This window comes from Panicum virgatum, chromosome 4N (assembly GCF_016808335.1).
Source record: "Panicum virgatum strain AP13 chromosome 4N, P.virgatum_v5, whole genome shotgun sequence".
NCBI classification, from domain to species: domain Eukaryota; kingdom Viridiplantae; phylum Streptophyta; class Magnoliopsida; order Poales; family Poaceae; genus Panicum; species Panicum virgatum.
In genome coordinates, this window is record NC_053148.1 from 44,910,459 (window position 1) to 44,976,869 (window position 66,411).

The following is a 66,411-nucleotide window of genomic DNA, read 5'->3' on the forward strand; positions in this document are numbered from 1 at the left end:
GGAGGGGAGGCGCGGCGGGCCTCTCTCTGCTCCATGGCCAGCGGCGGGGGAGGGGAGGCGCGGCGCTCCGGCGGCAAGGAGGTGAGGGGTGGCGTGGCGGCGGCAGGGACGGGAGGCGCGGCGTGGAGGGGAGGCGGCGGGGTGGGGAGGAGGCGCCGCCGCCCGCCGCCGCGCCAGATCCAGTTTTTTTTGCAAAAAATTTTCAACAATTTTTTTTTGAATTCCTTTGATTTTTTCAGATGAATATTTTTTTAATGATACAAAAAAATTCTTGATTTTTTTCTGCTCTCCAATTTTTTTTCTTGAAATTTTTTTCCGCTCTCCTTTTTTTTGCTTGAAATTTTTTTTGGTCTCCAAAATTTTTCGTCAAAAAATTTTCTCTCTCCAAAATTTCTCTTACAAAAAAAATTCCAAAATCGGAAAACGACAAAAAAATTACTAAAAATAGAAAGAAAAAAAACGGTCGGGAGATCGACCGTAGGGAGCCCCTCCCTACGGTCAACCGTAAATTAGCGAGACCCTCTCAGGATATGTTTTGAATATGGAGAAAATATGTTCGATCTAGATATGTTCCTTTTTTGTAAAATGTCGTAACGTGTGTGAAATCCTCCTCACCTTTTGACATTCCAGATGCCTGGAACCTTTCTGTAAGTAGCATTGACCATGCCTGAAGGTTTCAAATCACAGAAGAACCGCATTAGTTTTGTATTTTACCATCACCTTGGACAATCATAGTGCCTGCATAAAGTGATGAAAACATGCCTGAATCCACTAGAGCTAGTCCTGCAAACCCACTAGATGACTTATGCCGGATCAAACATTCCTGTGGATTGTAATAGTTTCTAGACAATATATCACTTTATTTTTATTTTTTTTGCAAACGTAATTGTCTCACCTGCAAGTGGATCCTAAGCATCATTCCCTACTTGGCTATTTCACACATTTGTTCAGGATGTTTCATTTAATTCTATGTGTTGAAGAGAGAAAAAAATACATCTTTTTTTTTTTTTGCTTTTGCAGATTTGTACAAAGACAAGGTCATTTTATACTTGAAACTATACTTGAGGTTTGCCACATTCCCTGCTTGCCATGACAACTTCTGTAAATGGTATCTTTCCCACTGGAGAAGTATCAGATAACCACATCAAATGATCGATGCATAGTGATCGTGTAAAGCCTTCTGTAGAAATATGGTTCAAGGAAACTTGGCAGAAGCTATGCTCCAGAGGCACCAATTGTTTGAGGTAATGAGCTGGTGCGGTTTCTGCCTAGCAAGCTTTGAATCTGATCAGTGTCCTGAATCTCAAGGCCACATGTCTGCCGCACAGCTGGTCACCTCGCTGGACTTCCTGTTATCCAGACTCTCTAGGCTTGCAGTGCTTTGTACTGGTGAGTTCTGAACCTGCCGAGCTGCCGTTGGACCTCTGAATGCCTCACTCCCTAGCAAATCCAATCCTGTGACTGTGAGCATATTCAAAGCTTGGCCCAACTTTCTTGAATTCAGATATGGTGCCAGACCAAGGTCACCTAGGCCGCAGGACATTGCGCTTCTCGCTACCATATCCTCTGCCATCTTTACCTGCAATTCAAGCGTTTGGTTAGACAGTTGAAAGTTCCGTGTGATCATTCAATTGTTGTGGCAACTGATTTTTGGGCGAGGCAAACTACTTACCTTGACTCTTAAGGCTTCTACATCCGATTTGAGGATTCTGTTGTCCGTGACTGCTGTGGTGAACTGCTGGTTGGCCTCTGAAAGTTGCTTGAACAGAGTTGCATTTTCACCTTTAAGTTGTTCGACCTGATTATGAATGAGGTAACAACACATCAATGGTCACAACCTCGCCATAAACTCTCATCCCCATATGCTTAGTTGGAAGTCTCGCAGGGCGCCTGCCGCCCGGGGGCTTTACCTGTGACTCGAGTTCAGATAATTGTGCCTGCTTTCTCCGCCTGGATCGTCGAGCAGACTCCCTGTTGGACACCATCCTGAAATCACAAGAGCAACGGATCAATGGAGAAAGAAAACAGAATGTGTAGGCTTGAGGTTCAGAGTTCATCACAAACTAGCATAGTTTGATCTTAAGCTTGATCTCACCATACCTCCTTATTCGCTTTGTTTCCATAGATTTGGTGCCTCGCTCACATGAACCTCCTTCTACCTCATACAATGATTCGCTGTCGGAGTCTGACTCGCTTTCAAGAGTATGGTTCGCTGGGGTGGTTGCTCTGGGGCTAGCTGTGACCAGAACCAATGCAGCTGGTGATGAGCAATAAGGCTATTTTGGATGTGAACACTCCAAACCAGGACAGTTAAATGTTCACACAGCAACAATCAGGCTTGTTTGGAAGGTAGGAATTTACTAGAACTTTGGAGAAAAAATGAAAACTTCGAGCTTTTATAGAAAATCACATAAAAACTCATGTGTGAACTGCAAATGGTTGTGGTTCACAACTTCACATGCCCAATCAACAATTGATCACAATTAGCACTACGTTTCACATAGCATTAATAAGCCCCTTACCGGAGACGGAGGCCGTCTGCGACGCGACTGGGTTCGCGGGGCGGATGCTCCCGTACCACCAACTGCTTCCATCCATGGTGTTCTGCTCGGGCACAAGCGGAGCTTTGGTTAAGCAAATCACAGGCAAGTACATCAAATTCTAAGCGGCGATGATGTCTCAGTTCCGAGCGCTGATAATCTGAAATGAGCACATTGCTCACCGAGTCGCCGAAGCCGACGCCGCCGGGTGAAAACACGCCGCTCCCGCCGGGCTCGCTCGGTCCGCTTCCGGGCTTGCTCTCCGCGGCGCCGGCGCCGCTTTCCCGGATGAACGCCTCCAGCTGCAGCTCCGACGGGCACTTCTTCATCTCCGTCGTCCGCCGGCGCGGCGTGGCAGTGGGCTGGCTGCTGGTGCCGGCCGCCCTTTCTTCCTCCTGCTGCCTTCCCGGCTCCGGCGCGGAGTGGTGCGGTGGTGTCGTCTTCCGTCCGTGTCGCCGGCGGGCCGGCGGCTTTTGAAGGGGCAGCACAAATCGGGTGGTACTACGTGGAAAGGCCGTTGGTTGGGCCGTTGGGGTGTTGGGCGATAAAACCAGCTCGTCAAACGGATGGTGACGCGAGCTGACTCGGATCCGCGTCGGCCATGGCGCGGCAGCGACGCCGATGCGGGGGCGCCCCGCACGACCGACCGGCGGGCCCCGCGTCCGGTGGGCCGTGGCTGTCACGGGGTGGGGGTGGAGCCCGGCAGCTGAGCTGCGTGCGGCGCGGCCCCCGTGCGTATCCGCGGTGAAAGCGAGGCGCGTCCGAGTCAGCATCGCGGCCGGCGGCCAGCCACACGATCCGGGACCCGGTGAGTGGGCGATGGCGTGGCGCCGTTGACCCGAGACCCCGACCGGGACGCGCGCGTGGAGCCGCGTCGGACGGGACAGCGAGCGGCTGCCGCCGGGGCGGCTCGGCGAGGTGGTCGGCACTCGGCAGGCAGGCAGGCAATGGTGAGGGAGCCAAACTGGCGACTAGAGAAGGGTGAATGAGAACCGATTAAAATTTCTCTCGAAATCGATCCGTCAACCTATATTTCGAAAATCACCACAAACTCTCAAATCTAGAATATGAGAGAGTAGCTATGGACTAGCTATCTCTAAGCAAAATGCCCTAGGAAACGAAACGGAAGCAATAGCGAGAAACCCTCCGAACAGCAGTTTCACTGGATCAGACCGGTCTGACTGCTCGCTCCGACCGGTTAGACCGGTTGGGCTGGAGTGGGCGTTTTCTGACCGGGCAGACCGGTTTCACCGACCGGTCAGACCGGTTGCTCCCAGACAGCCCGCAAACAAAGCTTCAAATGTTGAATCTCGAGCAAACGAAGTCCAAATCTAACGAAACTTGGAGAATACCTTCACATCTGTCCCGTGAACATATCCCCAAGAGATCTCTCCCAAAAAATTAAAAAATCTTGAGAATTCGAGGGAAGATCAAAGTGAATTGGGGTTTTCTCAAGAACGTAAAAAACTCCAATTCGTGAGAACTCGTGATTCCAGAGGGTTTAGCACTAAGCTAGATGGATTAGAATCGTCACAAAGAGTTCATCAAAACACGAATTCAAAGGATTGTCTCCTCCAAACACAAAACACACCAAAAAAGGAGAATTCAAACCCAAAACACAAAGGAGGAAGGGGAGGACGAAAACTCAGCACACAAAAGTGAATCTCAAACGAATTTCATTCATTAATCTCAGAGGAATTCACCTATACAAGGCTAGAGCCTACCACACCATCATCCACCCTCTAGATTTGAGAGATTAGCTTTAATCTAACCCTCCTTTGCGTTGGAGACATTGGCCCTAACCTGGAGCACAGGGAAGGGGAAGGAGAAAACAGAAAAGGATTCAAGAGACTCGACCCCCACGACCAGGTGAGGGGGGGACTTAAATACGCCTGGTTGTGGTCAGACCGGTCGGGTCTGCAGCAACCCTGTACACGATCTCAATCGACGGTGGAGTTTCTTTCTTCGACTCGAAGTCTACACTGCGATGCCGCCACGTCGATGAAGATCCGATCCACGGTTTTGGAGGGTCCGCGAAACCCGGGTAGGTGGCCGGTTTTGAGAAAACCGCCAAAACTTCACGCGCGGGAAGATTCCCGCCTCCACGCTGTGGCCCTAGACGCCGTTCCCGCCTCGGTCTTCTGACGGCCCTAGACGCCGCCCGACGCCCGTCACCTCCTTGCCCGCAGCGAGGCCCTAGACGCCGTCGACGCCCGTCGCCTCCGTCAGTCCCGAGACCGACGCCCGTGCCTCCACGACTTGGCGTCTTCAACCGCCGTCCGCCTCCTTGGTTTTGTGCCGCAAACCAAGAATCCCGCCTTCCGTCGTCGCTTGTGCCCTCAATCCAGGAGTGGATGCCACAGCTGCCGCCCGGTCTGAGCTCCTCCACAGCAACTCTCCGTCGACACTCGACGCCTGTGTACCTGCAATCCAAAGACTAAGCGCACGATCACACCGCACGGTTGACAATTGACTTATTACAGCCAAGAGTGTGTACTGCTCATTCCTCAAAGGGGAAAGGGGAAGAAAAGTGATCCTTTGCGATGGTCGACATGGATGTACATCATCATCCCCGCAGAAGCTGTGATCCTCGGATGTCACCCCGAGTTCTTTCCGAAAGGCGTGCGTGCGTGCTCCATTGTTTTCGTTATCCGGAGTCCGATCGGGCTCACCTTACCTACCTGCTTGACGTGTGCGTGCTCAGTCATCAGTGGCAGTGAAGCCGGGGCCATTAGCAACGAGATACACACTTACACCGTTCTAATCCGATTTTTTTATTTGGATCATGATGATAGTACAAATCAGGTGAGTCATGTGGACGTATAAAAAAGGGCCCACCAGAAGATTTAGGATCTCAGGTGTCAACGGGATGGTAGGAACTCGTACCGGCTACAAGCAATCTAGGAGAAGTATTTCTCAGTTTTGCGTCGGATGCAATGATGGTAGTTTGTATATTCAGTGTTTTTTTAGGCTATAATATTTTTTTAGGCACATGGGTTACAATATTCAACTTTGATGAGTTTCTAAACAATTTTTGTAGCGCCTCTTTCTTCTTCTTGACTTGACACGGGCACTTTCCTCGCTTTGTTAACCACGCCAAGCTCCAACCTGGGCTGGGCTGACCCACCTCCTGGCCGGGCTCTTTAAGTCTCTTTGTTGGGCTGGGCATAGTTGGCAATCACTTGGGCCGGAATGGACTTGAGTTGAAGCCTTCAGCTAAATTTTTTTTTGAACAGTTCCTTCAGCTAAATTCACAGGCGCCTCTCACAAACAAAAGAAACCGCAGCGGTACGTACCGTCGGTGCGTGGTCTGTGGACCGTGGGTGGCCTGCCATTGAGAAGTCGATGCTGCTAGTAACTTTGTTTTCATGCTCGACAACAATGATCTATAATAGTGTGCGTGTCTGTGCTCAATCGTGTCGTGTGGGTTAGTTAGTTTCTCGGAAATCTTTGCTTCTCATTAGGCTAACCTTTCCTATACATAATTTTCATCTTAATTAAGCGGCGGAGCTTCTGTGTCTTTTGTTTAAAAAAATTCAGCTATCACCGGGAACCCGTGAAGAAAAACCAAATGAAGAACACCACGAAAACAACAGAAATGCAAAGTTGGCACACTGGCACATGAGTGACATTTATTCATGAATAAACACTTTCCGTATTTGAACTCCTTTTCTACGTATATCTTACCGCACTCCTTTATTCTAACACCAATTTTTGTATACCACCTGCAACAACAATGCCTGTGCGTACGCAAAACAAGTACAAGAAAAATCGAACGGCCTTATTCTCCTACCACGTCGACCCTCTTTGCTGAACAAACCTAACAGTCAATTTTACACGCGCTGAAAAATGTCCCCACACGCTTACGCACGCACACCCCGACCAGGCGATCTCCGGCCATCAACACGCACGCCACGACACCGGCTTTATCCGGAGTGCGACTGCGGCTCGCCGTGGCGCGCCGCTGGCGTGGTCTCGCCGTCGCTGACGAAGGACGAGGCGGTGCTGCTGTCGCCGCCGGCGGCCTCGCGCTCCCGGAGCTCCTCGATGCGCGCGAGGGCCTCGTCGATGCCCCAGCGGCGGGACACGTCGGGCTCGCAGCAGCCGAGCCCGACCTTGAGCAGCTTGAACATCTCGCCCTCGCCGCCCCGCGTGCCGCGCATGTCCTGGTCGAACACCTCGCCGGTCCACTCCTCCCGCACCACCGAGTGCACCCAGCCGGCGAGGTTGGAGCCGGCGCGGCCCTGCCGGAGGTAGTTGGCGGGGAACTTGCCCGTCAGCACCTCCAGGATGAGGATGCCCAGGCTCCACACGTCGCTCTTCCGCCCCGGCCGCCCGCCCGGCGCCGCGCACTCGGGGGACTTGTACGCCACCATCACCTGCGCCGCGTGCTGCGGCGCCACCACCGGCGCCAGCCCGTAGTCGCCCAGCGCCGGCTCGAAGGCGGCGTCCAGCAGGACGTTGGAGGACTTGAGGTGCCTGTGCGGCACCATCAGCATCGGCAGCTCCTCGTACAGGTGCGCCAGCCCGCGCGCCACGCCCTTGATGATCTTGAGCCGCTTCGGCCAGTCCAGCGGCGGCAGGCTCGACCTCGCCCCTGCATCGCATCGCATTGCAAGATCATGTCAATAATCCAAGATCACTAGACATTTTAGGATGTTTGAGCTGGAAATGGCTTCTCTCTCTCTCTCTCCATACGCACCGCCATGGAGCACGTGAGCCAGGCTGCCGTTCACCATGAAGTCCGTGACGAGCAGCTTCTCCTCCTTCTTGTAGAGGTAGGCGATGACGGGGAGGAGGTTGGGGTGGGCGAGCCGCCCCAGCCGCCGCATGTGCTCCGCGAAGTCCTCCCGCCCGACGCCGTTCATCTCCTTGAACCGCTTCACCACCAGGGACGGGCCGTCGAGGAGGGTCGCCTTGTACGACGCGCCGAAGTTGCCGCTGCCCAGCACCTCGGCGGAGGCGCGGAGCAGGTCCTCCAGATCGAACCGCGCCCGGCCCTCCTGGACGAACACCAGCTTCCCGTGGTCGTCGCGCCGCCCGCCGCCGCCGCGCTTCCCCGCCGCCGCCGGCGTCACCGCGCCGCCGTGCAGGTCCACGCCGCTCTGCCGCCGCCACGAACGAACGTTGTTACGTTAGTTGCGCGATCCAGAGCGCTCTGATGAACCGGCTGGCACGTGCGTGCCGTGTGCTTAGTTAGTTACCTGCTCGATCTTGACGGCCGGAGCGGAGAGGACCTTGACCTTGGCGGCGTCGGGGCTGCCGCCGAGTGTCTCGGTGCGTCCTGCGTATCGTGGCTCGTTGCGGCGGGCCTGGACCGCGGCGAAGATGCCGGCGACGGCCAGGACGGCGCCGACGGCGACCACCACGATGGCGATGGTCATCAGTACCTTCATGCTGCCGGATGTCGACGACGAGGAAGGGCACGGGGTGCCCACCGTTGGGCCGCAGAGAAGATTGTTCCCTGATGAATTCCAGGATACGTTTGGATCAAAGTTAACAAGGGTATGTACACCAAGGATCCGAGATGCACAGTTCAAGAATTGGCTCCTGCCACTGTGCCCATATTTGGTGGTATCATTGTGTCAAGCAAGATCACATCAATCAGGATGTTATACACAAGACCTACACTTGGGCACACCTACCATATTCTTAGTCATTTTATCTTGGGTAAAGTCTGTTTTTCAACCCTGAACTATCACGATCGTCCGATTTTGGTCCTTAAACTATGAAACCGGATATCCTACACCTCGAACTAACGAAACCGTTCGAAAAACAACCCTGGACTCAGCCTAAGGCGGGTTTGCTACAGTAAAATTTTCGAATTTCTAGGATTTACACCTCTCTCAATTAAATAATGAAGAAAGTATTGTTAATATTATCTAAAAATCATGATATTTTGCTGGGAGATAAAACAAGAGACAAGGAATCTATTTTGGCTAGATGTGATACATTAGCCACAATGTAATTTGAATTGTAAAATTTTAAAAATAGGTAGAATTCAAAATCCTTTGAATTTTTAGGTCAGCTAAACCTTTGCTAAAAATGCATTAAAAATATGATAATTCATAGTTTTTTATTTATTTTAATAATGTATTTTTTTGGTCCAAGTTTTTTTGAAAGTTTTTGAATTCCTTCATAACGCTCAAATTTGAATCAAATTTGATTCCTCAAATTTTAATTTGTGAATTTTCTATAGAACTTGGGACAATAAAAAGTACCTTATTAAACTAAATAAAGAATTATATATTATCATATTTTTAATTAATTTTTATCAAAGGTTTAGGTTCCCTAAAAAATTCAAGGAATTTTGAATTCTACCCATTTTAAAATTTTATAATTCAAATTTCATTATGTCTAATGCATCACATCTAGGCAAAATAGATTCCTTGTCTCTTGTTCTACCTCCTAGAAAAATATCATGATTTTTAGACAACATTAACTATGCTTTCTCCATTATTTAATTGAGAGAGATGTGAAATTCTAGAAATTCGAAAATTGTACTGTAGCAAAACCGCCTTAGGCTGAGTCCAGGGTTGTTTTTCGAACGGTTTCGTTAGTTCAAGGTGTAGGATGTCCGGTTTCGTAGTTCAAGGACCAAAATCGGACGATCGTGATAGTTTAGGGTTGAAAAACGGACTTTACCCTTTTATCTTTGATAAGTTATGATCAGCATAACTGACAATTTCAGTTGTGTTGAAGTATGCAGTGCAGTAGAAAACACTAGGCACTAGCAGTGTATACTAGTATGCATAATGCACTAAATGAACTACTGCATTTTCTCGCTTAACTGTGCTAGTTCCATATATATCCTGTACTTTTATACATAATGTAATAAAAAATTGTAAAGGTTTAACTCTATTTCACGGGTTTTAGAGTAGCTATATGTTCCCAAATCATGTTGTGTCAACAAAAAGAACGCATCAATGCTCTGTTCTATTACACGATTAGCTGAGACTGGAACAAGAATAGGCAGTGCTACAATCCATTTCGTTCTTATGAGCAAGCTCCATATAAAAACAGCAACAATACATCTACGCACGTTCTGCTCTTCTAATACGTGTTTTTTCAAACAAAAAAAAAACAAACTGATGTTATGGTCAATTTTGTGCATCAGGTTCCATTATCAACATGTTGTGATCTTTGTTCATCTTGACTTTGTTAACCTCAAAGCAGACAGTACTATATTCAACTCGGAATGATGAACCTTGAGTTTTACGGACTTTGTTTTTCTCAATTTCTTGGAGTGCTCTTTTTCCCTACTTTGTTCTTCGATTAGGAGGCATTAAGCTAAGTTTGATTTTTTTTTAAAAAAAAGAGAGAGGAGTCGCCCTATGGACCACACGAGATGCATAACTATGGCAGGTAGTTAAGTTACTTTTGACGGAAGCCTCGTTATACAAATTTGTTATAACCAGATTATTTTAAATCCATGACTATGACATACCCTAAGTGGTTTTAAGGCTTTGAGCTGAGATTACTAGCTAGCTAGTTGTGAAAGAGTTGTACATATGTGTAGCATTCTTGACGTAGTAAAGTCTCACTTAACCCCCCAAATAAGTAATTACCAATAGTAGTACTTCTAATTCTTGGTGTTAACTGCATGCCATGTCAGTAGTAAAACAGTTCTTCGAAATTGCTAATAAAATCAGCGAAACAGTTGAAGAAACGCATTCATAAACGAGTAGTAGTGATCTAGTAGCAACGTAGCACGGCAGCAACACAACAAGCCATGGCGAACTCACCTTGGAGATGGAGTTTGTCGGCGCCCAACTGCTGTTGGAGCCCTTCCGGGACGGGCCCAGAGAAATTGTTGTTGGAGAGGTTGACGTCTTTCAGCTTGGTGGACGCCGCGATGGAGCTCGGTATCGGCCCGGTGAAGGCGTTGTTGGACAGGTCCAGCTTCTGGAGCTCCCTCAGCGCCGCGAACGCGCCGTCGGGGATGTCGCCGGAGAGCCTGTTCCAGGACAGGTACAGGTTCCTGAGCGCCGGCAGCGCGGACAGGTCCGGGAGCGCGCCCGCGAGGCTGTTGTTGGCGAGGCTGAGCGAGCGCAGGCCCGCGAGCGGCGCGAGCAGGCCGAGGTCCGGCGCGGCGCCCTGCAGGCGGAGGTTCTCCAGCTGCAGGTTCACGACGCGGTCGCCGGCGCACTTCTTCACCCGGTCCCACCGCGGCGCGCCGCCGACGCAGGGCGCGTCCCGGCGCGTCTCCCACTGGCCCAGCTCCCCCGGCGGGCCGCCGCCCGGCCCCCGCAGCGCGGCGCGGAACGCGCGCAGAGCGTCGGCCTCCTGCTGACCCTGCGCCGCCGCCGCGGCGGCCAGGGCGAGCGCCACCGCGGCCAGGAGCAGCCGCCCGCCGGCGGCCATGGGATCGACGCGGGCGGGGGAGAGCGAGACGTGCGATGAGTGCGCGCGCGTGCGTCAACGCGTGCGGCGCACTAGCAGCAGTGGTGGCGGCGGCGACGGGCGCAGGAGGTGGTGGCAGGGGGGGGCGCGCGCATGGCCGCGAGAAAGAGCGAGATGGGGAGGCGGGCGGGGCCCCCGCGGCGGCCTCGTTTGGGAGTCGCAACGTCTTTCTTGTTGCCGCCGTTGGCTCGTTTGGGGCAGGCAGGCTGTCACGGGCTCATGGCACCCGCGATGATGATGCGATGACGACGCCGACGATGATGAGTAATTAGATAGGCAGCAGAAAATACTAACACTCGAAGCTTCTCCAGCTCCGTTTCGATCGGTTTGAGATTTCGCAAGTCTGGAGCCAGAGAAGCAACCCAACTCGACGTCGAAACCCAACCCAGTTTCTCTTGCTCATTTTTTTACAAGTTTTTCTTGTGCTGTGCCTCAGCCGTTCCCGCCTTTGGAGCGAGACGTTTTACTTCCTGTCCTTCACCCCCCAGGCCCAACGACCAAACCGACGTGCAGCTGCTGAGCTGCAGGTGCCGGCTATTAGTTGGAGTGTGTTTAGTTCGTGCGCCCGAGTCGCGGCCACGGTCGCGGCGATCGCCGGCATGTGGCCGCCCCTGGAGCTTTTGTTTTTGTTTTCTTCTTCTTCTTCTTTTTTTTAAAAAAGGTAAAAGAATAGAGCCCATGGAGTTGTCATTTGCGTTCCGGGTTGGTGTTTTAAAAAAATATTGGCACGATGGGAACGAGGGCCCCGGGCTTATGTTATGCGAATGCGATGAATGGGAGGTGATGGATACAGTGTGTTTTTGCCGGGATATGCTGCGGGAGAAATGCCTTTGTTCCCTCATTTCTGTCAAGTGCGTTACCAATGCCCGTGCCTGCGATGTACTCATTTGTTCTCTTCTCAAAGAAAATGGGGGGATATACCTTGGTACTGACATTCTGGCAAATGATGTTGTTCAGATGCATTATGCATACGTCCTGCTGCCATGACAGAAGGTGACCTCAAATTCATCGAAAAATCATTCAAACGTCTGCTTCCTGAAATGTGTTTTTGGGGAAGAACTGCCATTCCGAAACAGATGCTAAATCTGATCGGAGAATGAAGCAAGTTCTTCATCAGTGTAGTGCTCGGGCTATGACCTACGAGGTTGTCAAGACCATGGACGGATCGATACTCTATGATGCGCACCAACAAACTGAATGCCCTTTGGGCTTTAGTTTTCAGCTACGCGTATACTAATCAATAGTAGCACTGGAAATACAGTAGCAATTCGTTCGGGTACAACGCTGGCAGTTCATCCCGAGAAATAGGGCACAGCTTTGGTTTTATGGATCTCGTCCGTGCAACTCGTCGCGCCATTGATCAGGTTGCTTGTTTGCGGCCTTCCTCTCGGTTGATTCCGCGAGCTCAACCTTCGGCCTCCACGCCGACGGCGCGATGCCGTGCCTGCCTTATACTGTGCCTCGCCAGCGTCTGTTGCACCCACCGGTCACCGGTGGCGGTGTCCGGCGAAGCCGCCACCTTCGCCGGAGTTGGAAGCTTGTTGGAACGCAGAGCTCGCTGGCCTCGGCCCGGCAGAGCCACGACCATCTGTCCATCTCAGGCCGTCTCTCTCTCTCTCGCACACAAAAAGCTCCGAGCCGCGAATGCGGTTGGGCCTGATGAAGAGCACCGAATGGGCGCCCATGGGCTGGACCTTTACGTCCTGGTGGGCCGAGCCTCTGGGCCCTCTTTACGTCCATGGGCTGTGCCGGTGCTTCCGAGGGGGCGGTTTTTTTATTTGTATATTTTTTATTTCCGTTTTTTACAAAAAAAATATATATTTTCGATTTGGAAATTTACAGAAATATACCCCGGTCGCCCGGCTGACCTGGCCGCCTGACAACCGGGCGGCAGGGGCTTATCCGCAAAAAAAAGAAAAAAAATTGCAAATAGGTCCCTGGGGCCGGTCGCCCAGCTGCGGGGCGGCCGGCCCCCCCCCACCCCTGTATAATGTGTTAGCTGCCCCTCACCCCCCATTTGGCTCACTAAAAATCCAGAAAAAAAGAAAAGAGAGGGAGGGAGGGAGAGGAGGGGTGAGGGAGAGGCAAAGCGGCGAAGCCCTGTTGGATTTTCAAGCCAACGACTTTAGGTAACTAAAATTTTCTATATTTTATAAATAGATTATGTTGTAATTATTTTTTTGAAACAGTATATTAGCAATCAGTTCAATTATTGTTAGGAGTGATTAGTGTTATATTTAGGTGCAGTTACTTGTAGTGATTAGCGTTGATATAGTACATTTAGTGTTAGATTTAGTATTAGAAAATACTAGAAAATTGTTAGAGAAGTATTAAAAAATCAAAAAAATGTAAGATAATATTAGAAAATTGTAGAAAAATGTTAGAAAACTGTAGAAAATTATAGAAAATGTTAGAAAAATTTTTAGAAAATAGTTTAGCAATCAGTTTAATTATTATTAGGAGTGATTAGTGGTACATTTAGGTATAGTTACTGATAATGATTAGCGTTGATACAGTATATTAGCAATCTGATTGCTCACTTGTGATTGCCAGGGTTTAACACCATGGCATCCTCAGGATCCACCTACATTCCATGGAATAAGGTGGCGGAAACAGTCTCCCAAGGAGTCCAGGTGGCTATGTGTTTTTGCGGATCCTTGTGCAAACTAATGAAATCAAGGGTTTTGGGGGACGACTTTGGCAAGAGATTCTTCATGTGCGAGAATTACGAGTACGACCTGCCCAAGCATTACGACAAGGACCGAGCAAAGGTACTACAAAACACTATCAGAGTTTGTCACTTTCAAATCTAGTAATGACTTCTAACATGATTTGGGGAAAGACTCCACCGCCTCTATGTGATTTCGTGCAGTGGTTAGACACCGAGCAATCTTAGCAGGATAAGGACCACGTGGAGCGTCATGCAAGGTGGGCTACACAAAGGTGGCAACGAATGCTGCATGAAGAACAGATGGAGGAGAAGCGCAAGAAAAACCAGGAAGAGATTCAGAAGAGGATTGCAGAAGTAGAACGTCAGAAGGCAAAGGAACGTGAAGCTGATAAAGAGAGGAAGCGAGAGAGGGCCCGCCGTGCTAAGGAAGCAGGGTCTGAAGCTATTAGGAAGGGAAAATATCTCCGGTACACTCAGTAAAGCACCACCATGTAATCCCGGCATTTTACATTTCCTAAGGCATGTTAGGTTTACTCACAACACGAGGTTATCGTATTGCACATGCCATGGTTTTCATTGTTCTAAGTATCTAGTAGTACGAACGCCTTAGGCCTCTGCTTTGTAATCGTAGCATTGTTTACAAAACTGTATTGCAAACCGAAAATTAATGATTCGTAACTATCCTTCTATTTTCAGTACACTATCCAGTTTTTCCAGTGAGATATGAATTTTGAGTTACCACTCTCTTCTGTGTTCTTGGATTGTTCTTCCAGCCATCATATATATAATCAGGGAGCGTACAGTGGAAACTCTATTAAATGCATGCACACTTTTTATCTTGTACGAGCGGAGTCTTTAATTTTTTTTTTCATAATTCTTCAAGGAGGGTTGAAAAGTACAGAACAAATCTAAGGAATATTAATTACATAAACTTTTCCTTTTGCTACCGAAGGAACTTGCCTTCAGATGATGATGCCTTTCTCCTTTACAGATGCTATTATCTTGATTTTCTTTTCTGCAATCTCATCTGGTCAACCAGTAACAGACCATCAAGCAAAACACAGAACAATTCAAATAAAGCTTTGAAAATATTGATAGACATATAGATAGGCCCAGTGGCTGGCCCCAGCGAGCAATATAATTGAACCAACCTACATATTTAGAACAACAACCAAGAAATGTTACTACACAAATACCTTCATAATATTACATGCTACAATCTGGTGCAAATACATATCCATACATAACGAAATGTAATTATCACATACAGGTCGGAATACATATCCATACATCTGGCTCAAATACATATGCACACATAACGAAATCTAGACGCGACGGGCTCCAAAATCCGGAGGCAATCCATCGGTGGGATTTTCAGAAGGTCCAATCTCAGTACCAACATTATCTTCTTACATTTTAGGGCACTTCTTGTAAGTGTGACCATCTGCTCCACACAGGTTGCATCTTTTTTTCTTCTTTCCTGCTTCAGACTCATCCATTCTGTTACGGATACGAAGTGTCTGCAGTCGACCTACCCCTCTCCTAGCATCTGGATTGGGAATGTACATTGGAGAAATATTTAGTGTAGTGAATGATCCCAGACTGCCTATGCCATATATCTCATGGCCCCAAGTGTGCACAGCGGTTTCTTTTTCTGTAATATTGTGAAGCAAAAACCCCAAGATCCAACCCAGATTCTGAACATGCCGCAATGACATGGGAGTATGGTAAGTGAAGAAGCTGTGGCTTCTTGCATCTGTAAAAAAACATTGTCTTCCGGTGTTATCAAGCAATCCTGAATGACCCTTTGTCTGCGGACACCCTGCCCTGTCCTGTCCTTGTATGAAACCTCAAACCTTTGATCCTTTGTGCCCATGGAGACCACTCTATGATATTGAGCCTTTTCAATCTTTTCTTTCATGTAGTTAGTGACCCTATTACAAAAAATCACACCTGGATCATTAAGTAAGACAACAGCTGCCTGGTACCGCTCTCTGAAGTACCTTGTGCATCCGTATATGATGAATTCAACTATGCCAACAAGAGGAAATCCACGAACATGATGCATTATCATATTGTAACACTCTGCGTGGTTGGTTGTCTCGATCCCATATCGACGACCACCAGTGTCGTATAGAATTGACCACTTCTCCTTAGGTGCATCCTTAATCCACTGTGTGAAAGTTCCGCCGCCGGAACGTCTCCGGCTGGAGGTTGAGGCATGTTACTTTAGCAGCTCGGCGCACATGTTATCTAGCACATGCCACAATGCATCAAACTTCCGCTGCTAATTCTGAGTGCACAATCTCTTGAACAAATTCATAAGGTCCTTATTCTTGAAGCGCTCATAAAAATTTGCACCCATATGGCTTATGCACCACCTACTCACAACATATGGCCATAGAGGAGGCTGTCCTCGACTTCCTTCATTTAGTTGCCTTATTACTGCTAGAAGTCCAGCATGTCTGTCACTGATGAGGCAAACATCAGGCTTTCCAGCAATAACGTGAATCTTCACACGTTCAAGGAACCAGTACCAGCTCTCTGTGTTCTCATTCTCAACAAAAGCAAAGGCGATGGGAACCACCTGCTTGTTGCAATCAACTCCAATCGCTGTCAGTATTGTCCCCTTATATATTCTTGTCAAGAATGTGCCATCAATACATAGAACAGGAAGACAATACATAAATGCCCTCACACATGCACCAAGGCAGAAGAAAGCACGAAGCAGAAACTCAGGTCCCCCATCTAGACTCGGTACAATGTAGGTATCAGCCGCGCTTCCAAGATTTCTCTGCACAATTGCTGACAGCATGTGAGGCAAGTTATCATATGATGCCTTATATGTGCCAAATCTCATCTCAAACACCTTTTGTTTTGCCCGCCAAGACTTTGCATAGCTGATTTTGTATTGAAAACGGTTGTCGATGTCCCTAATTATCAATTTTGGCTCATAATCAATTTTGTCCAGAATCACCCCATACATCTTCTTGGCAACGAAAGTGGATGTGATGTTACGGTGAGTTTGATCAACAGTAGTTAATCTACATGTATGTGGTATAACAATTGAACACTCCCAGTGTGTCTTGTACTTGCCCTTGTAGGCATGTACTCGCCATGTACAATCGCCATTGACACACTTCACCTCATATTCTTTGCTACTAGACTTCACAACTCTGAATTTCTTCCTCAACGATATAGCCCAAAGCTTCACAGCATCTTTTACAGCTTCAATGCTAGGATACTTTGCCCCCTGCACAATCTCATTCTCTCTGTATTCGTACTCATTACTCCTAATATCCTGTATCACTGGATTTCCAAAACTCTTGCCTCTCCATTCACCTAGCAACGAGTAGTCCTCATCGTCTGATGAGTCCCCAAATTCTTCCATCATTCGAGCCTCTTGGTCTTCATTCTGTACAGCTTCCACAATTCCAGGTATCCGCTCACCCTCATCAGCTAAACCTTGCGGCTCAGGTTGAATGACATGCACGTTCTGATCTTCTTTTTCTCCTACCTGATCAGCTATACCTTGCGGCTCAGGTTCTGCGACATGCATGTTCTGATCTTCATTTTCTTGTTCCACTGCTTGGTTCATATGAGATGATGTACTTGTTGAACCTTCACCGAAAAGGGCTGCCTTCTGGTGAATCTGAATTACCATTGCAAGAGGCCACCCGCGGTCAAGAGCTGCTTGCATGTAAGTCCGCCATTCTTCGGTGTTTGCTATAAGCATCAACTCCCAGAAATCCCCTTCAGTTCCCCAATTTGTCACAGTCTGAACGGTTAGGAAATGAGTCTTTGGATTCACATTGAATATCTCGTGAAGCCATTTGCGTATGGAACCAAAACTTCTCTCTAAGAGTTTATCTATTCCGCACTCTCTTCGTTCAAAAACTGATAAATCTACTCCATACGCATCATGAGAAATATATCCGTCACCATAATGAACTTGAAAACGAAGCTTGCTTGACATATCTGGACACAGAATCATGATATTAAATTGATTGTTAATCTACTGTTTCAACAAAAATAACTGCTCGCCATATCTGGACACACAATCATGCTATTTGTAAAGCGTAGAAAAATTTTGTTTACCTGCAGTCGCCGGCTCGAAAATCCGGCAGGGCTTCGCCTCTCTCCCTCCCTCCATCTCTTTTCTTTTTTTCTGGAATTGTAGTGATGCAAATGAGGGGCGGGGGACCAGCTAACTCTTATATAGGGTGGGAGAGCCGGTCGCCCAGCAGCCGGGCGGCCAGAGGGGGCCGGCCGCCCCGCAGCCGGGCGACCGGCCCCAGGGACCTGTCTGCAATTTTTTTCTTCTTTTTTTTGCGGATAAACCCTGGCCGCCCGGCAGCCGGGCGGCCGGGGTATATTTCTATAAATTTCCAAATCGAAAATATATTTTTTGTAAAAAACGAAAATATAGAAATATAGAAATAAAAAAACCGCTCCGAGGGGCCCGAGTAAGCGAGCCCACTTGGCCCACCCCAACTTGAACGGAACCCTTGATATCGAATCGGAATCGTCGATGGACTCCGAGATTTCCCGTCCCTCTCGTGCTATAAAACCAATCCAATCCTTGTTCAAAAAAAAAAAAAAAACCAATCCAATCCAGGGGCACGCAGCTCGCCCCTTAAGGCCTTGCCAGCCCATGGAATCAATCTGAGAAGAAAGCGCATTGATCTCCTCCCGGCGATCACGCACGCGGCCGAATCGATGGCTTCCCCGGCGATGGTCACGCTCATCAGCTCGGACCACGAGCGCTTCGAGGTGCCGGAGGCGGCGGCCACCATGTCGCAGACCATCCGCCACATGATCGAGGACGGCTGCACCGACGGCGGCATCCCGATCCCCAACGTCACCGCCAGGACCCTCGCCAAGGTGCTCGAGTACTGCAACCACCACGTAACCGCCGCCGCCGCCGCTGCCGCCGCCGCCGCGAACCCCGAGTCTTCTGCTGGCGCCGCCGCCGCCGCCGCCGCGGGCTCGGAGTCCGCCGGGTGCTCTTCGAACGCGGGAAAGGACGATGGCGCCGATCTGGCGAGCTTCGACAAGGCGTTCGTTGAGGTCGACAAGGACACGCTGTACGACCTCCTGCTGGCCGCCAACTACCTCAACGTCAAGGCGCTGCTGGACCTCTGCTGCCAGAAGGTCGCCGACATGATCAGGGGCAAGACGCCGGAGGAGATCAGGCAGGCGTTCGGGATCAAGAACGACTTCTCGCCCGAGGAGGAGGAGGAGATCCGCAAGGAGAACCAATGGGCCTTCGAGTAGTGGAGGCCGCCGCCATGGATCGATCAAGAAGTCAGATCTATCGGGTGCCCCTTTGCCATGCTGTGGGGGTTTAGTGGATCGCTTAGTTTCTTCTCAAGAAACGCTCATCAATATTCGTTAGATCATTGGCTGTTATACTTCGATACTATTATTAGCTAAGGTTGTAGTGCCGGATTGATGGCACAAGTATTACTTTTACCTGAATCTTTTTCTGTCACATCTCAATCCATCATGTGCTCGTTCTCTGGGTTTTTGCAGTTTTCAGTTTCTGATGAAGCTGTGCTTACTGCTTTTGGTTTGATTCATTTGGTATACTGGTAAATGCCGTGGATGGACGAACAGTCTTCTGATTACATGTTTTGATCATGTGTTTCTCGCTACTGTAGATTGAGATTTTTTTTTCTTTTCTTTTGGAAGCAACATAGGCCACTGATAGTTCGCGCGTTGCTGCCTCTTGTAGAGCTAGCATGCGTGCCCGATAGCCATTCTTGGCTTAAGGGAATTCTATTCTGTCATCTTTCTCGCCTAAGAATTCACCGAGCCATTTTCCAAGTGACTCGGGGTGCGCCATGAGGACTTGGAGCAGACCACAAGCAGATGGCCGCTACTGCTACGGTCAACCATGAATAATCTCTGCCAAGCTGCCAAAGCGCTTATTACCACAAGCAGACGATTGCGACTTATTAGGGTTTGGTATTTTACATGAGTTTCGAAGGCGTATTTTTACACGAGTTTCTAAATTACGAAAGTTGTTGTATACACGGAAAATAAAACAAACGAATACGAATATTACTATAAAATACTCAACTCTCGGTGAACTGTACACTCACGATGAAGGTCACGAACTATACACTCCCGGCGACGGGAGCGGCATGATGAAGGTCACGAACTCACGATCATCAGCTCCCAGGCGGAGGCAGTTGGATTAAACTTTTTTTTTGCTAGAGAACAAGTACATACATCAAGTGATACATATATACATACTATATTGAGTCACAATGCATCACCTTGGTGTATCTTTCTTAAAATCAACAAAATTTCCCTTTTCCAAAAAAAAATATTGAGTTACAATTTTTAGAGCTCAAATTTAGTCCAAATAGACGATCCAACCCACAAACGAAGTCCTCCCACCAGGCTTCAGCCCACAAATCACGGCCCACAAGTCACTAGGCATGCGCTGTTCTCTTGCTCAATTCGTCGACCCATCTTTTCATCTCTGTCTATTTATTGAAACAAAAATTAGGTGTGCATCTCTCTCTCTCTCTCTCTCTCTCTCTCTCTCTCTCTTCTTCAATTCTCTGCATCTCTTATAAATAAGATAACTAAATAAATATAAAAATAAAAAGTAATGCCAACACTAGGTGTGCCCTACTGAGATGGGTCATATTGGTAATGCCAACACTAGGTGTGCCCTACTGAGATGTGTCGTATTTGGGGTGAACAAGTAGGCATGTAGGGTCCAAAAACAAAACCGAATGTAACATAAGTCCTCAATTGTTCAGTCGTGCATCTTGTGTTTTTTCTCCATAAAAATATGACTTCCTTTAATTGACTATTAAGCACCTCTGTTTACTGAAATCTTCATAACCAACATCTACGAGGCAGAGGCCTTCTGGCGGTGCCGGGGGTGCTGTGGCACGCCTGTCCGTGGCTTCCATCAGGTTCAACAAAGCATCCTCTCCAGCACCAGCACCAGCCTCTCGTATTGCAGTAGCAACAAGGACCCTAACCATCTGTACAGTGCAATATAATGAAAATTAGCAGTCATATGAATGAACGAGGGTAAGCATCACAGCATGTTATATTACCTTACGTAGAAACCGGTTTGCAACTAGCTCAACGCACATGACCTTCATATCCTCTTTGTAATCCTGGGGGCAAAATAAGGGGAAACAAAAACCAAACATAGCAGCTTCAGTTGAAAGCATACACAAATGTAGATGATATGGAAAAATATCAGACCAAAGTATTCATATTTGGTTCGACAAAAATGTATATTCAACAATTGTAACTAACAGTCTAGGTTTAGTTCAGATATCTTTGTTCTGGGGTCAGCAAAAATATTCTATGCTGCTCTCACCTCATTAGCAGAATATAGTTTGGCCACTGCAGCTCGAGAATGGAACATGAAACATTCTGTAGGTGGGCCACTGAAAAAACAATAGAACATTGATAGAAGTTGTGAGTTTATGGAGCTTCAGAACAAATGCCAACATAGAGATAAAGATTCCATATTGAGATGACAGGTGGGGATGAGTATGGTCGACAATTTCGATAAGGTTCTGATGAACATCTATGTCAGGATCAGCTAGTAAAACTGCAAGATATGCATTAAGAAGGATCCAGCTGCTAGAGATTAGCCTGCTGGAAACCATTTTTGTACTTATAAATGCACCACATTATGAACTCATGGTTGAATGAAACTTACACACTTCGTGAAGCATGCGTATCGTGTGCAAACATCTTGTAGGATAATGTCTTCCCAGCAAGTTTTCTAAGGATTTCATCAACCTTGGCCACATCAAAGCTCTGAGGTTTTATGTTGTGCTCAGAATTCTCTAGTACTGTGGAGGAGTATTCTTCCCCTAAGGTCAATTTAGCATCCTCGTCAAGAGGAAAAATATACATGTATCTCCTCCATTTGGCAGCAAAATTAGGATGAAACTCACGTGTGACCTGCTAATTGTGTCATCAGTTATTACCCAGCGTAACATCATTTATGGTTGAGGTCCTGGCATTCTCAGAACTTTCACTGACAGGAATAAACTGTTGCAATACTGCTGTATGATTAAATGGCACTTCAACATGGAATGCAGACTTATTATGCAAAAAGAACTATGGAATGCAGACATCACTAGCAGCATAAATATCAAGTGCATTGATAAATTCGGCAAAAGAATGAAAAGGTACCTCTGAAACATGCAAAGGTTTTAGTTTATGTGGAGCAGCCTCGCTTATCGCATGTTTTATATCTCCAGATTTCACATCCTTTCTCCATGTATCTATGGCAATATACAGTAAATATAAGATGCAAGTTTCATCAGAAGTGCCACATGAAAAAAATGGCAGCCAGGCGATGTTGATATGCTGCATAATAAATTTCAAAATGTGATTTTTTTCTTCTTATTCTTTTGTGTGGGTGGGTGGGTGGGGGGGGGGTGAAAGCAAGAGTATATGTATCCTCAAGGTTTAACTAATAAAATGAGCAAACTTGCTGAAGAGCAGTCACCCCTTTGTCAGTGCGCCCAGCAACAACGGCACAGCCTTCAATCGACAAAGATCTTGCTTCAAGCTGTTTAGCTTTCCTCTCATCAACAAATTGTCCAAGATGTTTCTCTATTAATCTGCAATCAATGAAAAATTAAAAAAAAACAGTTATTACATTCTATTACATGCGAATGAAGTGAAGAGTTATAGGTTGAACAAAATTGCCCCTGAACAGTGTTGAGGTTAGGCTGCTTCTGCCAGCCATCAAACGATCCCCCATGGTATGAAAGAACAATTTTAAATGTTACTCTTTCCCACCTTCCTCCACGATCTTTGGTTGAAATTGTCACTGTTTGTTTTTCTGATGAGGTTGTTACATAATTCTCTCCTGTAGTATCAAGGGTGTAATCTTTCTGCGGAAGTAAATTCAAAATGAGTTTCTCAAAATCAAAATATGTAAACGATTACCCTGCTCCAACATTTTTTTTAAAAAAAATCTAGCATATGCATCGATGCAAATCCCAATCAATCCTGGACCCTTCTTAGCTATTCAGTCAAGGCACAACTGGAGTAGAAGGCCATCTAGATAAAATTTTAATCGTCCAATACTTGTCAGGCCTGATTTAATCCTTTGTTTTTGACTAAACAGGAAGATCTATTTACTTGATGATATTACAATTCAGTTCAGCATAAATAATAGTTATTTAGGGTTTTTTGGATTGATACCATTACAATTCTTGTGCTTTGGAGAAGTACCATTACTATTCGCCTATTCGGAAAGATACCATTACAATTCTTGTTTTGTCACAGCAACACCATGTTCTACGTATGGGACGGCCTCGGGCCCACCTGCAGGCGTACCCGGCGGCTCCATAGTTCCGTATGGGCGATTTTGCCCTCGGCTCAAGTGGATAACGTCCCCCACGGGGACTCTGTCTTCCTCCTTGCCCTCCCTCTCTCATCTCGTCTACTCCCCGTGTGATAGGGATTCGTCGCCGGCGACTGTTTTGAGCTCCGCCGCGGCGTCCACGCCGCGGCGGCCGTTGACGCCACCTACGACCCCCTCCCCGACCCTGCCGTGGACGCCGCATCCGCATCCGTCGTCGACCACCCGGCCGTCTACGCCAACTCCGCCTCCGCGCGTGTACCTCCGACATGGCCGCCACGGGTTCAAGCTCTTCGCAACGGGGAAGGGCTCTCCCTCTTATCAACTGCCCCGAATGCCAGGCGCCGGTTGCTAAGCACAGGAGCAAGAACGACAACATCTACTACCGGTGCTCCAACAAGTGCGGTCAGTTCTGGTTTGAGGCAGCATATGAGCTGTATTTGCGCGATAATCAAGCACGTCTATTGGACAACTCAATTGGTTCTGGGCACATACAAGTAGTTGGGCAGGCTCCTGATCATCTTGTTCAAGGAATGCAGCAGGTTAGTGGGGAGTTGAAGATTGTGGCACTTGATCTGAAGATGCAGCTTGCTGACATCAAATTGGAGATTGGCAATGTGAGGAATGAAATCAAAGAACTGAGGGATGAGTTCAGGAAGGGTAATAGGCCAATTGTGGTGGGCAATGCTGCTATCATTTTTGTAGCACTGTTAGTTGTTGTCATGATCTCTATGTACTGGAAGAAATGAAGCTACATGTAATGTAGCTTTGGATCCATGTAGCTGTGTTAGCTTAGAGTGCAGCTTCATGTTGTATTTGGTTGTAATTGGAGCTAAGTTTAAGGGGTGCCCTATATTTTGTTGTAATTGAATCTATGTTTCTGATCAATTCTAACCAGTATGGTTGGACTTGGGCCCTTGTCTAATCGGAGCTATGTTTGATTCTGTTGTTGGGTGTTTAATTTTGACAGCATCTTTGTCCTTTCTGTGCAAATGGAAAGCACCAATTGACATCACTTTATCATGATACAGTTCACAGGAATATTTGACATCACTTGGTCATGATATAGTTGACAGAAATATTTGACATAAATATTTGACATCACTTGTGTCTCAGATATCCAAATCACAGACTTAACAGAATTCTAGTACACAGACATTACAAGTTTTGTGGCCAGAAGCATAAGGAGACACATTACAAGTTTTTGTGTCCAAAAGCACAACATAACCTTACAATTTTTGTCCCAAAAGCCAAAGCATGGAGGCATATAACACAACACTCTCATGCAAACTGTCCTTCAAACACTAATTTTCGGATGCTGGTGACAACAGTGGGAGGTGGGTTTGCCTCTGCCCTCTTTTGCTTCTTCTTTGCAGGGGTCTTCTTCTTTTTGGGGGTACCTTTCTTTTTCTGTTGAGTCTTCTGTTTCTTCACGTTGGAGGGGCCAGCATCATCTTCTGTGCACTTCTTCCTACAAGTTACAGATGCAACAATTACAGTACCTGGACATGAAGTAATTGATTGTTCAAGTTCATGCATTTTGTGCCAGAAATCTCACCTTTTATTCCTGCTCAACCCTTTTGCGCCATCTTCACCAACCTCTGGCTCTTTGCAAGTTTTTGCAAAATGGCCTAGTGCACGGCATCTGCTGCATTTAACCTTTTTCTTTGTGGTTCTTTTTTCCATGCACCCTCTAATCCTTTGCACCTTTGGCCTCCCTGGTCCTTTGCCCAACAATGGTGGATGCACTTTGAAACCAAGATCCACTTGAGGCCACTGGGACCTATCTGGTATTCCCTCAACTCTGGCTTCATAAGCTTTCTTGAACCTAGCCACTGAGTAGTACTCATGGACATAGTCTTCAATTTTGATCCCCCTATTAGACAATATCCAGGCCAAAGCATGTCTACATGGCTTCCCAGTAACTTGCCACTCCCTGCAAGAGCATTTGTGATTCTGCAGGTCCACTGTGTGCCGTTTTTGTTTGTTCCAATGGTCCAAAATGGTGACTTCAGCTATGTAATCATCACTCACTGTAACTTTTATGACCTTAAGCTGGTTGCTAATCAGATTCAATTCTTTCATGACATTAGGCAGAATTCCTTCTGGCCACTGCCTAGCCAGTTTCTTTCTCAAGTATCTCTTTTCCATTATGAGCTCCCTCAGCTTGTCTACTAGTTCATGCAACAGCAACCCTTTGAACTTCTTCACTTGAGCATTGAAACTCTCTGACACATTATTGGTCAAGTAATCACACTTGCTGTTTTCAGAGAACCCACATCTATACCATATTCTACTGTGGTGTGTCTCCAGATACTTAATTGTGTCAGGTGCAAACTCAAATATTTTCTTCATGTGCCACTGGAACATTCCAGTTGTGTAGTTCCTAGCAGCTGGATACAGGTGATCAGTGAAGACATCACCTATGTACTGCTTCATAAAATTCTGGTACAGGTGCCTCATGCATTCCCTATTTTCAGCATTAGGGAATACAGCTCCAACTGCTGTCTCTAGACCTTTACAAGCATCTGTACAAATAACTAGGTTTGGAACATTGCCAATGGCTCTGTGCAACTGTTCCATGAACCAAACCCAGTTGTCCTCATTCTCTTTATCAAAAATTGCATATGCAATGTGATACAGCCAATTGTGGCCATCTACACCAGTTGCGGATGCCAACTGTCCTCTGTACTTGCCATACAAATTGGATGCATCAACACCTATAAATGGTCTGCACCCCTCTAGGAATCCATCAATACAAGGTCTAAGAGCTACAATCATTCTCCTGAACCTTTGCTTCTTCTGAACCCTCTCACACTCTATCTGCACTATGCTGCCAGGTGATGACTGCTCAATCTGAGCTTTCCAGTTGAAAAGAAGCTGAAAATTCTCCTCATACTTTCCATGAATCTGCTCTAGTGCTACCTTCATGCCTGACCATGCTTTGGAGTACTTGAGCTTGATACCATAATCCCCCTCTAATTTTTCCTTACAATCCTTTGGACCTTTAGTTGGATTTCTCTTCAGCCAATCCCCCAACCTATCTGCACACCAGCCTTGTGTTGCCATTCTCCCTTCTCTCAGTTTAGTAGTTGGACAATTGTGCTTTGCAGGCAATACTTTGATCTGCAAATAAGAAAAAATATTATAAGTAATTTATGGTAGGACAGTGCAAAACAGGAATACAAAATACAAGGACAATTCACCTCTATTGTCTTGCCATGAGAGATTCTTGAAGCATGTATGCGCCAAGGACATCCTTCAGCTTTACACTTGGCAATGAACCTAGTCTGGTCTGTGATGACCTTGTCAAACTCAAACCCTGTCAGAACTGCATAATGCCTAACTGCCTTCCTAAATGCAACAATATCAGGAAACCTTTCTCCCACTTCTATCTTGGGGTTTTCTGGATCATGGATAACCTGAACCTCCTCTGGATCTGCATCATTTACCTCTGCCTCAGGAGGAGTTTCTCCTTCAGCATTGGGAACCCCATCAAATTCATCAGCATCATGAAAAGAAGGATATTCAGCATTGTTAGATGATTCTGGGGCTGAATTGTTAGCTGCCCGAGGAGATGGTACAGGCATGAACTGAACCTCATCATCAACTCCAACATACTCCTCACTATTGTCAAAGATATCAGGCTCCCTGTCAGCCTCAAGCTCGGGATCTGGATCTATTGGTAAAAATTCTGCCTCCCCAGAATTATGGTCAATTGGATCGGCAACATCATTACCAAGTCCAGCTGGCATGTCTTTGCTATTGGGTGGGATCTGATCAGGGTTATCATCACCAAAATAAACAGGTGGGATCACACAAAGTGGCTCTAAAGCATCAAACTCATAAGCCTGTCTATGACAACTGTCAAAAACCCCAACAATAAAGTCGCATTGCATCTGATCCTTATACATTTTGAAAATGTCATGCATCTGCAAATCATTCTCTAGCTTGACATCTTCCCCCATCCTTTTGTCATAGAACCATACACTAGCAGACTGACTACTGGACCACTGGAACTCATTGCGCAGGCTATTCATCAGCAAATCGAAAGAAAAAGAACCTACTTCAACATCCCACTTAATCACGCGTCCTTTTGTGTATGCTTTTCTACCACTACTGTCTGTGGAACTGAATCCTTCAACTTTAAGAGCTAGTGAGAACAATGAAACCCTAGCGACAAGAGAAAAATCCCGAAATCGAATCAATCACTATCGATAGACTAAATCCAAAGCAAATCTACTGATACCGTTCTCACAATCATTCACTAAGCAACTAAAGGAGGAGGAAGATCCATACCCGCTGTCGTCGTTCGCCATCTCCACCGGAGAGCGCAACGGAAGGCGCGGCTGCGGATCACCCATTGCGGTCTACAGGGTCCATCGCAACGGCCTTCGGATTGGTTCTTCTCGCCGCCGGCGCCAGAGTTGGATTCGCCGCCGTCAGCTAGGGTTTGGGGAGCACAACGGCGAGGGAAAGGGGAAGGACAGAGGAGGACGACGATAGCGGTCGGCCGCGGAAGACAGAGGAGGCCCGACGCCCTTTACCTCTAGAGCCGGGGGCAAAATGGGCCATACGGGAAAACGGACGGGGGTATACGCCTGCGGTTGGGCCCGAGTCCATCGGATACGTACTCCATGGTGTTGCTGTGACAAAACAAGAATTGTAATGGTATCTTTCCGAATAGGCGAATAATAATGGTACTTCTCCAAAGCACAAGAATTGTAATGGTGTCAATCCAAAAAACCCTAAATAATAGTCAGAAGAAACCAAACATTTCTTCCTCTTGAACCGAGCAAATCGGAAAATCACCACCTGGCTATCACAGGGGGGGCAAATGTTTGTTCTTCCTCACCTCATCTTTCCCAAACAGCTTGGCGAGCCCCGCCGCGCCGCCGCCGGCCCGCACGAGATCGGCATAGAAGTCGACCACCCTGCTCCACGGCCGCGAGTACATGTACTCGTAGCTCTCCCTGTACAACCCAGCAACGAACAAAGTTCCAGAGCTCACGCTCAAAGCCCTAAATGCTAGAGGAGAAAGCGAAGCGAGCAGGGAGGTGAAAAGGAGGGGCGGTTACTTGGCTGTCCACCGGAGGTGGTGGCACGCGTCGGTGTGCTTGTAGTGCACGTGTTCGTCCCGCTCCGCCGCCGCCGCCATGGAAGCTGCTACCGCCGCCGGCGCCCTCGCCTTCGCCGCCGTCGCCATGAGGGGTCGGAACTTGACGAGCATGTGCTTTGTGGTGCTTGTGTTCTTTTCTCTCGCAAGACGGCCCACATGTCATTGTATTTTCACTTCTCCAACCCCACCAAAATACTAGGAATATTTTCCCCTGAAATTATGTTTCCCTGCAAGTTTAACCCGAGTCCAAATAAGATTTCCGAAAGTATCCAAAGCATTGTTAGGGGTTCGAGCATATGTTCGAAGATTTTCTTGACTTGTATGAAAATATTTTGTTCTTAATACAATGCCGCGAGACGGTCTTTCCCACCGCAGATTAAGTTTTTTTTTCTGGAAATTATCCAAATCTAATGTCAGCTCGCCCTCTGCATAAACAAATATTGACAAAGATAATAATTTTACTATGAAGTTTGAATATCGCTTCTGTTCTTTCTTTCAAAAAAAAAACATCGATTCGTGCAGCGAGCATACATTCATAGAAATAACTGGACATTAAAAACATTAACAGGAGCACTAACTAATTTCTCAATTTCCATGGTGTTGTTGATTTGCCTTAGAACTATTCAGGTGTACAATGTAGAACAAGCATCTTTACAAGTCGAACACACTTGGCAACGGCACTGACTGTCAGGACACGTCTCCACTTCCATTTTTGGCGTGGAAGTTCTCCCAGAAAGAACCGTCTCAAGTTTTTACAGCGTCGTCATGGCAGGCACTCACATTGCATGCTTTCCATCACAACTCTCATCTACATACAATTGCTAATCGGAAGAACAAGAACCCTAGCGTAGCCATCATAGGAAAAAATAACACTGGCTGACTGTTCTTGAGAACATGGATGGCGGCGCAAAAGATGACCAACGATGGCTCAAATCAATGGGAAAAAAAAACTGATCTGATGTTATATCTTGTACAAATCCTCATCAGGAGGGTCCTGTATACTTCCGTCTCTGGAAGGGGATGCAAGCGCCTCCAGGCCGAGCTGCTGTCCGTCGGAGTCCGGTGACGGGATGTACATCTTGCACTCCAATGACGGCTCGCTCTTGCTCCGGCCATTCCCAGGCCGTGTCCGCCTGCTCTGGGGGACTGGCTTTCCGTTCACAGGCGGCACAGTGGCAGTCTTTACTGCTGGTTCCTGCTTGGCCTTCTCCTTCTCAACACTCTCTGCAGGCTCCTTCGGGACCTCGTAGAGCGTCACAGCACCTGTGATACTGTTCTGGAGGAGTATGTCTTGGCATTCAGACATGTTCTGCACCGCCTCAAAGGTCTCAACGACTTGGCTCATGGTTGGTCGCCCTTTGGGGTTCTGACTCAGGCAACGGTATGCAAGGCTTGCCACCTCAATGGCAGCCTTGGTGGAGTACTGCCCTTCCATTCTTGGATCAATGATCCTGAACAGCTTCCGGTTGTGAACAAGGAGAGGGCGTGCCCAATCAACTAGGTTATGCTCACGGGTTGGCCGGGTCTTGTCCACAGCCCTCCTTCCAATAATCATCTCCAGAAGCACGACGCCGAAGCCGTAAACATCACTTCGTGCAGTCAGATGGCCTGCAGCAAGTTAATTGTTGATTAAGGATTAACATATTTGAACTAGTAAAATGAAGTGTCTGTTCATTCTTGAGAACATGTTCATTTTTCTCTTTATAACATAGACTTGTTTTCTTATAATATAGGGAATTCCATCCTTACCAGTCATGACATATTCTGGAGCTGCATATCCATAAGTTCCCATAACTCGAGTTGACACATGGGTTTGGTCTCCACTAGGTCCTGTTCTTGCGAGACCAAAGTCTGAAAGCTTGGCATTGTAGTCCTGCAACAGCAGTCGTGGCATTGAGATGCTATCGGATGCAAATATATTAATATCTCAAGCTCGCAGTAAGAAATTTAGATCAGCATTCGTTGTGTGGTTCTGTGCTTCTAAAGATGGACTAGGCAAAATGATTAAGCATTCTTCAATGGCCTTACAACATGGAAAGCATTTTGGATGTGCGGAAAAGGCAATGAACTTCTAGGTCTCAATGAACATAGTACAATTTAAACTGAGCAGTTCCTAAAGATGTTGAGATTAAGGCAGATATACAGACAATGTGTCACAGCATCACCAATGCATTGTTCAGCAGTAGAAATATATTGTCTATACAATTTGGTTGGTTGGACATATGAGAAGTTCGACTCAGAAGCAATCTTAAAACTGGTACGTGAAATAGGGCAAAAATATCAAAACATCCAAACATAATAGATGAAACACGAACCGCATCTAATAAGATGTTTGAAGTCTTGAAATCCCGATAGATGATGGATCTCTCAGCTCCATGAAGGTACTCAAGCCCTCTTGCGGCACCCAGCGCAATCTTCATGCGTGTTGACCATGGCATATTAAGGCAAACCCCTGTTATGTTACAAGCAAAAGGATAAAATAAATGAAGAACCCTTTAGAATTGGTACATATAATTGATCTTCCAGACATTTAAAAGGTGTGTCAAGTGCTTCGCATATTAAATGTAGTACATAAACAAAAAAGTGTTATAGTATACATAAACTAAAGTGCTAGCTGGAAGCAGATATTACAATGCAAACAAAATAGTGTTCATTATCATTTCAAAAACAGAACCCTAAAATTTGCACATTATATTACCAATTAGATTTAAACAGAACTAATACAAATATCTTCTCTGCTGATTTGTCTAAATGCAAAAATGATGCACCCCATGCAGCTTAAGCTACTAAGAACACTGACTGCTAAAGAGGGCAGCAAAAATAGACAGTTGGAGCTTACGGCGAAAAAGGTGCTTTTCCAGGCTGCCACCAGCCATGTACTCATAGACAAGAAGTCTATGTGAACCCTCACAACAATAGCCAATCAGTTCGACGAGATTTGGATGGCTAAGTTGCCCAAGATAGTTGACTTCGGCCTGGAAACACATCAGAAAACCATTAGTGCAGTAATTGCAAGCAGTATATTGTTTACTCAGCATAGAAATGCACTCATCAGCATAGGTGTATGTGAATAATATTTATTCAAATATAGACAAGGACAATGACTTTCCAATATAATTAGAAATAATAATGGCCTTATCACTAGTTCACGTCTTCAAAATCTAATCAACCCATTCTCATGAAGGTTTGGTGTAGTGTATATGACCAAAGCCAGGTATAGAAACAGGAAGAAAGCAATGGGACTTACCAACCATTCTTTGTCTCCCTGAAATCCCTCTGGGTTTAGTTCTTTAACAGCAACCTGTCTAGATGGAAAACCTGCTCTAACATTTTCATCAATAACACCTTTGTAAACAACTCCAAATCCACCCTCTCCGAGAATTTGGTCTGGCCGGAAGTTTTTTGTGGCTGCCCTCAGTTCATTGTATGTGAAAATATTAACATTTCCATATCCTTCTACTTGTAAGTCCACAACATCTTTTGGAGGCGCAAGAACACTTGCTATAGCTTTAGAATCAGATTTAGACTTCTTCAAACCATCTGGTCCAGCAGCTTCAGCTGATAGAAATTTTAAGAAGCAACTTCATCAGGAAAGAATCAAAGATGTACATATATAGACATATAATCAATGCATATCTCAAATTAGAAATAGAGAATTACTCCCTCCCTCCCAAAAAAAAACAAGTTATTTTAGGAAATTTATGACAGATTAATAGGGAGGTAAAATAACCTTGTTTGCCCCTATTTAATAGCCATATGTGGCACTAATTGGTTGTTGCATGCACAGGCATAAAACGATTTGTTTTTTGAATCCTAGAATGACTTTTTTTTTTGGTTGGGGGGAGGGGGGCAGAGGGAGTATGATGTATATCCTTCAGTCCTAGGATAGTTTTTTTAAAATTCATACTGATCCCATGAAGTGAATGGCAATGGCTACTTTACTGTGTTGCACGTAATGCAAAAAAAAAGACACCACATCTTCGACTATTGTGCAGTCATAAGCATTACTGTGTCACAATGCTCCGTTGAGACCATTCTGACAGGCAGTCAGAATGGTCTTAAGGGAGCATCTATGGTCACAAGTTTCCATCAGCTAGACAGACCATGTTATATGTCATCTTCCCTTACGTATCTGGATAAATCAACTTCCACTAAACTTTTTGAAGATATTAGCACAGCAGTCCACTATCAAATCTCTCACTCTATACAATAATTGATTAATCTTGGCTGACTAACTTCCGAAGAATCGATTGAAAAGCTCAGCTTACAAGATTGCCAAGTTATCGGACTGTTCAAGTGCAGATTTTGCAGGTGGCTTAGTATCTAGGAACTTTGCCCATTTAAGTCCTACACAAAAAACATATATATAAGCTATATTTGACTTATTCTTCCCATAAACTACAGCTGGCCAAGTTATAAGGACCTTGCCTCAGATTGCAATTTCATAAGCCAAGTATGAGTGTATTTACAGTACCGCTACCAACAAGCGAAATTGTGACATGCAAAGTTAGTGCGAACAAAATAGAAGGCCATAGCATGAGCTCCCAAGCACAAGATGGCATCAAACAAGCCAACCCATCTTCCAAACACTAAATTCAATTATCCTAATCAAAATCCATCCTTTTGCCGCTTCTTCAGCTGATTTTACAAAGACCAATAAGAAAATGATTAATTCACAACCAAATTTCAAAGCCAACAACGCCAAACCTCCCCCATGAGCTCCATACACCTCCCAATAGTAAACTATATCAGAGACACCAGCAGAAGCGCACAAACCTGGCCTGCTCTGGAGCCGGTGCTCCTCCTGCGAGAAGCATCCGCCCATGGGAACCACCAAGATCGCGCCTTTCCCCCAATCCGGCCCTAATCCCTCCTCCACATCGCCCGCCTGCGGCCAGATCCACGCCTCAAACAACACCTTCGCCCCTTGACCAACCGGGACAACCCTACCCGCAAGCTCCCGCCGCACCAACCAACCGCTTCGTCCGCCACAATTCCGGTGCCGCCGCTGCCGCCCGCGTGAAGCGGAGCGCTAGCCGCCCGAATTGGCCGCCGGAGCTCCTGGTGAGCTCCTTCCGGATGCGCGTCTTCCACCAACCTGTCCCTCTCCTCTCGGGCGCGTGGTTTTACTCCACTAGCACCACTTCTTGGCCTTTATTTTCCGTTGGGGTGTTGGAATGCAGCAGCGAAGGCGAGGAGATGGAAGAGAAAAAGGCGAGGAAGCGGGTTGGAATGAGTAAAAGGAAGCTGCTTTGGATTTTGGATTAAGGTCCTGTTTGGCAGGGCTCCACGATGGCTCCAAGGCCGGCTTCTGCCGGAGCTCTGCCAAACGGGGTCTTCACCCTTGGCTCCGGCTCTGTAGCCCCATGAAACGCGTTCACTGGAACACTTTGGCGTTGGCGAAGCCACGAAATGGTGGCTTCACCTGGCTCCGAGGGACTCCAGAGCACCATTACCAGCCCTACCCTCGGGCAGACATGTGGCCGACAGCCGCCGCAGGACCGCGGCTTGCGGAGAGGAGGGTGGCCGGTGGGAGCTCGCCACGGCGAAGGGAAGTCGTGCGGCGGCAGCAGCTTGAGGTCCCAGGGTCGCCGGCGAAGCGGAGGTGGGGTGGGCAGCCGGAAGGGAGGAGGGCGGCGGCCAGCAGGGCCGCGAGTGCAGGGGCTGGCCGGAGCTCGCGGCGGCGGCCGGTGGGAGGAGGCGCAGACGGCAGGAGGAGGGCGCGGGTGGAGTCCGGCGGGTGCGGCCAAAGCTCGCAGCGGCGGCCGGCGGGAGGAGGACCAGGTGGTGCGGGCGGCAGGAGGGAGGCGGGCCGTGGGGAGGAGGCGACCGGCGGCGGTAGCGGGGAGGAGGATGCTGGTGGCGGCCACGGGGAGGGGCCGCGGCACGGGCGGAGGGCTGGAGGCGGCGGTGCAAGTGGAAATCGGGACGCGGGGCGGAGGAGAGGAAGGGGGACGGACGATTGGATAAGGAGAGGAGGAAAAAAAAAGAGGGGAAAAAAAGAGAGGAAAAAAGAGAAAGGAAAGAAAAAATAAAAAAAAAATATAGGAAAGGGCAACTTAGACATTTCACAATCCCAGTCCAATAGATGAAGCCATTTTGCCAAATGTTTTTCAAAACTGCTCCAGCTCCACCAGAAAAGCCTCTCCACCAGAGGAGCCGGAGCCGGAGCTCTCCCAAACAGGCCCTAAATAAACGCCGCGAACAACAACGACGCGGAGCAACCGGGGGTTGAGGTGTTTTTTTTTCCTTCCCTTTTGATCTTCCCTGTGGTTGGCGCTTTTGGTTGATGAACATGATAAGCGCGATTAGATAGTGACAGTGGTCTGGACAGAATCGGGCGGGTTTTTTCCTGTGAAAATTGCATTGGGCAGGTTTTTCTGCACATGTGGTTCAAAAATAAGTGAGGCTTTGACCTTGTTCGCTAAGTGTACTTTTGTTTTGAGATGCACTTGGTTTTCGACTACGATTTTGAAAGGATTTTTTATAGTATTATGTACTTTCAAACATTTTTGAAACGAACCAAGCAGGAGAGCTGCCGATTATATTAAAAAGATGAAACAACGTCTAGACTAGGCACAACAAAAAAAAAAATAACACATGCCGGTTGGTTTGGGACATCAACGCGGCCACGCAACTCCACTCGAAACTCGACTCAACGGCACCCGGCTGGACAGAAAACAACCCGGCTGCAAACTCAAACTCAACTCCACGCCAAACCACCACAACCAGAGACAGCCTCATGCACATAAGTCGTCGAAGCCAAGCGTGGCCCCACGCCGACAGGGAACCCGAAGAAGCAGACTGCACCGCACCGAGAAAGCCATCGCCATGCGGGACCCTACGCCGTAGTGTCGCTGCAACACCATCGACCACTTGACAGAGTGATATCACCAGATCCGGACCACTCCACAACGCGCGGGGGCCTCGCCACGTCCGCCGTTGAACTCCACTCTCGTCGCCTCGAAGAAACACCGCAAGCGGGGGCCTTTCCACGTCCGCCACAGCACTCCATGACACATATCTGTCTCTTGTGTTGCCATCAAAATGGTGGATAATGTCGCCCCGCCTCCCAAGGTCCCCATCGAACAGCCGAGCCGCCACCTCACGCCAACCTCGTCTCGTTGCATAACACGCGTGAAAGGCCTCCACCGCCGTGCTAGAAAGCCAAAGATGTCGCTCGCGCCGTCTTCCGACGATGTACCACACCGAAGTAGCTCAAAGAGAGGTTGAGCAACCCGCCATAGTCCGCTGCAAGCCTAGTCGTCCCATGTTGTCGATGCCGCAAACGCCGTCCTCCAACGTTGTTCCGCACCGAACTGACAGCCGCCAAGCAGCGCCAGCCGCCGCGGTACGCTGCAAGCAGCCACCGATAAGCATGTGGCAACCCCTGGCCGCCACCACAACGACGAATGCCTCCACTTGAGCTCGGCAACCCCCGTCAAGCTCGTATCCATGCCGCCGCCACCGATTGCAGTCTCCCAAGACCAATGAAGTCCAATATTACCAAAGCCGAGTTGGGTCTCAAGAGACGACGCCTCCAAGAAAGGCACGATGCCAAAGGCGCCACCATCGTCCGTCCAAAAACTGGACATGATTTTCATCCAGAGAACCCCCGTGCACCATGATTGGGGCTCCAACATGACGCCCTCGCCGGGGAGAACGACGCCCTAGGGCGCCGCCACCATGGCCACAAGCAATAATGCCGGCAAAGGCTTTCGCCCGGAGCTTCCCAACCCTAGCAAGCACGCACACAGCCCGGCAAAACGAGACTGCAGTCGAGGAAAACCCTATCAGGGCGGCGGCGCCGCCGTGTCTCCTCGTGTGATGCTGTCGTTCCGCCACGCGCTGCGCTCAGACCTCCGCGCGCGGCCTCTGGCGCCTCCGTCGGCCGCACAAGCGGCCTCCCGCGCCCACCGCCGCCAGCCCGCGCCACACTGCGGTCGCAGTTCGCAGCCTGCAGCCGCCACTTGACGCCGTCGCCGAGCCGCCGAGCTCCACACCGGCGCCGCGCACAACGCCGTGCGGGTGCAGCCAGCGTCCGTGCCAAGCCTGCTCGACGCGCTCACCGCACCGGTGCCGCGCACCCATGCACAACCTCGTCAGCGCGCCACAGTGCAGCCTCCTGCCGAGGCCCACCGTGCCCCCATCGGCACGAGGTGGCCGCCCCACGCCGCGCACCTCCGTTCGCCCCCAAGCACCCGCGCCAGGGAGGGCCGCGGGCCACACCTGCGCCGTCTGCGCGAGCCGTCCACTTGTGCCGCCACGAGCCGTCGCGCCCCCCGCAGCCCCTGCAACAGCTTGGCCGCCGCAGGCCGTGCCAACCTTCCGCTGCCGCCGTCGGGCAAGGAGCGGCCGGATCCGGACGCCACTCGCCGGATCCAGGCGCCGCCTCACCGGATCTGCCCACCCCGGCGTGGATCCAGCCCGGCCGCCGCGCCGTCGGGAGGTAAACATGCACGGGAGAAGATGTGCGCTCCCCAGTAGGAGCCGGCATCGAAGGCCCCGCCGCCATCGTCCTCGCGGCAGCACGGGCTTCCGGCTGGACGCTCAGGCGGCGGCGAGGCGAGATGCAGGAGGGAGGTGGGTGAGTGGCGGCGGGGCAAGGTCGCCGCCTGTGTCGCCCGAGAGCGACGCGGGGGCAAAAGAGTGTCTGTACTTCTAAACATAGATTTTACATCTAAGCTTAGAAAATTTAGTTGTTAAATTATGATTGAGTTACTGGTTTAACAAATTTTATTGTTGAATTTTTCATTATCTCATCTTGTACACTAAATAGTTCACTTTTGTCCCATTTGCTTGTTAACAAAAATTTCGATTCAGCGCTCTCTCCAAACCATTTGAACCATGACTTGTATCTGTATACTAACATTTTGAGTTGTAGATTTAGGTTTTGTCACGATTTCTATTTTGTTGGGGTCATGTTTTTAAAAATTATTTTAAAAGTTGTTAATATAAAAATTACGAAGCCTACATTTTAAATAAATAAATAAATGTATCATATAAACCAAAGAAAAATACCGAGTCCGATTCTTGCTACATATATAGTAGTATCTTGTGCTTCTTCTTCTAGACCAATTTTCGATTCAGTTGTCTACTTTTAGGAACAAAAAAAAAAGCCAGACCCAAACAAATACCAGCAAATATCGAGTTGAAAAAGGTCGGGTTGGGGAGGAATGGGTTGTGGATGAAGAAAGGGCTAATTTTTGGCAGAGGAAAATGAAACAAAAGGTTTGGTTCCATGTTCAGTCGAGGGTTTTCAATCGATCGGCAAAGAGGCCAAAACGCAAACCGAACAGGTTGGGGAAAGAGAGAATCGGCCAGGACAGGACAGTGTCCAATGCCGGCCAATCGGGGCTAGCAGCCAGCACCGCTTTTTGCACTTGCAACGCAGCGCCGGGTAGGTTCGGTCGGTTGCCTCCTAGTTGTTGGACCTAATCCGGGCGGGCGGGCACGGTCATCATCGACCTGAAACCGAGCCCGATCAGGGCAACTGGGCAGAGAAAGATAATGCAGCGGCGGCCAGTTGAGCAGGTCGCGAAACAAGGGGCAGCCCCTAATTCCCAGGTGCCCTCGCGAATAATCAATCGCATGATCGCATCCACCGGCGCGGGGCTGTTCCTCTTCCTGGCAGCCGGAAATCAGTTGGTTCGTGGCCGCTGCTCTTCTCGCTCTGTTCGGCTGGCTGTGCATTCCCCGATCGACTCGAGGAAATCTGAACCAAATCCAAGACGCCACATGCGGAGCCGACGCCTCCCCAGGCCACATGGGGTCGGTCGTGCTCCTGCATCCGCTCCGGCAAGTTGATTGGAACCTTCCAAGTTCGAATGGATGGTGATGATTAACGTGGAAGAACACCTCGGTCGCCGCTGCTCGATCGGCCAGGAGCCATCCATGGTTGGGTTCCCTTTCGGGCCGGCTCCTGAAGAACCAACCGGGTGCCGGATGGGGACCGGCATTTTCTTGGTTAGCTAGCTACTGAACATTTTGATTGCTCTTTTGTTTTTCCTTTGACTACAGAGTGGAGCAAGTAAACTCTGGCCAGGACGGCGGCGGCGGCGGCGGCGGAGGAGGAACGCGAGGAATTTCCCGTGGCCGCTACTAGCTGCGGGAAGTCGCCGGCCGGCCGCCGTGTCGGTCGGCTCGGACCACCCAGTTGCTGCCCGGGACGCGGTTTCACTTGTCCCCGTCCGCCCCGCATCCGCATCCGCATCTCGTCTCGTCCGACCCCGGCGCGGCCGGTGCCCTCGTCAACGTCCAGCTGCAGCATTCATCCGGTGCCTGTACGTGTGCGGCTGCGGCTGCGGCACAAGACGACGGAACCCCTGCGCAGGGGTGCTGCCGTGGACGCGACCAACCTGTTACCTGTCCGAGTCGGACCGCGAGGAAGCTGGTGTGGTGCCCGTCGTGTATGGTTGGGCGTTCGGGTTACCCGAAAATTTCGGGTCGGGTAGTTCGGGTTTCGGGTATTTCGGGTTTCCAAAAATGCTACCCGAAATTAACTTGGAAAAAAAAACCCCGAAAATTCGGGTTCGGGTTTACCCGAACAACCCGAATTGGCGGCGGGCGGGGCGCACTTGTTCGGCGGCCGGCGAACCCCTGGAGCGTGGGCGCGGCGTTGACGGCAGTGGCCGGCGGACCCCTGGAGCGTGGGCGCGGCGGCCGGCGGACGCCCGGGCGGTGGGTGTGGCGGCGGCGGCCGGCGGGCACCTGGACGCACTCGATCCGCACGGTGCCCTGCTGCCCGCGCGCCGGCCGCAGCGGGATCCTCTTTAGCCGCGGGCACCCCCTCGTCTGCAGGCGCTGCAGCTCCGGGAACGCGCACTCCCCCTCCGCGCGGACGGCCTCCAGCTTGGGCAGCCCAAGCAGCTTCAGACGGCCGCGGATGTGGCCCTCACGAGCACTCAGCAGCAGGGGCAATGCCCCAAGGATCGAGAGAGCTGGGGTCTGGGGAGCGTTGTGACTCGTGCGTGGGTGGGGGGCGGGTGCGGCTCGCGGCTTGGGTACCGGGGTGCAGGGTGCTAGGGTTGGGGTGAGACTGGTGGGCCTTGCTGGCTTGGTGGGCTGGGCTGGACTGAACTCGAAAAATACTTGGGCTTAAAGTTGTTCGGGTTATTCGGGTAGTTCGGGTACCGTGATCTGATACCCGAATTAGGGTTCGGGTTCGGGTTTTTTAGGCTCGGGCTCGGGTTTTTCGGATTCGGTTTTCGGGTTTCGGATATTTTGCCCACTCTTACCGTCGTGCCAGCCTGTCACCGATCCTGCTCCGGCGCCGCTGTCATTGCCAACGTCCTGCCTGCGCGTACGAGTGCTGTAGTTTATTCTCCCCCGTCCCGTACGGTGGTTGACTCGGTCGTGTACATGGCGTCATGGACTCATGGCCTGGGTTAGTGCTCAGTGGCTGGCTGGGCTCGGTTCTCTTCTCTCTCGTGGCGCAGCGTGAGGGGAGGTGGCGGTGGGAAAAGGGCGCGGGGTCGGTCAGCGACATGCTCTGGACGACTGGATTTGGGGACGATCTGGCACAGGAACCATCATGTGTTTGGCCCATGTCATGTTGGCGTCGGGTCGGGTGCGGCCGTGCCGGTTCCCACGGCGTGGTTCCGGCGAGGTGGGCGGGCCTGCGTCCCCGTCGGAGGCGCCGAGGCGGCCGAGGAAGGTCGCCGGCGACCTTGACTCCCGATGCGGGCCAGCACGGCTCCAGCGCCGACGGGAGCGCCTTTTTTATTTTTATATTTTTCAAAAATATTTTTTACAGAAATATATTTTCAATATCACAATTTACAGTTTTGTACCCCTACCGCCCGGCAGGGGGCGGCAGGGGGCCGCCCCGCAGCGGGGCGGCAGGGACTTATATGTAAATTTTAAAAAAAATTATTTGCGCGGGAGCCCTTGGCGGGAGCCTGCCGCCCCCCTGGCGGGCGGCAGGCCCCCTGCCGCCAATCCACTGGGCGGCAGGGGGCCTGCCGCCCGCCAGGGGGCCTGCCGCCCGCCAGGGGGGCGGCAGGCTCCCTGCTGTGGACAGCTTGCTGTGGCCATTAGATGTGTTTTAGATATGGATATAAATAAAAACCATTAGTAAAGAACATGAATATGAAAAGTATAAGCTAGCAATTCACACACATACGCAAATGAGAACGAAATAGGTGATGCATGAGAACGAAATAAGTATAACATGATGATATGTCCATAACAAAAATACAGAAACAACTAGAAGCGCATCCTAAGCACCCCGGCCACCCCCGGCCATGTCGACCTCTTTTACGCTGAGCGTGGACGTGGTCTGTAGAGTAGGTGTGTCGCTCTGGAGGCCCTACGTCTCTACCTGGACGTCCGGTTGGCACAGGTGTCTGGAAGGTAATATCGGCCTGCGGGTTAGGTGTAGAAAATAACCGACTCCAATCTTCGAAGTTCGCCTCAAAGGTATCCTGTGTGGGCCCTATACAATAGCAATTAAGATATCTTAATATCATCTTATAAGTCATATATTTTGGTATATATTCATCATACGTACCTGGTGGTAGTGGATACGAGGAATGACCCATATCAGGAAGCTGGTGGTGCGATCCTGTAAACCGTTCAAATTATTTAAAATATTCATAGAGATAAGAAGCACATGATAAATTCGGGCAACAGATTAGGTATTTACCTTGTGTTCCTTCTGCTGTCGCCGTAGGGTAATACGAAGAAGGTCCAGCATCATACCCCTGTTGTGATCCTATATGTAAATACAAAAGGAATTAGACTTCATACCACAATTAATTGAAATTAAGATATTGACTATATGTTTACCGAAAGGTCGTGGTGGTGCCTGTGTTGGTTGAAATGACATCCCTGCAGCTGGTGCCATGGTACTAAACTGAGTCCCTCCGTGAGGTTGGTAAGGTGGGTGTGCATCACCTGTATGGACTGAGAATTAATTGTTGGCTTCAAAGTAGGAAGTTAGTAAGTATCCTCACGTACCTGGATAATGCTGCTGAGACCAATAAGGTGCTTGGGAAGACTGCTGCTGTGTGGGACCACAAGGAAACGGCGTCGAGGCTTGAGACGAACCGTACGAGTCATCGTACGATGTCCGGCTACCAAAGGCTTCAAGCATGGAATGAGATCTTTGTGAAACTCGGGTCCAGTCCGACTCTTGCTCATTCCTATCCATCATAGATCCCCTCGAATCCTCATCAAATTCGCCCTGGCATCTAAGTCCATCAACCTGCACATTTCAAACTGCAAGGAAGAAAAAAAAAGGCATTAACACTGTAATCCAAAGTATTTGAAAAGTGATGATAACTTTGACTCACCGCCCCAGCTAATGCTTCGTCCCTATGTCGTGCGTACCCATCCTGTGCTGTCGCAACATGCGGCTGTGGTTGCATGTCAGCATATATCAAGCGGCAACGAGTCTGAGGCTGGTACCAGCTCAGGTACGCCCTGTACGAAGCCTCCGTGTGTGCAGGGGTCGCAAGCGCCACGTTCTCCTCTGCCTGGTCCCAGCCATCGACCCAAGACTGCACCCTTGTCACCCACATGTTGGAGAAGGGTTGCCCAGTCCTCGATAAACTAAATATTGAAAACAATTTAGTCAAATATGATTAGTTAACTATACAATGCATAGTCACTGAAATAGTATATGAATTGTTACATGTGGTCATGGCGTTCGACCCGATCCAATGCTGACGGCACATGATACAACTGCATTTGACCGAACTGTCTCCTGACTCTGTCCGGGCAGTGAGGCTCAATGTAAACGTCGTACACCAACGCTGTAGTTGTCATCCATAAGGCCTGGTCCTGAAAGCAAACCGAAGATATCCCGATCGGTGCACGAGTGTTTATAGCCAACTCGGAGTAGGGCTCCCACACGACGTCTTCAGGTGTCAACCGATCAAACTCAGCCACAAAATCAGGATAGGCCCGACGAGACTGTACGTGGGGCCACCTCTTCTGCACAAAATTAATAATAATATGTACAAATAAGAAATACAAAGAGAGTAAAATAAAGCAACAGAATTGCCAACAGAATAGTACGAGTAGCAGTTATTTCCGTACCTGACGAGCGTACCAGAGAGTCCCCATGGTGGGCCTATCGTCCTCGGTGTCACCGTACATATCCAGCTCATACGGTGAGTGGTCGACAAGCGGGCGACCAATTGCTATCCTCTCGTACGACCAAAGCTGTAGCAGAATTGGACATCCTGTAAGAATTGCATCGTGCTTATTTTGCACCGATGCCTTGCAGAGGCCACGGTACGTGGCTGCAAGTACCGCTGCACCCCAACTGTATTGAGGCATTTCCTCCATAGTTGCCTCTGCGATCTCCAGTGCGTAAGGCACAAGCACCCTATCCACATAGGCCCCGTGTGAGTTGTTGAACATTATGTATCCAAACAACCACAACAGGTATGCCTCAAGGGATCGAGTGACGCTATCATCATCAGCATCATGTGCCAAATTGTCGGACTGCATAGAAATGATGAACATTTATGAGTACGAGATCAATTATAAAATAAAACCATAACTGCACTAGTAAAAAGCATAACTCTAACATTAATCGTTCCATAACAAGGTATGTACCTGGAACTGGAGGATCCATGCCTTGGCAGGGCCTGTTGCTTTTGGGTGCTCTTCTACATTAATCGCGATGTCAATATTTGCAAAACGCTCTTCTAGATCGTCCAATCACGTAGGCGGGACGACACGAGGCCCTACGGCATCCCCACTGATAGGAAGACCCAGCAGCATCGCAACGTCCTGTAGGGTCGGTGTCATCTCCCCACAAGGGAGGTGGAAGGTGTTTGTCTCAGGCCTCCATCTATCAACTAGAGCCGTAAGTAGAGACCTATCCAGCTGTACTAAACCACTCTCAGCAAGACGACCTATAGTAAGAAGACCAGCCTCACTCAACCTGAAAAATAGAACGATCAAATGTAAGTACATTATGTACGAAACGTATACGAAACAAACGTATTTGTAAAAACATAATCCGACGACATATCACCTGGGCACCCATCGTGGCTCAACAGGAATAAACTCCGCTGGTGGACGTGGACGCAGCACGTTAAGTTTCACGCGCTGAACCACAGCAAGAAAGGACCGGTGCGACGAGTCTATGACTCCGTCAAGTAGAGCTGGCGTATCTCCGGTCATACCTAACACAAAAAATATAAGTTTTCTGCATTTTCTATAATGTTTCTGCATTTTTCTACAATTTATCTTAAATTTTCATAAACTTTTCTAACATTTTCGTGCATTTCCTACAATTTTTTACAATATATTTTTATAAATATATTTTTCTAACAATTTCTAAATTTTTCTGCATTTTCTACAATTTATCTGAATGTTTCATATATTTTTCTAATATTTTCTACAATTTCTGACTATTTCTCGAAATTTTTTCTCGTATTAAACAACTAATCAATACCACAAAAGTTGTTGGTAAACCTAATTGGTTTTTCTAAAACCTAATCTTAATTCTACCTAAATTATATTAAAAACATTACCTAAATCGCTAAAATATCATTACTGCTGCATACACTAATTATAGAATTAAACATACAATAAATTTAGATTGAGAAAATTGAGAAATATTTATTACCTGCGGTTAGGATCCAAAATCAGGCATGGCTTCGCCGTTACAACTCTCTCCCTCACCCCTCCTCTCTCCCTCCCGCTCTCTGGATGTCGTGGGAAGCAAATGAGGGGGGAGGGGGAGGGAAACCCTTTTATACAGGACTGGGGAGCCTGCCGCCCCCCAGGCAGGGGGCCTGCCGCCCGCCAGGGGGCGGCAGGCTACCACCAAGGGCTCCTGCGCAAATAATTTTTTTTAAATTTACATATAAGTCCCTGCCGCCCCGTTGCAGGGCGGCAGGGCCCCTGCCGGGCGGTAGGGGTACAAAACTGTAAATTGTGATATTGAAAATATATTTCTGTAAAAAATGTTTTCGAAAAATATAAAAATAAAAAAGGCGCCCGACGGGACGGGAGCGACGACTACTGACTGCATCGCGCACGGCGGGGGAGAGGGCCCGATTCGTGGGCTAGAGGCCCAGCGTCACCTAAGACGAGCAGATCAGCAGCTTGGCCCACGCCGCTGAGCGGGCCGCGCGTATTTCCTTCACTGACGCGAATCGGGCCCAACCCAAACTCCTCACAACAAACGGGCCTCCTGCTAGCCCCAATCTTCTTATCCGGACTCCTCCGGGAGAGAGTTTAAGCGGCCGCCGCGCTCGGGAGTCGAAACACCTGTACCCTGCGCGGCGTGCCACCCAACGGCACCGTCTGTTCCCACGTGCGATCACACCGCACGGTGGCCGGCAGAGTGCCGAGTGCTACAAAGCTGCACGGCAACTCTGCAAGCGCGAGACTCGGGTGAGCCGACCATCAGCCGCACCTAGCTTCGACGACGTCGCCGGCGACGACGATGGCTTCTCGCCTGATCGGGTCGCTCGGCGGCCGCGCCGCCAGAACCTCACCGGCCAGCCACGCCACAAGCGTCCGTCTCGCCTCGCTCGCTCTCTCACGCGATCGTACCGTGGTCTCGGCGATCTGGTTAATTGTTTCGCGCGGCTGATGACCGTCGTGTGCGTGCTTGCTGTGTGTTCCAGGCGTACCGCGCCGCGTTTACCTCCGCCGCCAACAACGGCGACCCGGCTCCCGCGACGGGGTCGGAGGAGGACATGGAAAAAGGAAGGGTGGCAACGGGTGGTGGTGGCAACGGCCGGACGGAGGCCGGCGAGAAGGCAAGAGGTGCCGCGGAGGAGGTGAAGGAGGCCGGCAGGCGCGACGTCGTCAAGGACCGGGCCAAGAAAGCCGGCGAGGACGTCAAGGAGGCCATCAAGGACGCGCGCTAGCTAGCTACTACTACGTAATGCAAACAGCTCGGCTAGTAGAGGGAGCTAGCTGCTCATCTATCTGTTCTGTAATTGTGTCATTAAACTTGCAAAGTTGCAAGTCCAAGCACGCACAAGCACAAGTTGTCAATGGCGTCTTCTCTTGCTTTTATTCCAGAAATCTCGTTTCGTAATCGCTCGGATGCTGATCGGTGTTGTTACAGGAGAGCATCAGACGCCGATGAGTGATCTTCATTCCACTGCCCAGCTATTCGATGCAGCAGCAGTACTGGTCGAGCGGCGGCACGCACTGGCCGCCCTTGGGGTACCCGCCGGCGGTCCGGCACCAGCTGTCGCAGTCCGGCCGGAAGTCCCCGCACTCGCCCTGGCAAACGTACCTCGCCGCCGCTGAGCCAACACAACACCCCATCGTTACACGTGGACTTTGTTGAAGCACGCAAAAGCTTTGGAACATCAGTTTTGGGCGTACCGTGGGATGAGTGGGTAGCAGCGATGAGCACAGCAACGACGAGGATCCTGCAGACGGCACCAGAAAACGATGGAGCCATCCGGTGCTGCTGTGTGCTGTGGTTCTGCAATCCGGTGAGCCAAGAATGGGTGATGCAGCATCGCCGGCGATGTGAGCTTTTATGTAGTGTCCGGCCAGTCCAAGGCTTTGGTCAGCGTTGCCGTTACTACTTCCGAAATCTCTCAAAGGGTTTGTTCAATGTGTTTACTCCTTATTGGATTGTTATTAGAATTTAGAACTGGGTGCACAAGACACGGTGCCTGAAGCGCCCCGACCCGAAGATCAAGGCTAAACCATGTATTAATTACCGAATAAGGTCTCCGGCATAATACATGTTACATCAAGTGGAGTCCAGAGTCATACAGAGCTTTATTTAACACGTACATGAGGAGTAAAGTGACAACACAAAGCTACACAGAACAACCATAGGATAACAACTAGCATAGCGACATGCAGGACTAGCTCTTCATCCATCACGGCTCCACTCGATCAGCTTGGGTGCGGACACGATCTACTCGTAGTCTTCTGGCACAAAGTCAGGATCCTCTGGAGAAAAATCAACAGGGGTGAGTACAAAAGTACTCAGCAAGCTCCACCTCACCCTACGGGAGGGGACTGACATGCACGACACATAATAAGCACATTCTACTAACAATGCAACTAATGGTATGCAACTCTTCCCGACACAACTCACAATAGGTAGCTCACTAGTTGTCAGGACCACACCGTAGCCTGTCCATACCGTGGACACGGACCATTCGAATGGATTATACACTCTGCAGAGGTCGTACACTGTACCCACACGCTCGGCTGTCCGAACGGACAACCGACATAGCCGACACCCAGCCGTGGTCACGCCCCAGCCCGGCCGCACAAACCCTCGGGCCCTGACCCCAATGGTCTATACCCGTAAACCATCCCTGCGACCGCCAGGCTAACCAGTGGGATTAGGCTAAGTCCGGCCCATACCGGAACCTGTGGTCGTACTAAAGTAAGCTAGGTGAGATGTCAAAACAACTCGGTCCTTATGGTTCACCAGTGCAGCAACCATCCCTCAACATGTCAACTCGAGCCTACCACCACGGTAGCACTCACCTGCCAGTCTACCACCACGGTAGCGCCGGCTCTAGCATACCCAGCTGCCCTGGTCTCAGCCAGATCCCCTCATATCCTATTCTCAGTTCTGGATATGCATGACTACTCAGATGCATGCATGAGCACACTCAATCACTCAAGTACTGGTATATGTAATCGATCCTAGACCCAGGCTATAGGTAACCGTCCTTACATGGATGCAACCGCTCACGTAGGGGTCGATGAAACTTACCTTCGCTTTCGTACGCGTCGGCGGCGGCGGCTTCCTGCTCGCGGTACGAGTCTTCTGGCTCCTTGGCAGGCTCCTCCTCGGCCACTCCGTGATCTACGGGCGAGAACGGCACAACCGGCAAACAAACACAAGCAAGCAATAAAATAAGCTCAAATGGAGATGAAAATAGGAGGGAAAAGAGTTACGTGAAAAGGAGTTGGTATGAAGGAGATATTGAGTTTACAGTATTGATTGGTAGAATGATTTGGATTAAGTGCTCACGGCCTGGGGGTGTTTTGGGCCTTTATTAGTGGAGTTAATGGTCGGGGGAGCTGCCTGCCATCTCACCTTGGCGCGGAACAGCTCGAGGAAGAGGGTCAACTGTTGGAGCTTCGTCTCGTGAGTGAGTTGGGCTCGGGAGGAGTGGTTCAGCTGGTGGAGCGAAGCGGCTCGGTGTGCTTGGGCTGGTGACGGGGCTCGTCACGGCCTTGCTCCTTTTATAGGCGAGGAGAGCAGCAGCGGCGTCGCGCAAGGACGGCGACGGCGTGGGCTGCGGTAGCTCGCCGTCAACGCGAACAGTGGCAGCACTGAAGGCGCGAGCGCCGAGGCGGCAAAGCCGGCGAGGGCGCTGCAGCGGCGTGGGCGAGGTGGGGACGTGGGGGTGGGCGGCACGGCATGGTGCCGGCGGTAGTGCGCGGTCCCGTCGTGGGGCCGGCGTGTCGCGCGTGCGCGAGCGAGGGCGAGCGGGTGAGGCGGTTCGGCGGAAAAAAGATCTCGGCCGGCACTGTTCGTGGCGACCCCGATTTTTTTAGCGAGGTGGGTGCTGCCATGACGGGTCTTTTCAAGGTCAATAGTGTGGGTACTCTATGGCTTCCAGGGAATGATGAAGTTATGGCAAAGGAGGTAGGCGCTGTCATGATTGTCTGGGAATTATGGCATGGTACGGTGACTTGAGAGGCTTTTATGGAAAGAGACGAGATGATTTTTGTCGTGGGTGCAAGCATGCGTATGCTGGTTACTGGAGGGAACGAATGTACTAACGCAAGGCAAGAGTATAAAATAGTTTACCTAGTAGTTATGTAATATATCGTATAACGTTAGTATTATTTTACGTTACTAGTTTAATTGCAACATAAGTTTTATTTTAGTGATTGAGGCAGCCCTACTAAGTTGAGGACCTACACCAACTCAATTCAGAGTCGGTCAGCTTCTAGTTACTTAGTGTACCGGGTCCTTTTGACGGCAGAGCCGCCTTTTGCTTCCGGGAGGCAGAGCCTACCAACAGATGAAGCTGGCTTCCGGGTGGCAGAGCCAACCTTCGATGAAGCCCAGACCCTTTTGTGATCCCGGGTGGCAGAGCCAACCTTCGATGGATCACAACTTATACACTAAGTACTTAAATTTAATCGGAAGACTAACACTTATAAGACGATTACCTTATTGAAGGAACAAAGGAACACACACCTAGCACACTCTACCTATGCTCACTTCTACCATGCCCTTGGATGTGTGTGGGATGGAGTGGAGTAGTATGGCATGGCAAGGGGTGGCACCCTCCTTATATAGGCACTCATACCCTCTTGGATGAGTGACACATGTCACACTCTAGGAGGTTCCCTACAAATATCTAAGTTCCCTACAAATATCTAATTCTAGAAAATTCTAAATTTTACCATGGCAAGAAAATATCCAAGCTTCTTGTCTTCTTATGATTTTTATGGAACATTCTAGAACCTTGTCATGGTGAACAAAATTACGCCATGGTTTAACCTTATTTTTATAGAACCTTCTAGAAGTTTGCATTATAAATTTCAACACTCTTCCTTAATCATGATGAAAACTGGGATGTTACAGTGCCCGATCTTGTGGCCTGGAATTCGGAGAGAGGAGAAACAGACACTGCACTTTTTTGTAGGTTCAGAGTTGGGTGTCTACTGCCTTTCTGCAGCTTTTCGCACAATCGGCTGCGGCATCACGGTACTAGAAAAGTTTTGGGGACATCTCCGATTATTTATCTGTGATTATGCCTTCGACGAAGAGCAGTTTATAGACTTCGACAGTGTAGAACAAATCGCTTTGCTTCTGTGGGAGTGTGGCCAGAGACCAAACAGATTGCAAACCGTACGGTAACCTCGCAAGTTACAATCATGCCAGACCTGTTTGGATGCGCTAAAGTTTAGCACTCAACTTTAGCACTTATTAGCACTCATACTAGTTAAAGCAAGATGTACAGAAATCGTTTCATGTAAGACACACTTCATTCTGAAATGAGCAGAAATCATGTCACAAATGACAATCCATCAATCATGTCGGGTGTACAGGAATCGTTTCATGTTGCAGTGACAAGCACATCTCATTCTGAAAATTCAACTCAGCGAGCAAAATGAGCCGGCTCCAGATGTGCCAACTGCCAAGTCTTGTTACTGCTCTGGTTTTCGGAGCTTCTGCAGAAACACCTTTGATCTTATATCAGCCTACAGAAGAAAAGGCAATTTGTTACTTACCCAGAGAGAGAGAGAGAAAAAACAAGCATTCACATGTTTAAGGCATACTTTCTTCAGCAGTAAGGCCCAATCCTTTCTACCTGATGCGTTGGCTCAGGAACACAGTATTTACAACACATCTTCACTATGGCAGTTGCTGAATCAAGCGAAACACGATGCCCAGTTGATATGTAGACTGGTTTTGACGAACCAGGGCTGGAAAGCATCGCCTGGCACAAACTCACAGTTCCATTACACCAGCTTAGCTATGCAATGAACAGCATGCTATTGATTATAGATGCTGATGCAGAATCTCATACCGCGCCCCATGTTGTCCCAGACTCTCCAGTCAACAAAATTAGTTCGTTATTGCAGTCTTCTTCCAACAGAAGCCGTCTTCTGACTTTTGATTGGTTAAGGCCATCCACATGATGCAGCTGGTGCAATCAACACATCTAGACTCAGTCCTCCCCTAAAGGAGGGGTTATCGATAGCTACATAATGTGGATTGAATTGAGGGAAAACTTGCAACAGGCAACATCAGCGAACCAACCTACATTTTTTTCCAACTCCAATGGTTGGAAGGTCTGCAAGCACACCAAGATGACAAGCTAAACCAAAACCTGCAGAAAATATAAGACAGAGGGTTCAGAATATAAGCATAGATAATATTGATTTTACACTCATGTAGTTTGTAGCTAATAACATTATATGCACAACAACAACAAAAATGCTCCATTTCACGAAAACTTATTGACGAGGGTTCACATGGCTACTAAAAGAGTTTGTTAGCAGAATAGAAAATGGGATCACATAGCAGATGTGATTATCCACATCTTGTAAGAACATTAAAATCCAATAGCGAGATGTATGCGGTATAGATGATTTTAGTATAATCTTATCATACATGTATGAAATACCAACATGATAAACTAAAATATTAAACTTGCTACTTGAAACTAGTAGTGTGAAAATGAATCTATCATTACAAACAACTCGTTAATGTGCTTTACCTCGCGGATGGAGCAATCCATTTCCATCAAACATGAGCAACTGCCAGGGCAGAATGGTAAACCTTAGAAAAGCAGTGGCAAATAGAGATGATTAATATAACAATTCTCAATATGTTAAGAACATGCTACAATGTCTTAACATAATTATAAAAGACATCTCATAAACTACAATGATTAACACTCGTGAAAACACAATTACTTGAACACTAGAATTCTTCAAACGTATAACTGCAGTAGTCAGTATCCTATTTACTGGAGAAAGAAATATGGCCTATTTCCTATGGCTCCTGATCACCTGACCATTCTGGAAAGTGGTGATATCACTTCCAACTGAAGTACACAGGCAAATTTCGTCTTCCAAGTAACAAAAAGAATATTTACCTGAGGGTAGAAATGACGTGCATTGATCTTCACCTTATCCAAGAGTCCAAGAAGAATTGGAGCCTGTAACGATAGACAGCCTTGTTTACTTATTCAGTATGCATGTTGGTACATTTTGACAATTGACAGTAACATTAAAGTATAATGGACAGATCCTAGACATCTTTGTTAGCAAACACAGAAGATAGAAATTTTGAATGACGAGCAAAGCAACTGTCTCAGGTTATACGATAGCTGACTTTTGGACTGATCATACTAGAATCCCCTGGCTCTAGAGGCAAGTCGCAAGAGGAACAGACTGTTAGCAACAGGGAACAATGAGAACAACTTGCATATTGATTGAAATGTCAAAAAGACAGAACTTCAGTTACCTCTCTGAATGAAAGAAATCCAGGAATATATGGCACTTGCAGTCGAACAACATCAAACTCTTCATGGACAACTTCTAAAGTATCGGCATCCAGGACTACCACCGCGGCACATGCTGTGGATGGGTCCTCCTTTAAGAAGCTAATGTCAGTCCCACCAATATACTTCAGTTTGCCCCTTGCATCTTCACCTGAACTTGAGCCAACTGAGGGTAAACTCCAAACAAAATCATCTTCAAGAATAAGCTTACTCTTGAGCATGTCCTGTGTTCTAAAGGACCAAACAACCAACAAGAGATATGAGTCACTCCTCCTGACAGACTGAAGAGGTGATGAAAAAAGAGGTGGTGGAAGGGGACTAAAGGCATACTTGATCCATTCTTGTTTCTGCAGCACCAAATCACGGTCATCTCCTTCTTCTTGGTATCCTTGGCCATCATCCATTCCTATGCTACTCCTTGCAAGACTGCAAATTCTTGTACGGTAGCTCTGTATCTGTACCTTCCAGGGAGGATGGCAAAAACTGACAAATCTAGCCGTCTCCTGCATCAAATTAAGAAAAATGTGGAATTGGGATATTCAGCAATAGGTATCTTAAGCTTGCGGGTTGATGTTAAAAGAATCAATAGCGTTTTGGCGGGCTCCGAATGCAGTGACTAGGGGGCGCCTGTAGCCACACAGCACGGAATCAAGCGCTGGTTTTTTGACACAAAAAGTGGCGCTCCAAATGTCGAAAAACCGAAAATACCTCCCTGATTATTTTTTTTTTCAAATCAAATCAATCCTCCCAGAATTATAGCCCCACGAAGAACATAAGCCCAGGTCTTTGCTTGGTCCCCCGCCCCCAGGGCCTCGTCCAGACGCGAGCTGTACTAACGCTCGGAGGCTCGTCCATGGAGGTTAATGAGGCGAGATCCCGATGCGGCGTAATCGAGGAAAGAAGGAGGCGGAGTAACATGTGGAGAGGAAGGCGGCGCGATTCCTACCTGATGCGGCGTCGGCGGCCGAGCTTCCCCTCCTCGCTTGCCGCCGGAGCCTTGGGGAGCGACGAACTCCCGTCGGCCGTCGTGCCGCCTTCTCTTTGGACCGAGGGGGCCACGAGACGATGTAGCTACTGGGCTGGGCTGGAAGACACATTAACAGCCCACAGAGCGTCCGTGCGAATTCATGATCTGGCCCAAAAAAAAGGCAATTCACGATCTGGGCCAGCAGTACTCGACGTCCAGCTTGTGTGGAGATGGGCTCAAATTGCACAGCTCCAAACCAAGAAAAATATTCAAGCACGAACGCATCATGTCCATTCTGGTCTCACATTTCATCATGTCCATAATTCTACCGGCGGCGAGTCATCACCATGTGTACTACCAGTATATACCAAGCACACACAAAAGAAAAAAAAACGGAGTCGTGCATCAGTGCATGTGGCTCTTGACACGATCCCAGCCAGCCAGCCAGCAAAGCACACTGAGTACCAGAGAGAGCTCAGCTGACGGCTCTGCCGACGTACTCGACGTCGAAGAGGAGCGTGGAGTTGGGCGGGATGACGCAGGAGGTGGGCTCCCATCCTCTGCACCCCGCCCCCTTCTCGCCGTAGGCCAGCGCCGGCGGCAGCTTCAGCATCCGCTTGCCCCCTGAACAGACGCGCAGTCATCGATCCGATTATTCAGTTTGTTCAGAGAAAACCAAAGTTCAGTTTGCTGGGTTCAGCAGGAACCTGCGAGCATCGGCGGGATCCCCTCGCCGCCTACTATGCCCTGATCCCATCCTTTGATCACCTGAAGAAACGAAACAGCATTCTCATCTCATCAGGATTGTTAAGTTAAATCCAGGGGAGAGACACCGTGATGAACTGCAGATCCTACTGCAGAGTGCGGACTAATCATGCAGGTGACAGTTCGGCTCTGACGATGACCAAGCGTGGCGGCATCACCTCTCCGACGCCGACGCGGAAGATGAGCGGCCTCCCGCGCTTGTAGCTGCTGTCGAACACCGTGCCGTCCTCCAGCATCCCCGTGTAGTGCGCCTGCACGGGCACGATCATCGGAGCAGCAGAGATTATCAGCTCATGGATCGATGGCGTACGAACGCATGGCATGAAGCCCTGAAGGCGAACGGCACTGACCCGGATGAGCTGGCCCTGCTGGGCGGCGGCGCCGGTGCCGACGACGCGGTCGCAGAAGGCGAGCCCGGACGGCGCCACCTCGAGCGGGCACTCCCCGCCGTCCGCGGCCTCCGCCACCGCGGGGAGGGGGAGCAGGAAGCGGGAGAGCACGGCGGCGGACACCACCGCGGCCGCGGCCTCGCGCCGGCGGAGGACGAGGCCGGCGCCGGAGCTCCGGGCGTCGTCCGGGCACGGCGCCGCGGGAGAAGCGCGGGGGTGCCTCGCGGCGCCGGGCTTCGGGAGGCTGAGGAGGAGGTGGGACAGCGGCGACGTGGAGGTGGACGGAGCACCCATGGCTGCCCGATGGTTGCTGGCACGGTGCCGTTGCTCCCCTTCTCCAGTGGATAAGGCGAGGCGGGTTCGTCAATTCTCATGGTGGGTGATGGTTTGGGCTGTATCCGTGCTGAGCTCCGGGCCTGATTCCTCCTTGACGGATGGACAAAGCCCAAGGCCGTCTCGCCCCATATACGGTGGTGGGCTCAGGAGCATTGGAGGATGGGCCCCCTAATTATCCACTGGGCTACCGTTCGACCTGGCAGGGAATCACCATTATTCCTATTTCCTTTTTCCCAGGATCCACCTGCAATTTTTTTCAGGACAATTTCATATACTACAAGTAGCATATGCATAATACAATTCCAGACATGTTAGTACTTAGTTCTTACAGCATGTTATGTGAAGGCTGATGCCTTGAAACTTACCTTTTGCAAGTCTGGCCGCTCCAGCAACCTCAGCCATATTCTTGGAACTCTGACCAAGGCTATCAAGCATCTCCATGTCATTTTCAATATGAATGAACGAATAAGCACCAAAAATAGGACCAGGGAGATAACTCTTGACATAGGTTTCCTGCTTTACAATGGGACCATCTGAAATCCGATGATCATAAAAGTTGGCGTTTGGAAATTTGCTGATGCAAGGGTGCATTCTATATTGCACTCCCAGCAAGTGCTTGCTCTAAACAATTGCACAGTCTCTGATAGAGGCTTCGTCCAAAGTCAGCATCTTTAGCAATCTAGCAAGTCATAGCGAGGCTGTATGAACAACTATAGAAATCTAAAAATGATTACTGGTAACAGAACATGCGGATGATAAAAAGAGAACATGATGTTCAAAATAATCTCATAACAAATTTATACCTTGCTCTTTACCAATGATGATAGCTGGTTTTCATCCCCAATTAATAAAACATGTTCTATCCCATGGAGCAATAGAGGAACCAGTGATTCACATTCTTTTAGCTGAGCTGCCTCATCAATAACTAAGATGCTTATAGGCTTCACGCTTTGTAGTCTGAACAACTCAAATGAACTAGAAGCAGTGCAAAATATAAGCTTAGCATGTTTCAAACATAAGTCCCGGATTGAAAGCTCATTGTCTTTACAAGGAAGCTGCATCTTCGAAAGAGCCATAAGAGTTTTTATGCAAAGATTTTTAATGTCCAAAGGGCTATCTGAAGAAATATCACATTCATGAAGATCATCAGCGGCGTCATCTATCAGGTCATCATGACTACTAGAAGAATCAGGAAGTTCATCAGCAGGCTTGAAGATTGTAAAAAGAATCTCATCAGAGACATCATCTACTTGTAAAATACTTCTTAAAGGTAAGGTTGCATGCATTGCTGCGTCCTTGCTGTATATCTACAGACATTTTGTACCGAGAAATGCAATTAATTAGGAATGTTATGAAAGAACCCACGCAATACTTCCACCCATTTTTTCGGTTGAAGCAGCTCAACAACTTCTGGACACGATCATCCTAATATATTTTTGTCAAGAACTTGCCAATTTGCAAACGGTCCTTGTTACCAAATAAAATGATGTCGCCTAATGAATATTGTTGTCTTGAAGAGAAGTCCCCAATCAGCTCAAGAAGACGAGAAGCTACTTGCAGGACAGCCATGTTAGTTGGAGCGCATGCAAGAGTTCTTCACTTCTTTGTTCCTTTGTCAGAAGCATTTGTAGCATCAACAACTATTGTAGTTTTACCTGTGCCTGGTGGGCCCCAAACTAACCCAACAGAAGATCTGTGACTGCATTCACTTGCCAAAATGCAACTTGCTACTGCATCAAGCTGTGAGTCATTCAGCTTAAAGTTGCATAGATCGCCCTTGATTTCATCAAATGAATTATTGCTGCAGTATTTACAATGTCCAGGAGCCTGGAGCACCATTTGAAAACTTCAGAGTTCAATGAACAAAAGACAACAACATAGGAGTTCCATAAACAAATATGTAAACAAAGCAGACAACGAACGACACACAACTGTGGGATTGTCTGAACAAGGCATGCAGCACATTCATTCTGTGCCATATGAAGTTGAAACTACTTAATAAAAAAGTCGGCAATGTCAATGAAGGCGAGGATGCATATTGTGGTAGCGTAATTATAGGGAGGATCAATTCCAATCCACAATTGCAATAAACAGTTAATTAGACTAATTGCTCGGAAGTGAAAAAAAAAGATAGGGTTTGATTTCATTAGTCATTTCAAATAATTTGAGGTAGTGTGTGACATTCTTGGAATCATTTATGAAGCTCCTAAAGGCACATATCAGTAACATCGGGATGTTAATTAAATGAAAAGAATAAATACAAGTTTGTGAGCAGCATACGTACTCCCTTCGTCCCAAAAAAACAAGTCATCCTAAAAATTTTAGGACAAATTAATAAGAAAGGAAAATGACCATGTTTGCCCCCATTTATTATCTATTTTTGGCACAAATTAATTTTTGCATGCACATGCACTTTCTAAATAGGGTAAGATGGACAGTTAGCTCGTCCCCGAGTCTCTGCCCCCGCGTCGCCCCGAGGGCGACACGGGCGGCGCCCCCTCCTGCCCACCACCGGATCTCGCCTCCTCCACCGTTTGGTCCCCCTCCTTTCCCACCTCTGGCATCACACCGGAGGCTGGAGGGAGTGGGGATCCATTTTTTTAATAGTTTTTTATAGCTCAAGTTTAAATTAGGGTTAGGGTTTCTCCATGCCGCGTTTCGTGGTATGGGAGATTTGTTTCCTCCTTCTCCTCTCCGGCAACAGTGAAGAGATAGGGTGGCTTCGGTCTCTCCATGGCGGCTCCGATGATGGAGGTGGCGGCATCTACGGTGTCGGCAACTTGCTTGGAGCGACGACATGGAGAATTAGGTTTCCGGATGGCGTCATCGAGGCGGGGATGGTGCCGTCATCGTGGAATAATTTTCTCCGGCCACTTCTCCGTTTTGCCGTGGTTAGATCCAATCACGGTGAAGGGCTTGTGAGAATAAGTCTGTCCTCCAAACTGATGTCAATCAGTCTTGGATCGGATAGATTGGGATCAGTCTCTCTTCTTCATCGGTGGCAGAAAGAGGAAGAAGAAAGACGCAAGAAGGAAGAAGAAGATTGTGCTCGTTCCAACCTACAGGGATGTTGGTCGCCATTCTTTGGGCGCTTGTTCTCAGTCTGCTTGCTGAGCGTATGCCTGTGTGGCCTTCTATTTGATTTTTTACACAGGTTTGGGATTGAGATTTGGAGCTGCTTAGTGCGTGAGTACTTTGAGAGTGTTGCGTGTATCTTGATGATGTACTCAGCTTTGATATAATACAATTCTTCCTTTGATCTAAAAAAAAGGGTAAGATGGTTTTTGGGATAAATTTTGAATCATAGAATGATTTGTTTTTTTTTGGGACGGAGGGAGTATAGTTCAAAACTATGCAAGTATCTAAAGTATAGATAGATATTTGCTCCATTACGTAAACAATACAAACTAGAAATTCTTATCAACTTTATTCACATCTCATAACAGATATATAAAAGAAAAGGCAATATATGTGATGATCGAAAGCATACTATCCTTTTGCCAGTCAGATACAACTATGCAACCTAACATGTACACTGCAAACTAGTTAAGGGACTTAACATTGTAACTGAAAAACTCACATAATTGTTTCTGCCCAACATGCTATGGATGATATTTGAATCCATTGTCAAAACCCTTCGAAGCACAACCCAAACACGGTCATATGTTACCATATTAGTTAGGAATATGGCACAAAACGACCATCGCCTTGATGACTCGTGTGTCTCTGTCTCATTTTGTCCATGCTGTCCACTGCACTTTTCAGCTTTGGCTCGTTCTTTTCGGACAATGTCGTGGGCAGATGAGTATCTAGATTTTGAAGCTACTGCTTCTTGATCTAGCATATCCCAAGACTCATCCAAACCTTCAGAATACAACTTATCATACTTATTAACACCCATTTGTCGCCGTTCATCTCCTTGTGCTCCAGTCTCCATCAACCGTGATGCCTTAACTGTCATCTTATTGCCCTTAACCTTACTGACCCACACAATGACACATGATTTGGACTGTCTGAGAATATCATATTGATTTGCCGGTCTTGTTTCTGAAATCAATAGCACATCTTCAGCTTTCGGCTTGTAGTTATGAATCCCACAACCATGAGATGTTCCCGTCCATCTGCTAAGACTGATCTCGAATGATCCCTTCCTTTTCCTCATTGAATTAACATAGAGCAGATCTACATATGGTGCATTAGAGATGTCCTCCATGGTTGAACACATATCATCCCTGACCTCTTCTAAAAGTGGCCCAAAGAACGCTGTCATGTACTGCTCCACGGTGCTAAATGTCTCAGGTATCTTCAACACCTGTAAAAACATTCCACTTCCATGAATTCACAGATTTTTTTCCCTAAGGGTTTGCAAGAAACCAGCCCATAAAACTTATAAGGCAGTTTGAGTGCAATCAAGAAATTAAGTTCATCAATAAATCTGCTAAAGAATATAAGAACATTCTATTCATAATGCAACAGAAAAATTTTGACTCCAATTGATGAATACCATAGGCAGATAAGGTGAATGGAATGTAAACATTCAGATAGCAGGGTAGTTATAGGCTATGCCAGTGGCACTGTCTAAACCCCACCAGAAGGCCTAGACCTAGATGTTCTCTCTCAAACCTAGGTGCAATTCAAACAACAGATAATGCATAATCCATAAATCATTCACTGCTGGCGCTAAAAAGAAAAACAAAAAAGTCTACATAACCCCCCACCTATCGGCAGTCGATTACTTAACCCCCCAACCTATTAAACCGGATATTCCACACCCCAACCTTTCCAAAACCGGACAAATAACCCCCCGAGTGGTTTTGGACAGTGGTTTTGTCTTTTTTTTTCTTTTTTATTTATTTTGAATGAATCATGGAAAAATCATAGTAAATTATAGAAAAATTATAAAATAGAAAATCAAATTTTGTTGGACTCCACATGAGCAGAACTATACAGTGAACATATAATATATTTTAATACAATTTTTTGCTATATATTTTTATCTATTCTTTTCTATAATTAATTGAAATAATTCATAACTGCAGTTTCTATAGTTCGATCATGGTGAAATTTTTATGGTGGTCTAATTATTGTATGCTTGAGCAGTAGTAAAATTTCGTACTTATTGGATTATATGTAACTTAGTTATATATTTAACAAGCATAAACACTAAATAAATTTATAACTATGTAATACATGATCCAATGAGTATGAAATTTTTACTATAGTTCAAGCATACAATAATTAGGTCACCATAAAAATTTCACCATAAATGAACTATAGAAACTGCAGTTATGAATTATTCCAATTATTTATAAAAAAGAATAGATAAAAAATCTACAACAAAAATGTATTAAAATATACCATAATATATGTTCATTGTGTATAAATTGTATTAAAATATACCATATTATATGTTCACTATGTACTTCTGCTCATGTTGAATCCAACAGAATTAGATTTTCTATTTTATGATTTTTCTATGATTTACTATAATTTTTCGGTGATTCATTCGAAATAAAGAAAAAAACAAAATCACCGTTCAAAACCGCTTGAGGGGTTATTTGTCCGGTTTTAGAAAAATTGGGATGTGGAATACCCAGTTTTATATGTTTGGGGGTTGATTGTCGATAGGTGGGGAGTTATGTAGGCTTTTTTCAAAAAATAAATTCTAAACCAAATTCTCCACATCCGCAAAATGGGGGCACACTTGTGTTCACTTGGCTGTGGCTGGTGCTAATTTGTTATGAGAGAACAGTACTGCTGGTTGGTTGGCTGACAAACTAAACGAACAGAGCGAAAGCGGCACCGCCTATACCTAAAACGGCCCAAGGGACGGGGAGGAATCCCCATTGACGCGCAAAACCCCAAACGCAGTTCATCAGATCCGCACGGATCATCCGCTACGCACGCACGCCAGGTGCCCAGCAATGATCGGCCGACCAAGCAAGGAAGGGGCTCCTCACCTTGTCGCGGAGCAGGTCCTTGTCGAGGATTTGGCTATAGCAAGGCCCGGACCCGGTGATATTGGGCTCCGGGAGGCATGGGCCCGATAGCCGGGTCATGTCTGGGCCTCAATGCCGGCCCGCTGGACGCATCCAGGCACGGCCCGAAAAAGACGGCCCGATCAGGCCGATGGGTAACACGATAGGCTCGTTTAAATATCAGCCCACCTTTTATCAAACCCTATTAAAGCACTTTCGGGCCGCCGGGCTGTCGGGCCAAACAGGCCGACCCGACACAACTAAAGCACTTTCGAACCGTGCCTGGGCCGGCAGTTCAGCTCGTGAGCAGACACGGCACGATCCGTTAATTAATTCGTGCCTAAGCGGGCCGTGCCTAAATGGGCCGTGCGGGGCCGCCTGTTTGGCCATCTATAGATTTGGCCCACAGACCACGAGAGCACCACCTCGGAGAGGCTCTGTCTCAGCCTAGCGCCGTTCCTCCTCCTCGCCGGGATCCTCGTCGCCGTCGCTGGTGCCGCGCGGCGCCGCATTTCGCATTCGGCCCGGCGACGAGCACGCGAGGGTGCGAGACAACGGCCCGGCGCTTAACGAATCACGAATTCACGATTGGTGGGGGAAATCTGGGTTGGGGACGATCTGAAGTAGTCTACTAGCCTTCCAGGCACCAACACAGGCGGGGACCAACCGACCCGACCCGGCGCGCCACGCCCCCGTCCCCCGCACCGACGCCGACGGCCCCGAAGCGGCGAGGCGCCGGTGCGCCCTCTCGCCCCCTCCCCACCCGCTCTGCCGTTCCGCTGTTCCCATCCCGCCGACCCGCCCCGATCTCCGTCCCCAACCCCACCACCCACCAACCCACCGAGCGACGCGACGCGGCCGCGGCGCTCCTCTAACCTCCCTCGCTTCTGCTCCACGCCGCCCGCCCGCCTGCCTGCCTGCGCAATCCCGTGCGGCCCGCGATCCCGCGCCCCCCGCGGCCCAGATCTGGTGGCGCCTCGCCGCTCGCGCGCGCGCTCCCGGGGGTGAAGCGCAGGCGGCCGCCCGGTCGGGCCGGTCGATGGTTTCGGCCGCGGCGCAGGCGGGCGTGGTCGCGGCGTGCGTCGTGCTGTTCGTGCCCATGGGGCTGGCGGGGTGGCACCTCAGCCGAAACAAGGTGCTCTTCTTCTCCGGCGCGCTCTTCGTCTCGCTCGCCGTCGGGGTCCACCTCTCCCCCTACCTCCCCTCCGTGCCCCACCTCCTCGCCACCTCCTTCTTCCTCCCCGGCCCCGGCGCCGCGTCCGCCGCCGCCGCCTCCTCCGGGTCCTCCTGCGTCCCGTTCCTGCACCGCGTGGCGTGGTCTGACGCCGCCGCCGCCGCCGCTAAAGGCTTGGGAGGTGGGACGGCGCGGACGTGGTCGTGGCCGCCCTCGCTGGCGTCCACCTGCGGGTTCGCGCGGCTGTCGCGCGACGACGCGTCGCTGCTGCTCAACGGGTCCTGGGTGATGGTGGCCGGGGACTCGCAGGCGCGGCTGCTCGTGCTCGCGCTGCTGCGCCTCCTGCTCGACCCGGCCGCGGCGGCGGCCGCCGAACCGGAGCTGTTCCGCCGCCACAGCGACTACCGCGCCGCGGTGCCGGCTCGGGGCATCTCCGTGGACTTCGTCTGGGCGCCCTTCGAGAGCAACCTCACGCGACTGCTCCGCGAGGATCTGCGCCTCGCGCCGCGCGTCCCCGACGTGCTCGTCCTCGGATCCGGGCTCTGGCACATGCTTCACTTCACGGACGCCACGAGCTACGGCGACGCGCTGGCGTCCGTCGCGGGTGCCGCCAAGTCGCTGCGCTCGCCGCTACCAGTGCCGCCGCCGCATATGTTCTGGCTCGGGCTGCCGCACCTAGTGAACCACATGCTCAACACAGACGCCAAGAGGGCACACATGAACGGCACCATGCTGCGCGCCTATGACCTCGAGGTCGATCAGAGGGGCCTCATTCGTGGTGATGGCGGCCCATTCCTACTGCTTGATGTGGGGAAGCTCACACAGGGGTGCGGGCAGCAATGCACGGCTGATGGAATGCATTATGATGGCGGGGTGTATGACGCCGTGTTGCATATCATGCTCAATGCATTGGTGATTGAGTCACAACAAAGGATTTGAGTGGATAGGGGTTCTTGACCAGGTTTGTTCCCACCCCCTGTTCTTTTGGTCCGTAACAGTACACGGGTAACTAAATTGTTGTGAACTAGGAAGGTTCTTTGATTCCTTCAATGTTTTCGTTGCTTGCCAGAAGTCACCCTTGGATTGCTCAATCTTAGATTGTAAAATAGGAACATCTTAGAACTACACTGTTATTTGCTGAATGGCAAACCGAGCTGGTTGTACTGTATACTTTTTGTTGGAAAATAACTAAGATGGTGATTCTGACATGTAGATTGTGGGATACTAAGAAATAGTTACCTTCCAATTTGGCAATAGGATGTGTTTTCTGTCTTTGTTGTGGTAAATTCAAAAACTTCTCTGAATCTCGCAATGATGCTCCCAGCCTGGAAAGCCAATTTTGATAAATGATCTATCTGTACATGTCAAATTTGAGATCTGTACTATTCTATCTTAATATAGCCAAATACCTTTCATCACTAGTTCTAAGATTTGTGTTGTTCCGTTTTCTATGGCTATGACTATGCTGCATGCTGAATGGTTGTCAAACAGAGTGTTGCGGCAACCATACTGTACATAAAGGTTATGCCAAGAGTGCAACTGATGGTTCTAGAAATGCTTAATACTACAGCGATGTGTCACTATATCCTCCTGTTATACAAGAAATAAGAATTAGTTTGTGCTATTATAAAGTGTCACTGCTGTTCAGAAGAACGAAGATGTAGTTATTTTTCTTCAGTTAGCCTCTGGTCTCCAGTGCATACCCTATCAGTAATTAGTTTCAGATGAGATCCTTAAATGCCTCCTAGACAAAACTAGGTTTTCAATGGATCAAAAAATGTCTTAATGAGCTGTAGACATTTGGATCTCATTACATTGTATTGTGAACCTTGCTTTCTCTTTTCTGCTTTATTCCAATATTTAGTGTTCACATTTTTAAGCTGCAAACTAGTGTTACTGGAATCTGTAACTAATTGAAGCAGATACTCCACAATTCATCCAAGTACTGCAGAAAAATCCCAGTGTGCCCTAGTCCTTGTTGCAGTGGTTCATCGAGAAGGCCCTTAATTGGTATTATGCATTTTTTACGAGCTATTTCTGTATTATATAATTCTGTTAGCAATCTAACTCAGTAATTTCATTGATTTGTTTGACTCACTTTGCTCAGCTTTTCAGTTAGTATATAGGTAATCAATATGTTTCTGAAGGCATTATTTGTCCTATATTAGGCATATAAAAACAGGTGTATTCAGATAATGTAGTTATGCTGCTTCAAGCAAGCACTGAAATATGCCATGCTTCTTTAGCGAGCATTGTTTACTTTCTGTTTGGATTGTTGATCCATGGTTTGTTTTCCCCATACATCATATGGTGCCCTAAGTTGTGTCTGTGATGATGTGGTACAGTTTGGTCTTGAGTAGATCAAGCCCCTTCCGATTTTACTACAGATGGGGTTATGACACTACATATACTGTTCGTTCTATTCTAATCGAGAAAAGGGAAAGCAATAAGTCGAAGAAAGACACTTAGTGGTAGTTCTAATGTTTCCAAGACTCACCATGATGGAAGATGAACAGTAGTGTACTTTTCATGATAGTTTCACAATTTCTGGTGTTTGATCTCTAATTGTGGTTTACCCTGCTTGGTCTAAATCCACTTGCAGGATTTTAATGTAAGAAATTCGTGTGACCATGTGCTGGGCACGCATTAGCTTGTGTTGTTTCAGGATGAAAGACTACGGGCAACCAGTGCGGGCTCTCTCTCCCCTGAGACTGCAGGTGCAATTGCAACCGGAGCCGGCGTAAGTGTATCGTGTTCCGAGGCAGTCAGGATGGGTTTAGCCGGCAGCGATTGGGAAAAAAAAGACTCACCGCCGGGCGAGCTTGGAGATTGGATTAGCAGTGACACTATCGCCATACATGGAGTCGTTGACCTGCTCAATTTCTCTCTACTATCAACCAATCATATTTATTGTTTACTTATTATAAAGATACTAATCTCTTCTATTGCGAAATTTGATAGTGTCTAGTGCATAGGTTCTTGTGTAGAAATTGGATCTTGCATGAGACTCAGGCCCTGTTTGGTTATAAAAAGTTTCTGAGCTAATTTTAGTCCCTAGGTTAAAACTTTTAGTCCCTACCTATTTGGTTGTAGAGACTAGAGGGATTAGAGGTCATTAAATGAAGTGCATAAAGTACCCTACTACCTCTAATTTGCATGCATGCATAAAGTACCCTACTAATCATAGGAAGCTGTAGGCTAAAAGTCCCAAAAAGCTTCTCAAGAGAGACTTCTCATTTTTTAGCCCCAAAAAATCTCACCTGTTTGGTTCTTTAGCCGCTAAAGTCTTAGGTGGTGTTTGGTTCTCAAAAGTCCCTAGATTAATTTTAGTCCATGGACTAAAAACTTTAGTCCCTACTTGTTTGGTTTCAGGGACCGAAGGTCATTAAATGAGTGCACAAAGACCATATTACCCCCAATCTGCATGCATTTAAGAGGTGGGGACCGGGGTAGGGGATGGAATAGTAGGCTTTATGTAAGCTAAAAGTTCCAAAAAAGCTCCTCAAGAGGGTATTCTCTAGTTTTAGTCCCTAGCATAAAAAGTCTCAAAAAAGTTACTCCTGTTTGGTTTTTAAGTCCCATAAATCTTAGGGACTTACAGAAAAATCCAAACAACTAAACAGGGTCTTAGGGACTTATGCAAAAGTTCCATGAATCAAACAGGATCTCACTTTCTTCATTTTTTCACTCTCTTATTTATTATAGTGCCACATAAATTAAACATTCTAAGTGGCAGTGTAATCAATGTTATGAAAACCATACCAGATGGAGGGTTGAGGATGGCCTCACAACATAGTACGACCCTGTATTACTCCTGTTTTTTTTTGTAATTTGATGAAATCCGCAATAAACAAACCCAAAAAGACAGTGCGCCGCTTAATTTGTCGATGAACGAGGCCCAAAACACATCGGCAGTGAAAAAGGCCCTGGTGGACTAAGCCCATAAACCCATCAAATCCGAGCCCACCAACACTAGGGCAGTAGAAGGAAGGTTACGTCACGTAATCTCTGGTGGACTAGCCCACCACCGGGCGCGGAGTGAAATAAGGCCCTGGTGGACTAAGCCCATAAATCCCCATCAAACCCGAGCCCACCAACGCCAGGCTAGTAGAAGGTTGTTACGACACGCGCGGGCACGAGTACCCGCCGGATGCGGCGCGCCGGGGACAGCCAGCCGCCGGCGCGCTCCTGGGATCGCGGGGGCTATCGCGACACCTCGCGTGGCCGGCCGGCGGCCGGGAGGGGAGTGAGATCGGGTAGGTTCCGCATGTGCGCGCGCATGCGCTGCTGGTGCACGCGGCCTACCGGCCGGCCGGCCCGGGCAGACGGATCCGGCGGCGCCCGGCGACGAGGACGGCCACGTTTCTTCACCCGGGCCGGTCCCCGACTCCCCGGTGTGCGCCGCCAATCGCGCTCCTGTGATCGCGGTGGGGAACGAACACGTGGACGCGTCGCCGCAGCAGTTATTCGTTTGACAAACAGGTTGGAGTAGGTACGGTTGGAGCTTTGGTCTCCAGCACGAGCAGACGAGACGAGTTCCTTTCCCTAAAAAAAAAATCTTGTGCAAGTCAGCTTCTTCAATCTCCTCGTCAGGTTTTGGAGAAAATGACGAGATGGAAGTTTGGCATGATCATGTTTTGTATTCTGAATCCCTGTGTTCCAGGACACACCCCGCCGGGCGAGCTTGGAGATTGGATTAGCAGTGACACGAACACTACCGCCATGCATGGAGTCGTTGACCTGCTCAATCTTCTCTCTTGCGCTACTGACTGGCACCACTCCAACCGGTCCATCAAGCTCCAAGCAACAGCACCATGACCCCGAGCACGCTAAAAATTAAGTACGTCAGGTCAAACTCTGGGCGGTCAGGCAGTGGAGCGCGACTGAGACCGAATCGTCGGCCTCGTTTGGGTTGTGCTATACTAATAAATAATAGTGATATTTTGACGGTTAATTACGGTGTCAAATAGACCCCTGTGCTAGTGATTTTAAAAAATCTAATGAGGTCTTTGACCGCACGATTAGAGAATGATTACTCTCTATAACCAATTATCGACTAATTACCGTTATTAGATTCGTCGCGAAAAGTTACACCCATCCTGAAATTTTTTTATAAATTGACTTCGTTTACTCCTTCATGTATAGAATATTCTCTCTTAGAATGAAATAGTGTAGCGTGAACCAAACGAGGCCATTATCCACTGCCCGGAAAGTCTAAGCCCGACGGCTCCGGCGCTCGGCGGCGTCTGACCGGCGCCCTCGCCCCGTCGCCCGACGGCGACAGCCACTCCGATCTATCGTGGCCGGCGACGAGCCACTTAGGGTGCGTTTGGTTGGGAGCGAGGTAGAATGAAGCGGTTACATTCCATATTGGAGGAATGGAGTGGCTCCGTTTTTATGTTTGGTTGGAGGGATGGAGTAGCTCCATTTTCTGTTTGGTTGGAAGGATGAGCATTAACAGACTTCTTATTCCGTTAGCCCCGTTTGGTGGGACCCATAAGTCATGCACTGGTCTTCTTCCTCCCCTCTCCTCCGTGAGCCTCTGCACCCGGCGCACCCGCTGCCCGCCGCCATCGCGGGCTTGGCCGCGCCCTGCCCGCCGCCGAGCTCCGCCCGAGCCGGCCGCACTCCGCCCGCCGTCGCGCTCCGTGTGCGCCGTCCTCCTCTGAGCTCCGCTCGCGCCCGCGGAAGAAGCTCCTGCTCCACCGGAGCTCCAACGCGCCCGTGCCGCCAGATTCGTCGCGCCCTGGTCGCCG

The 66,411-nt window shown here is 48.6% G+C and overlaps 9 protein-coding genes and 1 pseudogene across 16 annotated transcripts; 3 read left to right on the plus strand and 7 right to left on the minus strand.

The window, feature by feature from the left end:
* Positions 1 to 839: 839 nt before the first annotated feature.
* On the minus strand, positions 840 to 3,063 carry LOC120671524 (bZIP transcription factor RISBZ5-like). Of its 2 annotated transcripts, none has more exons than XM_039951882.1 (6): positions 2,723 to 3,063; positions 2,523 to 2,604; positions 2,101 to 2,236; positions 1,911 to 1,986; positions 1,673 to 1,798; positions 840 to 1,579 (listed from the first exon to the last, which is right to left on the minus strand). In XM_039951882.1, the coding sequence occupies exons 1-6, from the start codon at positions 2,867 to 2,869 to the stop codon at positions 1,304 to 1,306; spliced, it is 843 nt and encodes a 280-aa protein (XP_039807816.1). In that variant the 5' UTR covers positions 2,870 to 3,063; the 3' UTR covers positions 840 to 1,303. The 2 variants fall into 2 exon arrangements, with proteins under 2 accessions (XP_039807816.1, XP_039807817.1); XM_039951883.1 differs by having other exon boundaries at positions 2,770 to 3,022.
* Positions 3,064 to 6,210: 3,147 nt separating this feature from the next.
* On the minus strand, positions 6,211 to 10,904 carry LOC120670593 (pollen receptor-like kinase 1). The gene is made up of 4 exons (XM_039950737.1): positions 10,286 to 10,904; positions 7,745 to 8,004; positions 7,243 to 7,645; positions 6,211 to 7,137 (listed from the first exon to the last, which is right to left on the minus strand). The coding sequence occupies exons 1-4, from the start codon at positions 10,902 to 10,904 to the stop codon at positions 6,467 to 6,469; spliced, it is 1,953 nt and encodes a 650-aa protein (XP_039806671.1). The 3' UTR covers positions 6,211 to 6,466.
* Positions 10,905 to 18,267: 7,363 nt separating this feature from the next.
* Positions 18,268 to 19,124, plus strand: LOC120670747 (SKP1-like protein 1). Its single transcript, XM_039950894.1, has one exon. The coding sequence runs from the start codon at positions 18,334 to 18,336 to the stop codon at positions 18,889 to 18,891; it is 558 nt and encodes a 185-aa protein (XP_039806828.1). The 5' UTR covers positions 18,268 to 18,333; the 3' UTR covers positions 18,892 to 19,124.
* Positions 19,125 to 20,198: 1,074 nt separating this feature from the next.
* LOC120671527 (tRNA pseudouridine synthase A-like) lies at positions 20,199 to 28,331 on the minus strand. 5 transcript variants are annotated; one of them, XM_039951890.1, is made up of 10 exons: positions 28,063 to 28,331; positions 27,840 to 27,957; positions 22,324 to 22,511; positions 22,090 to 22,235; positions 21,802 to 21,893; positions 21,561 to 21,567; positions 21,320 to 21,476; positions 20,972 to 21,041; positions 20,700 to 20,762; positions 20,199 to 20,624 (listed from the first exon to the last, which is right to left on the minus strand). In XM_039951890.1, exons 1-10 carry the CDS (start codon positions 28,212 to 28,214, stop codon positions 20,436 to 20,438), a joined length of 1,182 nt encoding a protein of 393 aa, XP_039807824.1. In that variant the 5' UTR covers positions 28,215 to 28,331; the 3' UTR covers positions 20,199 to 20,435. The 5 variants fall into 5 exon arrangements, with proteins under 5 accessions (XP_039807824.1, XP_039807822.1, XP_039807819.1 ...); XM_039951888.1 differs by having other exon boundaries at positions 21,320 to 21,567; positions 28,063 to 28,325; XM_039951885.1 differs by lacking the exons at positions 20,199 to 20,624; positions 20,700 to 20,762; positions 20,972 to 21,041; ... (3 more) ...; positions 22,090 to 22,235; positions 22,324 to 22,511 and adding exons at positions 24,028 to 24,455; positions 24,543 to 26,110; positions 26,191 to 27,157; positions 27,284 to 27,630 and having other exon boundaries at positions 28,063 to 28,084.
* A 350-nt stretch (positions 28,332 to 28,681) lies between these two features.
* On the minus strand, positions 28,682 to 33,345 carry LOC120671528 (probable serine/threonine-protein kinase PBL17). Its single transcript, XM_039951891.1, has 6 exons — positions 32,880 to 33,345; positions 31,351 to 31,661; positions 30,943 to 31,078; positions 30,419 to 30,555; positions 29,853 to 29,976; positions 28,682 to 29,711 (listed from the first exon to the last, which is right to left on the minus strand). Exons 1-6 carry the CDS (start codon positions 32,926 to 32,928, stop codon positions 29,065 to 29,067), a joined length of 1,404 nt encoding a protein of 467 aa, XP_039807825.1. The 5' UTR covers positions 32,929 to 33,345; the 3' UTR covers positions 28,682 to 29,064.
* Positions 33,346 to 44,446: 11,101 nt separating this feature from the next.
* Positions 44,447 to 45,130, plus strand: LOC120669575. The gene is made up of 2 exons (XM_039949364.1): positions 44,447 to 44,589; positions 44,702 to 45,130. Exons 1-2 carry the CDS (start codon positions 44,518 to 44,520, stop codon positions 44,945 to 44,947), a joined length of 318 nt encoding a protein of 105 aa, XP_039805298.1. The 5' UTR covers positions 44,447 to 44,517; the 3' UTR covers positions 44,948 to 45,130.
* Positions 45,131 to 48,936: 3,806 nt separating this feature from the next.
* Positions 48,937 to 52,121, minus strand: LOC120671535 (endonuclease V-like). Of its 2 annotated transcripts, none has more exons than XR_005673669.1 (9): positions 51,993 to 52,121; positions 51,377 to 51,549; positions 51,010 to 51,277; positions 50,639 to 50,701; positions 50,258 to 50,297; positions 49,802 to 49,867; positions 49,565 to 49,681; positions 49,314 to 49,474; positions 48,937 to 49,235 (listed from the first exon to the last, which is right to left on the minus strand). XR_005673669.1 is itself a non-coding variant. In XM_039951900.1 (9 exons), the coding sequence occupies exons 2-9, from the start codon at positions 51,448 to 51,450 to the stop codon at positions 49,182 to 49,184; spliced, it is 819 nt and encodes a 272-aa protein (XP_039807834.1). In that variant the 5' UTR covers positions 51,451 to 51,549; positions 51,993 to 52,121; the 3' UTR covers positions 48,937 to 49,181. The 2 variants fall into 2 exon arrangements, 1 of the variants encoding a protein (XP_039807834.1); XM_039951900.1 differs by having other exon boundaries at positions 49,346 to 49,474; positions 49,794 to 49,867.
* Positions 52,122 to 52,254: 133 nt separating this feature from the next.
* On the minus strand, positions 52,255 to 53,564 carry LOC120671534 (peptidyl-prolyl cis-trans isomerase FKBP13, chloroplastic-like). Its single transcript, XM_039951899.1, has 4 exons — positions 53,129 to 53,564; positions 52,937 to 53,029; positions 52,721 to 52,781; positions 52,255 to 52,637 (listed from the first exon to the last, which is right to left on the minus strand). The coding sequence occupies exons 1-4, from the start codon at positions 53,459 to 53,461 to the stop codon at positions 52,489 to 52,491; spliced, it is 636 nt and encodes a 211-aa protein (XP_039807833.1). The 5' UTR covers positions 53,462 to 53,564; the 3' UTR covers positions 52,255 to 52,488.
* An 82-nt stretch (positions 53,565 to 53,646) lies between these two features.
* On the minus strand, positions 53,647 to 59,993 carry LOC120669447 (annotated as a pseudogene).
* Positions 59,994 to 60,150: 157 nt separating this feature from the next.
* LOC120671536 lies at positions 60,151 to 64,334 on the plus strand. Of its 2 annotated transcripts, none has more exons than XM_039951903.1 (2): positions 60,151 to 61,616; positions 63,258 to 64,334. In XM_039951903.1, the coding sequence occupies exon 1, from the start codon at positions 60,521 to 60,523 to the stop codon at positions 61,592 to 61,594; it is 1,074 nt and encodes a 357-aa protein (XP_039807837.1). In that variant the 5' UTR covers positions 60,151 to 60,520; the 3' UTR covers positions 61,595 to 61,616; positions 63,258 to 64,334. The 2 variants fall into 2 exon arrangements, with proteins under 2 accessions (XP_039807837.1, XP_039807836.1); XM_039951902.1 differs by having other exon boundaries at positions 60,152 to 61,616; positions 62,578 to 64,334.
* The last annotated feature ends 2,077 nt before the right edge of the window (positions 64,335 to 66,411 follow it).

What these genes read in the sequence shown, in the direction of transcription:
- LOC120671524 (XM_039951882.1), bottom strand. Translation starts at nt 2,869, where the DNA reads ATGAAGAAGTGCCCGTCGGAGCTGCAGCTGGAGGCGTTCATCCGGGAA. An exon ending in GCGTCGGCTTCGGCGACTCG is followed by an intron (nt 2,605 to 2,722) that starts GTGAGCAATGTG and finishes GTGCCCGAGCAG; the next exon opens with AACACCATGGATGGAAGCAG. An exon ending in GAAACAAAGCGAATAAGGAG is followed by an intron (nt 1,987 to 2,100) that starts GTATGGTGAGAT and finishes TTGTGATTTCAG; the next exon opens with GATGGTGTCCAACAGGGAGT.
- LOC120670593 (XM_039950737.1), bottom strand. Translation starts at nt 10,904, where the DNA reads ATGGCCGCCGGCGGGCGGCTGCTCCTGGCCGCGGTGGCGCTCGCCCTG. An exon ending in CGACAAACTCCATCTCCAAG is followed by an intron (nt 8,005 to 10,285) that starts GTGAGTTCGCCA and finishes GGAATTCATCAG; the next exon opens with GGAACAATCTTCTCTGCGGC. An exon ending in CGGCCGTCAAGATCGAGCAG is followed by an intron (nt 7,646 to 7,744) that starts GTAACTAACTAA and finishes TGGCGGCGGCAG; the next exon opens with AGCGGCGTGGACCTGCACGG.
- LOC120670747 (XM_039950894.1), top strand. Translation starts at nt 18,334, where the DNA reads ATGGCTTCCCCGGCGATGGTCACGCTCATCAGCTCGGACCACGAGCGC.
- LOC120671527 (XM_039951885.1), bottom strand. Translation starts at nt 27,348, where the DNA reads ATGGGTGATCCGCAGCCGCGCCTTCCGTTGCGCTCTCCGGTGGAGATG. An exon ending in ATGGCGAACGACGACAGCGG is followed by an intron (nt 27,158 to 27,283) that starts GTATGGATCTTC and finishes TCTTGTCGCTAG; the next exon opens with GGTTTCATTGTTCTCACTAG. An exon ending in GGGTTGAGCAGGAATAAAAG is followed by an intron (nt 24,456 to 24,542) that starts GTGAGATTTCTG and finishes TGTAACTTGTAG; the next exon opens with GAAGAAGTGCACAGAAGATG.
- LOC120671528 (XM_039951891.1), bottom strand. Translation starts at nt 32,928, where the DNA reads ATGGGCGGATGCTTCTCGCAGGAGGAGCACCGGCTCCAGAGCAGGCCA. An exon ending in CCGGCTCCAGAGCAGGCCAG is followed by an intron (nt 31,662 to 32,879) that starts GTTTGTGCGCTT and finishes AATTTCTATCAG; the next exon opens with CTGAAGCTGCTGGACCAGAT. An exon ending in GGAAAAGCACCTTTTTCGCC is followed by an intron (nt 30,556 to 30,942) that starts GTAAGCTCCAAC and finishes GTAACATAACAG; the next exon opens with GGGTTTGCCTTAATATGCCA.
- LOC120669575 (XM_039949364.1), top strand. Translation starts at nt 44,518, where the DNA reads ATGGCTTCTCGCCTGATCGGGTCGCTCGGCGGCCGCGCCGCCAGAACC. An exon ending in CGGCCAGCCACGCCACAAGC is followed by an intron (nt 44,590 to 44,701) that starts GTCCGTCTCGCC and finishes TGTGTGTTCCAG; the next exon opens with GCGTACCGCGCCGCGTTTAC.
- LOC120671535 (XM_039951900.1), bottom strand. Translation starts at nt 51,450, where the DNA reads ATGGATGATGGCCAAGGATACCAAGAAGAAGGAGATGACCGTGATTTG. An exon ending in TGGATTGCTCCATCCGCGAG is followed by an intron (nt 49,868 to 50,257) that starts GTAAAGCACATT and finishes TATTTTCTGCAG; the next exon opens with GTTTTGGTTTAGCTTGTCAT. An exon ending in TTCCTGAGCCAACGCATCAG is followed by an intron (nt 49,236 to 49,345) that starts GTAGAAAGGATT and finishes TTTCTTCTGTAG; the next exon opens with GCTGATATAAGATCAAAGGT.
- LOC120671534 (XM_039951899.1), bottom strand. Translation starts at nt 53,461, where the DNA reads ATGGGTGCTCCGTCCACCTCCACGTCGCCGCTGTCCCACCTCCTCCTC. An exon ending in TCCGCGTCGGCGTCGGAGAG is followed by an intron (nt 52,782 to 52,936) that starts GTGATGCCGCCA and finishes TCGTTTCTTCAG; the next exon opens with GTGATCAAAGGATGGGATCA. An exon ending in GATCCCGCCGATGCTCGCAG is followed by an intron (nt 52,638 to 52,720) that starts GTTCCTGCTGAA and finishes GCGTCTGTTCAG; the next exon opens with GGGGCAAGCGGATGCTGAAG.
- LOC120671536 (XM_039951903.1), top strand. Translation starts at nt 60,521, where the DNA reads ATGGTTTCGGCCGCGGCGCAGGCGGGCGTGGTCGCGGCGTGCGTCGTG.